Source organism: Ochotona princeps, chromosome 28 (genome assembly GCF_030435755.1).
Source record: "Ochotona princeps isolate mOchPri1 chromosome 28, mOchPri1.hap1, whole genome shotgun sequence".
In the NCBI taxonomy this organism is placed as follows: domain Eukaryota; kingdom Metazoa; phylum Chordata; class Mammalia; order Lagomorpha; family Ochotonidae; genus Ochotona; species Ochotona princeps.
Genome location: NC_080859.1, coordinates 5,528,134 through 5,600,222, shown reverse-complemented (window position 1 = coordinate 5,600,222; position 72,089 = coordinate 5,528,134). Strand labels below are relative to the sequence as shown.

At 43.1% G+C, this 72,089-nt stretch overlaps 1 protein-coding gene, 1 long non-coding RNA gene and 1 other non-coding gene across 3 annotated transcripts; all 3 read right to left on the bottom strand.

Annotated features, from left to right (window-relative positions):
• Positions 1-36,924: 36,924 nt before the first annotated feature.
• Positions 36,925-52,337, bottom strand: LOC131478205 (uncharacterized). Its single transcript, XR_009244357.1, has 4 exons — positions 52,281-52,337; positions 46,754-46,804; positions 38,969-39,153; positions 36,925-37,022 (listed from the first exon to the last, which is right to left on the bottom strand). It is a non-coding gene; the product is annotated as an uncharacterized LOC131478205 (long non-coding RNA).
• Positions 52,338-55,676: 3,339 nt separating this feature from the next.
• On the bottom strand, positions 55,677-57,504 carry LOC101535108 (cytochrome c oxidase subunit 7C, mitochondrial). Its single transcript, XM_004586217.3, has 3 exons — positions 57,313-57,504; positions 56,740-56,867; positions 55,677-55,771 (listed from the first exon to the last, which is right to left on the bottom strand). Exons 1-2 carry the CDS (start codon positions 57,385-57,387, stop codon positions 56,751-56,753), a joined length of 192 nt encoding a protein of 63 aa, XP_004586274.1. The 5' UTR covers positions 57,388-57,504; the 3' UTR covers positions 55,677-55,771; positions 56,740-56,750.
• Positions 55,866-55,928, bottom strand: LOC118760377 (small nucleolar RNA Z39). Its single transcript, XR_004996751.1, has one exon. It is a non-coding gene; the product is annotated as a small nucleolar RNA Z39 (small nucleolar RNA).
• Positions 57,505-72,089: the final 14,585 nt, after the last annotated feature.

The following is a 72,089-nucleotide window of genomic DNA, read 5'->3' as shown; positions in this document are numbered from 1 at the left end:
TCCCCCTTAGTTAAATATATGACTGTTATTAAAAACAGATTTTAATCCTCATACCTTTATTAGTTACATGTCCACATGAAACGATTGATAGGTCCATATACTTTGTTCATAAAATCCTTCCTGAGAACATTTTTATTGAACTCTCAAATGTTATAATACTAGAAAAGACCATTAAAAGCAAAAATTTATTAATACACAAAATTTTCTGTATTATAAAATGACTAAAAAGATTTTTATTTTGATCCAGTTTATTCCAAATTAATGTAAATGAGTGAATGTGTCAGGAGAAACATTTGAGAAGTACCCCAAACCAAATGAATCTTTAACAAGCTACATTTGGATAATATGCAAGGTATTAAAGGATTTGTTTAAGTTTTGTCCTAATATGTCCTTTTGAATTAACCTAACTTTCCCATGATATTCAAAATTTAATCAGAATTAATCATTGGCCAACAGTTTGCATTACAGAAGGCCAATGTTAAAATTAAACCACAAGCATTTCAGTGAGAACTTGCTATAAAAAATGTTTGCATTGAGCATGATCTTCAACAGAAAGTTAAACTGCAAATCTTGCCTCAAAGGGACACAGCTAAAACTCACTCATGAGCAGACTATGGAGAGGCCCGTTCCCTCTTGAAAGGAGCCCCTCAATAACAACTCTGTGGCCAGAGGCTTTTCTCCATCCCTCTGAGCGTCAGACCAAGAATGCTTGACTTCACACCGAACCCAGGGGACAGAGCAAATGCGATTTTCATTCCTGAGAGGAGATGAGAGGAAAATCCATCCAGTGTGGACAAACAGCGGAAAGTGCTATCTGCTTATGTGGGATGAGACAGTGTTAGCAGGAACTTCAATGAAGCCGGAGTAGCAAGCTCTCAGATGTCTAATGCTAGATTTTCATACACTTTTCAAGACCAGATTTTTGTATTTCTGTGTCAGCTCTCTGAGGAAATAAGTGCTTTTTTTTTTTCTCCTGGGGTCACTTTTTAGTAACCAAAAATGTCCTTCTTACTTTGCCATCCAAAGAGGTGGACTTCTTTATTGATATTAAGACATTTCATCCCAACTCTAGAGAAAAATGCTCCCCAATTCTGTCCTCTGGACTCATGTGTGTGTGTCCCAAGGACACTACAAGATGAAGAGCTATCGGTGATGTAATTTAAAGCACCTGGGACACTGTCCGGTAGCTGCTAGGTTCTGCCTGGTATTGAATATCCAGATGGACCTTTGGCAGATGCTGCAAGTCCTTAATGTCATCATTCAAGACAGGCTACATGAAGCAGACTCATCTGGGAAAGCAAGCACGGGGTTCTAACTTTACATTACAATGAAATCCAATGGCAGGACATCCCGTCCAGATGGCAGGGTTAGAAATGGGGGAGCATGAGGAAGTGAGCACTTCAAGTGAAGACCATGTTAGTAGGAGGAAAAAACAACATTTCAGTGATGTGAACAGTTTGGAGACAGCGTTTAAGACAACTGCACTCAGCGTCTTCCATATTGTCCCAGTTGGCGTGACTATGTTATATGCTACATATAAGGGATATTTTCAAATAACTGATACCATTTTTTAAATGAGGCACTGCTGAGGGTGTGGTAGCAGTCACAGTCTCCAATTATGAGCATTAGAAAGCTGAGAGAGGCCTGAACGATCAAAACAGTTTCCAAAGATGAAGAGCTATCGGTGATGTAATTTAAAGCACCTGGGACACTGTCCGGTAGCTGCTAGGTTCTGCCTGGTATTGAATATCCAGGTTGCCCTGCTCTGCTTGGAGAATGGCGGCGTTAGCTTTCTGCCTCCATTGCCATTCCTTTAACTGCCTCTGACTCCGCGATCAGGAATCAGCCCCAGTGGTCCATAAATGCTAACCACAGGAAAGATACCTGAGAGGAAATGCAAGTGAAGATATTCTTAAAACAAGCTTTCAAATGCCCAGTTTTCCAAATGAAACATTATGAAAGGAAGGCGAATACACTGAGAATTATTCATGAGCTGAAAATCTCATGACTGTGTGATCACTTTCATCACTTTTACCAGTATTGGTGACATTAAAAGCTTTACTGTTTCAAAAGACGGTCCTAGAAGCATCTGGCCCTTTGAGCAGTTCTAATATCATGACGTGCAAAAGCACATTCATTATGCTCATTGAAATTTTCGATGTTTTTATTAGAAAAGATGAAATACTAACAATAAAATGAAATCTGTTATAAAAACAAGTTTCTCCTATTTTTTTTTCAAAATATATCCCAGGATAATTTATTTTTCCTTTTTCTAAGATTAACAATACAACTATGTCATAAGTCAACTGGATCTTCATTAGTTATTAATGGCCCAAACTGGCCTGATCCAAGAGATTTTCAGTGGGAGTATCACCCTTTTCATGAACTTTCCTTTGGACATTGCTGTAGTATTTCAACGATAAGCGTAGTAATCATATCCCTGATCTACTCTGCACCTGTTGTAGTTGAGACAGGAACTTCATCTGGGTCTCCCATGCGGGTGGCAGGGGCTCAAGTCCTTGGGCAATCTCCCGCTCCTTTTTTCAGTCTACTAGAAAGGAGCTGCATCAGAAGTGCAGCATCCAAGCCTCAAACTAGTGTAAATATGGGATGCCAGCATCACAGTCAGAGACTTTACCGGAAATGCCTCAGTGCTGGCCCCTACATATTTTTAATCCAAAAGGAAAGGGAGACTAAGATGCTGAAACAGGCCCTCCAGAGATTTCAGGGTGAGAGACAGAGGCTCTTGATCAACACAGGACAAGGACTTACAGATTCTGTGGCTCCAGAGAGTCTGGAACTGTTTAGGTGAGACGTTTTCAATATTATATGTTATATGCAGCCGGCCTATGGGGTCCGACCGAGTATAATCTTCATTCCTTTTGTGAGTGGTCTGACATTCAGTTACAGGCAAAGTAGGTACATGCAATTCTAAAGTCCTTGTGATAGGTAACACCCAAAGCCTATTAGGCTCTTAAACCTCGAGTGTAGTATTTGTACCGAAACCAAAACTGTTTTATTATAATCAAGTTGCACACGCAAACTTTCCAAAGACAGCGGTCTGCCAGCTCTTCAGGGCTAGTCCAGAAACCAAAGAAAGTCTCCTGACAGAGTGACATTTACCTAAGGAGTTTTAAGCACCAAGAGGGGATTATCTTACAAGACTGTGTGATTTGGAAATGTTGGCTCTGGTCATGTTAGCCTCATCAATCCATTACAGAGTCATGGATACGACTGGAATAACCATTTTGCAAGTGTGTGAGAAGAATACCAAAAAAAGCAACACACCAAAAACCGTAGAAATCATGACTGAATTCTCAATGACCATTTCACTGGCAAGACACAAACACTACAATCCATTTGAGCTTAGCATTCCACTGAAATCAGAGACACTTGGTAAAGAAACATATACACACAAAAATTAAAAAGCACACTTCTAGAAGTTTGAACTGATTCTAATAATCCATGGACCTCTCTTTTGCTGAAGCAATGATCATGAAATTCTCACCCCTAGTGTTGGTTTACAAAAATGCCTACCAAGCTCATTTACTTGTTACAAAACGGAAATTAACTTAGTTCAAAGAACTCGAAACGCATGATCTCCTCGGCTGTCATTCCATCAACCTTGAAATCAGTCCTAAGTACTAACAGTGTTACCCAATAACAAGAAACAATGTCTTTCTGCATTAGCTGATAACTGCCACACAGCATGCATTTCACGGTTGTCTACCCCGCTTGTGCAAAGCCAGAAAACAGAAAAGAGCTAGAACAGAGTGAAGAAACTCATCAAGAGATAGGGAAATAAATTGGCTGGAGGCATGCAGTGTGACGCAAACAGTTTCATCACAACAGTGTGAGCAAACACAGTGTCTTCTCTTAAAGGGTAGGTGCCGGCAAAATCTGCTGCACAGGCACTAAGCAAGTGACTTATAAGAACTGGATAGGATGTTGGGCCTGGTGGCGTGGCCTAGCGGCTAAAGTCCTCGCCTTGAATGCGTCAGGATTCCAAATGGGTGCCAGTTCTAATCCCGGCAGCTCCACTTCCCATCCAGCTCTCTGCTTGTAGTGTGGGAAAGCAGCTGAGGACAGCCCAACACCTTAGGACCCTGCACCCATATGGGAGACCTGGAGGAAATTCCTGGCTCCTGGCTGCAGATCGGCACAGCACCAGCCATTGTGGTCTCTTGGGGAGTGATTCGTCAGATGGAAGATCTTCCTCTCTGTCTCTCCTCCTCTCTGTAATCTGCCTTTCCAATAAAAATAAATAAATCTTTAAAAAAAAAAGAAACAACTGGATAGGATGTCTTTATTTAAGGTAAATTAAAAGGGCTTAGGAGTGCATTAAGATCAGTTTCATTCTGATCATATTGATTCCCTCAACTAAGCTTGTAAAATTTGTACAGAACTAGTGAGAATGAAGGAACAGTTTATGCATATGTAAATAATATAGGGCATATGGGCCCAGCGTGGTAGCATAGCAGCTAAAGTCCTCACCTTGCATTCACGAGCATCCCATATGGGCACCGGTTCTAATCCAAGCAGTCCTGCTTCCCATCCAGCTCTCTGCTTGTGGTCTGGGAAAGCAGTCGAGGACAGCCCAACACCTTAGGACCTTGCACCTGTATAGGAGACCTGGAGGAAATTCCTGGCTCCTGGCTCCAGATCGGCACAGCACCAGCCATAGTGGTCACTTGGGGAGTGAATCATCGGACAGAAGATCTTCTTCTCTGCCTCTCCTCCTCTCTGTATATCCGACTTTCCAATAAAAATAAATATTTAAAAAATACAGAGAGACAGAATATATATATATGTATATGTTTATGTACTGCACACTCATTCTTTTGGCTTCTACTATTTTCTTCTGCAGATGCCACTCACCCATTCACTGTGGCTGCTTTTGTTTTTCACATAGACTCTTTGGTATAGTGTGCAATGCAGCACTGAGGGCCCCAGAAAGTGAAATGCTCTAATACATTGCCGAGGAGGTGCCAGCACTTAGCTGAAGTCCCTTTCAGGCCGCAGGGATCCTGCCATTTTTGCTGACATTCGGTGTGTAAACACTAACAGAGTGGCATCTATCCACACACGGCCACAGCCAGGTCAAGTTAATGGACCTGGCCTCATTTGCAAATCACTTCCAAGTATGTCCCCAATTCTCCATGAAAATGACCTTGTCCCCAACTCTTGACAGGACCCCAGGGTACAAAACTGTCTTCTTTTCACATAATCATGTGTGTGGAAACAATGGAGCCATATATCAGTATAGGAGGGTACTTGAAAATGTTTATGAAAAATTGAATTAAAAGATGTTTATTTTGTGCAAAACCTTTCAACATTCACACATTACAAGAACTCTTTAAAATATTCATGAAATGTGGATTATGAAAAACCATGAGTGCTTTTTAAAAAATCTATTAATTCTATTTTCCACAAGGTTTGAAATCTAGTATCTGAAGATGGAACACTAGTGTTTAGCACTGTTTTTAAGCAGGTACATGTTTATTTGAGACTCAGAGGCAGGGGTGGGGGGGTGCAATGAGGAACTTCCAAGTGCTGGTTTAATCCCCAAGTGGCCACAATGACCTGCACTGGGCCAGACCAAAATCAGGAGACTATCCCAGGTCTCTCACATGGGTGCAGTGACCCAAGCAGTTGGCCAACCTCCGCTGCTTTCCCGGGCACATTGTCAGGGAGCTGGCTCCAAAGTGGACCAACAGAAACTCAAACCGGTGCCCATATGGAAGCAGGTGAAGCAGGTGACAGCCTAACCACTAGGCCACAATGCCAGCCAGTCCTTGAACTCTTAATCTCACATGTTTACTTTATTTCATCTCCTACCACCAGGGTTTACTGGGGGAAAAACAGATTGGAACATATTCTTAAAGTCGAATCAAATACAGAAAACCAATTCGGATATCTTGAGGCTATGACAATGGGTACTTGCATATTGGTTATGGCATACGATAAATTCATACATAACAATTAGACCTGAAAAATGTCAGCTAGAGCTATTTAGTCTGCTTCTTCAAGACCATGCAAAGGTTTGAGAGGGAGTGGCCAGCCTGTCACAAGGCTGAAAGGTCTGACAAATGCCCAGTAGGTAAATAAGCTGCCAGATGTTCAAATATCTATTCAGAAGCATAATGATGAACATCATCCAATAATTATAACTTTAAAAGAAAAAAAAACCTCTAAGGGGCTAGTGTCACAGCATGCAGGCTAATCCTCTGCCTGTGATGCCCACATCCCATAAAGACTCCAGTTGAAGCCCTGGCTGCTCAACTCCTGATGCTGCTCCTTGCTAATGCACCCTGGAAAGCAGCTGAAAGTATTGAATATATCTTGACAATGGGATGTGGGACTCTGCCATTGTCCATGCCCGCAATGACAGGCTTATGACTTTTTATGAAGAACTATACTGTTGTAATAATACAGGGGAACTCAGTGGTGGGGAGGGGATTTGAGGAAGGGGTAAGGGAAATACCAGGACCTACGGAACTGTATCACAAAATGATAACAGTAATACTTTTTTAAAAATTAAAGGGGGAAAAAAGGACTTCATTTTGCAAACTGGGCAAAAAGTAAGATATTTACATCTCAGTGAGTCAAAACCACACTGGCTTTCTAGACTTTACGCATGTTGGCTGCTTGGGTATTTCTGAGGAATCGTGGGATGCGGTCACTTCTGAGGCTATTACACTATTGCTTTCTGTCCCAGCTTAGGTAGAGCTTACAGGAATCTTTCTATAGCTCCTGGGCCAGCTCTTCACACATCCTGACTTAAGGAAATTGAAGAAACTCTGGTGAGTATTTAAGCTTGGAGGATAAGCAAGTCTGAAATGAGCTGAAGCCGTAAAGCACAAACTTTTGCACAAAAGAAAGCAGTGATCAGCTTTCCGGCTGTTGACAGTAATCTTAATCATGGAAGACACTTGCAGAGGGTTGTGGAGATGAAAACAGTGTTTCTAAGCAATCAACAGAAACAAATTTCAATCACACTCTACCATTAAAAAAAATGCCATTTAAAAAGGTTATGTAGTCAGCAGGCATTTTGCAGAAGTGTGTTAGGTAGCTAATTAATAGAAGATATCACCTTTTTTTTTTGCCACTTGTCAGTTTTCATCAACTATACTCTCTATTCATTCCAAATAAACAGTTCTTTCATTTTACATTATTAATTTTTACAGACCTCTAAAATTGTATGAGGCATCTATTAGAAAGTTTATAAAACATGCATTCTAAAAGAAAACTTTGCATGAGTTTTGGGGCCAGTTCATTAGTACAGAAAGCTAATCCCATTTGGACACAAGCCCATGTTTCAGCTGTTTCACTTTCCGTCAAGTTCTCTGCTGACAGCTTAAGAAAGCAGCAGAGAATGGCTCAAGTGCTTGGGTCCCTGTACCCACGTGCGAAACTGAGAAGAAGTTCCCAGCTTCCAGCTTTGGATCAACTCAGCTCTGGCCACTGCAGCCATTTGGAGAGTGAATCAGTGGATGGAAACTCTGTCTCTCCTCTCTCTGTAAAATCTGCCTTTCCAATAAAAATAAACAAATATTTTAAAAGCAAAAGAAAACTTTGCATTAGTTTAAAAACTTTGTGTACCAGGGCCCGGCGGCATGGCCTAACGGCTAAAGTCCTCACCTTAAACGCACCGGGATCCCATATGGGCGCCGGTTCTAATCCCGGCAGCTCCACTTCCCACCCAGCTCCCTGCTTGTGGCCTGGGAAAGCAGTCGAGGACGGCCCAATGCATTGGGACACTGCACCCGCGTGGGAGACCTGGAAGAGGTTCCTGGTTCCCGGCATCGGATCGGCGCAGCACCGGCCATTGCGGCTCACTTGGGGAGTGAATCATCAGACAGAAGATCTTCCTCTCTGTCTCTCCTCCTCTCTGTATATCTGATTTTGTAATAAAATAATAAATCTTTACAAAAACTTTGTGTACCAAAATAAACATAACATTTTATTTTTCAGGTTAAGTTTTAATTCGTTTTTATGGGGAGAGATGCAGGAAGGGAGAGCGAGAGCATGCAAGCACTCCCTTCTGCTGACTGATTCTGCAAATATCTACAATGGCTGTAGTCAAAGCAAAAAGCTGGAAGCCCAATCCGTGCCTCCTTTGTGGGTGGCAGGAACCTGATTAGCTGAACACCACTGTTGCTTCTCAAGGCAGGGAATTACAGTCAACCCAGTGCCTGCAAAGTGGGATGTGTTTTCACCATCAAGCTAAATGCCTGGCCCCAAACTTAGCTTTTAATTCCACTGTTCCATGAACACTTTGAAGCGCCTGAACGTAGCCTGTGGACAGCACAAAACCAAGCAGCAGTGCCCACTTGGCTCTCCATGCTTAGCACAGAAATACTGCAAGGTGATTTCACCTCCTTTGATGCGATGCTCTTCTTTCACTTCTGTTAGCCGCTTTGGCAATTTTGTTACAATGCCTACCGAACTGTTGAACAGAATCTGGGAGTTGAACATTATCCTCGGAGGGCATCTAACTCCAACACTCATCCGATGCTCAAATCCCCTGCTCACGCCCCTGCCAGGCAGCTATCAACCCATAACCAAATCCATCCCGTGACAGGAAACTCAGGATGCCCTGAGGAACCTATTGCTGCTTTGAAAAACCCAAAGATTTAGGAAATTTAAACAGCGCCTGCCATAGTTCTCATTTTTACATGTTTCCTTTATTTAAAAGTTTCATTTTAAATTGGAACTAAAAATTTCATAAAATATACAATGTTTTGAAATATATAAGTGCTACAAAATGGCTAACTTGAGTTCATGAACAGGCATTGCCCTGTATATTATTTTGATGTGAGGAAGCTTAAATCCATGCATAACAATTTCAAGTATGCACTACAATCTTATTACTAAAATTACCAGATTATAATCGAAATCAAGAATTATTTTTAGGGCTTGGCACAATGGCTCAATTGATTAATCCTCCCCTTGCAAGCACCGGGATCCCATAGAGGAACTGGTTCATGTCCTGGATGCTCTACTTCCCATTGAGCTCCCTGCTTGTGGCCTGACAAAGCAGCGGAGGATAGTCCAAGAGCTTAGGACTCTGCACCAACCTGTGAGACCCAGAGGAGGTACCTGGCTTTAAATTGGCTCAGCTCCAGGTGCTGCATCCATTTGGGGAGTGAACCAGCAGGCGGAAGATCTTTCTGTCTCTCCTCTTTGTGGATCTGCTTTTCCAATAAAAATAATCTTTTAAAAAGATGAAATATTTTAAAAAGATCTTGAAAACTAACTTACTAAAAAAAGAATTACTTGTATTTATTTGAAAGTCAGATTAACAGAGACCAGTGAGCAGATCTTCCACCTACTGGTTCACTTTACAAATGTCTGCGGCAGCCAGGGTTGGATCAGGCATCTCCAGGAGATGGGAACTTAGTCCAGGTTTCTCACATGGACCCAAGTACTCGGGCCATTACCTGCCTCCTACATTGTGTTTAAGCAGAAAGCAAGAATCTGGAGAGGAGCCAGGATTAGAATGTAGGCATATTGGATAAGGAATTCAGACACTCCTTCTGCACCAAGCTCCAGTCCCCTCCTGGGATTGTCTGTCCTTTGTTTGACATCTCCTAGGCTCCCCATCATGTGCCCAGTGCCTGGCAACCTGCAGTCTCTGCTCTGCTTCTGTGAATTTAACTTCTTGAGATTCTACATACAAGAGATCTGTCATCCTGTGGACGTCTTATTTCAGTTTCCTCACATTCAACCATGTTGTCACAAAACTCATTTTTAGAAAGCTTTATTGAGATATATGTTACAAATCATACATCTTTCCTCCATCCAGAGCATATAATATGAGGTATTCTACTGTATTATTTTATTCATAACCCATCCTGTGGGGAAGAAGGTATGTACATGCACAATGGGATACAGTTCCACCACAAAGAAGCGTTAAATCCTCTGGTTGGAGACCATGTGGGTAGAACTGCAAGACGTTAGGAAAAGTGAGCTAAGACAAGCACAGAAAGGCAAACACTGCATAATCCCAGTCCCCACGTGGAGTCTGACAAAGACGACAGTGCACAAGTTGAGAGTGCAACAGTCCTTACTAGCCTTGGGGGAGTGGAGGGGAGGAAGCAAGGGAAAAAAACAAACATTGGTCAACAGCTATTAAGTTGCAGTTGGACAGCAGAAAGTAGTTCTTTGGTTCTATTACACAGCAGGGTGACTACAGATAACAATAATACACTTTCTATTTCAAAAAAGCTAGAAGGAAAGGTTTTGAGGGCTTTTGACACACGACAATGAAAAATGTGGATAGGTAGGTTTAGCCCACTGTAAGCATTATACAGTGCACACCTACATTAAAACATTCCACAATGGCCCATGAATGATGCATAAATGTAATAGAGTGATTAAGAATTTGAAATAAAAAAACAAGTGAACACTACAATAACCATCAGTAAAGTGGCAGTGACTATATGCCAGAGGTTTCTGCACGTACAGCATCCCATTTATATAATATCACAAAGAAGTAGAGTCATCTGCACTTCACAGATTTAAATACTGAGGATTATACCAGGTTATTGACTCAATTCACACGACAAGAAAGATGCAGAACCGACATGTACTTGACTGAGGCACAAACTTTAACTCAGGAGACTCTGCTGGTCATCTGAACAACATCTGGAGGTGTCACTATGTCCCAAACTCTTCACACAAATGATTTCATGTTAGAATAGCCCTCTGGAAAACCCAATAAAGTAACCTGAAAGTGAAAGATTAATTCATTCCGGCCTACTAGTTATGGGCTGGAAGAGTTACAGTGAGTACCTGTCTTGGTCCCTTTAGGCTGCTGTAACAAATAAGAAGAGTCTTCTGCAAAGTTCATAGAAATGCACAATATGAAAGTAATACAGATCTCAAAATGCTTTTGGCACTCAAAAAAAAAAACCTCATTTTTAATTTTTTCTATTAACTTTTGGAAGTCTTCTCATAACACAGACTAGGTGGTGTAGAAACAACAGACCCGCATTTCTAAAACCCTCTTATGGCTGAGGGGGCAAATTGCTCTCTGGGATCTGGTTTCTTAGAGCATCATCCCATTTATGAAGTCCCCACACTCGTGCTGACCTCCCTGGGTGCCTTCTAATATCATGCCTTTGGTGATGTGATGTCAATACATGAATTCTAAGGAGACATGGTCAGCCATCAGCATCCCACATGCCACATTCGGGGGCTGCAGCTGATTCCTGGAGGCTCCAGACAGAAAACAACCATCATGACTGACTTTTGAAAAACACATAGTCAGATGTATAGTTATGTGTGTGTGTGTGTGTACATGAGTGTGCAGACATTACGATCCCACTTTTCTGACCCAAAACAGAGTTGGATAAATAAAATCTCACTGTTCACAGATTTCTAGTCTGAAGCTGCCAGCTCTGCAAAGCTGTGCATCGCTGCCCAATCTGCTACCCCACCTTCCTCTGGAAAAACACTCCTGTTTTAGAAATAGAAACATTTATGCTGATATGTCTGAAGCCACATGACGGGGTGGGGGTCAGAATCATGGAGCATGTTGTCTCATATGATCAACACTGAAATTCTCTAATCTTATGCCTGTTTTAATAAAGTTCATTCCATGTGAACATAAAGGTTAGATCTGAAATGGAAAAAATCAAAAGTGATTTCAGTGAGGCACACAGTGCCAGCAATATGTGAGTACTGGGCGGGGGCTGGCTCATCAGCCCACTGATCCCACTGAGCCAAATATATCTGTGAGTTTATATATGTCATCCCAAAGAGCTAATAAAATGATTCACTTTTTCCAAATGATGGATACCACAAATTTTTATAATTGCATACAGAAATGTTTCTAATAAATTGTTAGTCACTATTAAAACCATTAAAATAAAATCATACACAAGTAACAATTTTAAAAGAAATGTTTAATTACTTTAGAATAATCAGTTATCTTCAGAGTGTGAGTCTTAGAGGAAACAAATCACTTCCAGCATCTTTCCATTGCTACACAACTTTATAAAAGGACTGTTTGGCAGCTTTGGTGTATTAATCACCAGCAACACTGGCTTTCTGAAATACAGTGGCTGATTGGCCCTGCGCAGTAGCCTAGTGGCTAAAGTCCCTGCCCTGCATGTGCCAGGGTCCCATATGGATGCCGGTTCATGTCCCAGCTGCTCCACTTACCATCCAGCTCCTTGCTTGTGGCCTGGGAAAGCATCTGAAGATGGTCCAAAATCTTGACACCCTGCACCCACATGGGAGACCCAGAGGAAGCTCCTGGCTCCTGGCTTCGGATCATCTCAGTTCTTGCCATTACAGCCACTTGGGGAGTGAACCAGTGGACAGAAGATCTTCCTCTCTGTATATCTATCTAACTCTCCAATAGATCTTAAAAAAAAAAAGGAAAAAGAAAAATAGTGGCTGCCACCAGTCTGCCAGCATATCTCCTGTCAGGCATTCTGGTTCCGATGGCCAAACAGGAGAGCCAGATTGGATCGCATGGACTCTGATTATGTCCGGGTGTTTTGTTAACTTGACTTTAGATGACTATGAATGACACATTTCATCTCATTGGTAATTTGGGTGATGAAGTTGATGGATCATTTATTCATTCCAAAGGGTGGGCTCCAATGCCCAAGATGCAGTCCAAAGCAACAGTCTTCTATATGAAGATCACAGAACTCACATACAGAACTCAGCTGCAACCTATAAAACCCTCAGTCTATACAGCCTGTTCTCAGCATCCAACGGCACCCTCTTGTTCTTACGCAAGCTCTCCTTTCCTTCTGGTGAGCCTCCACGTCCACCTAGCTCCTCCTCTCCATCTGACTCCTTGGTCCACCAATTTCAAAGTGCACTGCTAGCTTTTACAGAGATTCACATCAAGTGTTTTATCATTCTGGCAGCTTGGATTAAAAAAGAAAAGAGAACTGACAGCTAAGCAAACAGCCAGGGGCCCATGTTGTGGTATAGCAAGTTAAGCCTTTGCTGTGATACCAGCATCCCATGTGGGAACCGGTTCAAGTCCTGGCTGCTCCACTTCTTATCCAGCTCCCTACTCATGTGCCTGGAAAGGCAGCCAAAGATGGCCTTGAGTCCCTGTACCCATGAGGGAGACCAGAAAGCAGATCTGGGCTCCTGGCTTTGGTCTGGCTGAATCCTAGCCACCGGACCACTGGGAGTGAACCAGCAAATGAGGGATTCTATCTCTGTCTCTCCTCTTCTAACTCTGGCTTTCAAATAAGTAAAAAATATATACGCTTAAAAAGAGAGAGAAGATGACATCTTGGAGCATGGGGGCAGAGTCCTCTCTCTAGGTCAGTGTACCCATGTCACACCCTCTGGGTCACAGACTACTTACCTAGTCACCGAGTCCAGCTTCTCCTGCCACTGCCTATTTCCCAGGAAAAAACTTTGGTGACCAAGTAGGTGGAACATTCATACCAAACAGTTTCTCTGTACCTTTTACCACTTCTGTTCCCCACCCAGACTGATTCCACAGCAGCCTGGGGCGCTCCTGGCTTGCACTTGTCATCCTCTGCAGATGGCTCCCAACCCTGAAGGTTGTTAAAGCTATCTCCTCTCTTCTAGGAAACAGGGAAACTTCACTGGATGTCTGGATGTCTAATCTAGCCGTTAGGATGTCGCTTCCCCCATCAGGAGACCTGCTACCAGGAGGCAGTAGCGACCGCTCAAGTGCCTGCCATCTGCCTGAGAGACCCGGGCTGAGGGGCTGGCTCCCAGCTCCAGCCCCAGGAAGCAGTTGCTGCGGGTGTTTGGGGAGTGAACCAACCCTCTCAAACAAACACCTCCAACTCTGCAAGCACGTCATAGTTCACACAGCAGAAGCAGGAGTCTTCAAGCAGCTGAAGAGAAGCTCCTGAGTGCTCCTGCTCACACTCCCATCCCAGGAGCTTTCCCTTTGGCCTTGACTTTGCTTTCTGCTGGGGGATGATTAGTTCCCGGGTGCAGGGTGACTTTCTCCTTCACCAATATCCAACTTTTTGCAGTGATGCCTTCTCTGGTGCTTGTACCTAAATTGCTCACTCTAAGCCCACACTCTACTAACTCTCTTCCCCTCACTGCTTCTGTAGCACTTTGCCCTTTTAATTTACCCTGCAATGGACACGCCATCTAGTCCATTCAGCCCCCAAACAGAAGGTAAATGAGAACAGTTTGGTTTTTAAAATTTGATGACAACTCATTCACTACGATAAGACACAGTGGATGCCCAATAAATATTAGATAACAAAATCAATGAATAAATCATCGAGATTGTTTTCTATTTATGCTAATATCTACCTTTAGCTCAGGACATGAATCAGTGCTGTTTAAAATTTGATTTGGTACACAATTGTATTCATTCTGTTAATGTGGGGACACACAGGGAAATCGTTGCTTGACATGAAGAGGAATCAAGAAATGAACTTCAAATGCTTTGAAGAGAACACAGTTGGCACTGATGAGAAAACCAGAAGGATTTCAGTTCCACGGCTGGCCTCTCTTGGCAGGTACCAACAAAGTGTGCACAATGAGGGGTCTGTCCCATGAAGAGCAGGATGCAAAGACTCCAAGACCCAGGCTGCCACATGTGGCAATGTCGCAGAAGGCGTGTGAGGGAGGAAGGGAGCCCTGCAAGGGGAGGCCACCATTGGGCGAGGCAGCAGATCTCAAGGGGAAGGCACCGAGTCAGCAGAGCCAAGAGTGCAGAGGAACTCAGAAGGCTCAGCTTTCCTTCTGATTGGACAAGAAGTCACAGAATGAAAGCAACAACAAAATTGCTCTTTTTAAATGGTCACTTCCGTTTCTGAGTAGAGAACAGGTTTTGGGACATGAGTGTCTTAGGTATCAAGAAATGTAAAGCAGGGGCTGGTACCATGGCATAGTAGGCTAATCTTCCAGCATCTTTCCATGTAGGTACCCGTTCTATTCTCCACTTCCAATTCCACCCCTGCCAGTGTGCCTGGGAAAGGGTCAGAGACAGTTCAAGTGCTTGGGCCCCTGTCATACATGTGGGAAACTGGAAACAGACTTGTGGTTCCCACCTCCAGACCGACCCAGCTCTGGCCTTTGCAGCCATTTGGGGAGAGAATCAGCAGATGGAAGATCTATCTCTGTCTCTCCTCTCTCCATAACTCTCTTTTAAATATAAATACTTTTGGAAAATGAGATACAAAGTTTTCATAAAATGTAATCATGAAATTGACTGTTGCGGCCTGTATCAAGGATTTTGAGAGGCTGGTGTTGTGACACAGTGGATCAAGCCACTGCTTGAAATTACCAATTCAAGTCCTGGCTGCTCTTCTTCATTTTTCTGCCAATGAGCCTGGGAAAGTGGAAGGTGGTCCAAGTACCTGGACCTCTGTCATGCTGTGGGAGACATGGATGGAATTTCTGGCTTCTGGCTTCATTCTTACCCAACTCTGGCTCTTAAACTCCCTAAAGCAGAGTGAACCAGCAGATGGAAGATCCGTGTCTTTGTCTCCCTCCCTCTGTCACTTTTTCACATCATTAACTCTTTTTTTTTTTTTTTTAACAAAACAGTTTAGTAAGTAGTACTGCTCCAGCCATGCCTCGTGGGGAGGAACTTTAATGGCTATGTGACACGTGAAATCAAACACTTCACTTTCTTCCACCTGGCCCAGGAGAGCATTCTGACTCAATCCAGTGCAGTGCGGACTCTGCCCCAAGCCCAGTGGCCCATTCCAAAGCAAGCACTGCAGCCTAAACGCCAAAGACCAGAGGCTGAAACCTGAAATCTAGCTAAGCAGACACCTGTCATTCAAGATTTCATTGTGTTTTGTACACAGCATTCTCTGTATTAGTTTATTGAGGTTATGGCATAATTGGTCCCACATCACCAAATAAATAGTTAAAAGTAGAAGTGCATCAGAGAGAAAAATCTGAAATATAAACAGCAAATGGAAATCATAAAATTCTTCTTTTCCCTTACTGTGTACTTTTTTACATTTCCAAATATTTAGTCTTAGATTTTTAAGTCTAGTGGGAAAAACCACGAGGAAAAAGCTGAAATGTAATCCTGCTTTAGTGAATTTTTGAGGTCACTAATTTTATCTCTTTTTAAAAAGAAAGGTAAAATTGCAACTGACATTAAATTTATTCTGTAGGATGTCCAAAGAAAAGCTTTATATATAACAACTCTGGGACTTTGCTTCTGTAGTTTTTCCACCAACGACACTAAGCTGTATCTAACATAAATACTGCGGTTGGCATTACTCGGCTCAGGGAACTGAAAGTAAGCAAGTTACCAAAACTAAAAGGGGGCCTTCAAGGGCAAAGAAATCAACATAGTCCACTCACATCAATATCTATTCTGGAAAATGAAGGCCATGCCTGTTTACATTCTAGGGCACAGAGATCCTCTGACCACAACGCAGCATCAGTTCCTAAACATTCATGTTGGGATGACCAGCAGGGTGGCCCGTGGGATTAATAGTTACGAAATAAAGGGTAGACTGGTGACAAATTGCACATCTGAGTCTTTTGCCCTCAGAAAACCATTTTCAACGCCGGTAGAAGTCTGAGGAATTTTTTTGTGAATTCACTGAACAATTTTTTAGGACCTTTAATGAGTTTTCTAAAATGTCTACAATTATATTTTGTGGTTGGTAAACAAAAAATCATTTCATAATAGCTATTTTTTTAAAAAGTCATGTTATATCTTCTTTCTAAGCGTGACTGTTTTCTCCCAATGGTCTCACAAGTTCTCTTAAACTCTTCCACAAATAAGGAGGCTTTTCTGTACTCTCTCTGCTTGCTCAGTGAACAGAATGCTGGGAAATAACTGTAGTTGAGGCTATTAAGCCAGCAAGCAAGTTGAGCTGAGTCCAGGGCTCTCCATCCCCATTTCCTTCTCAACCCCTGAAGCAAAGGACTCTCACAGAATCTTTTATTCTTATTGGTGATCGTTAAAATGAACTCCTATGATAATTAAAGGAAGCTGAAGTTTCCAATCAGTCATGGCCACAAAAGGCAATCTGATTGCCCACGATTTCCTTTCTGTAGTTGTTGGTTTGGGTTCCTGACTCCCTCAGATACAACGTGTTCTCTCAAGTGGAAACAATGTCTGGGAAAGAATACAAATGCCCACATGTCCATGAGGTCACTCCTGCCCAGAGTGGGTTTGGCTGAATGTCCGAGGTGCCTGGTGCCATGCTAAACACTCATTGTGCAGGAAGAGTGTGCTGTGCTTACTACCCTGCACACCCTTGCAATGAACTGAAGGGGGCGCCATTTACCAACAAAATTCAGCAGGGCTCTACTTTTGGAAATGAACATGGCAATCTTCTATTGCAATTTAAGATAAAAATAATTTTTCTTTGTTAGCTGTCACTCTCATGACACACATGAACACAATGTACAATGAGGGACTGGAGGGCTCAAAGTGTTGATTAACATGTATTGTACTAAGAATTAGATACACAGAATATGAGAATAGACTAATTAGTTTTTTTCCAAAAAGCAATTTTTACCAAAAGTGGCTCAAGGATAGCTAATTGCGTTTGTGTTTTGCTCAAATGCAATCTCTGGGAAATGCCTCCCATGGCAGGCTTTGGTTGTTCTCAATCCGCATGATTTCTCCGTTCAGTTAGCTCATTGCAGCTAAGCAGAGCACACTGTGTATGCTCTCAGCTAACCCACAACCAATCTCAATCCAAAACCATCAAATGGAAAACTCCACATGCAAACAATGAAAAAGTTTCCAATAACCCTTATGATGATACACTGCTAGCATTCAGTACCACAAGATTCCTTCACACAGTTCATGACAAATGGCATTACAAGATCAGTTTATTTTGACATAAGGGAATTTGAAATTCATGCTTAGTTTTTCATACCCTGCACCACCTGTGAACATCCTACAGCGCCCTCACACTGTGGCTTCCAGCATCCGTGATGCACCCTGCAATCCGTCCCTCAAAGACAGGTAGACCTGGCCCGACATGCATCCTTTCCCAGCATATTTTTGAAATTTCAGATTGTCTCCAGGCCTTAGGTGGAAAGTTCGTGCAACGTCATCTTGAAATTTCTGCTGTACGAAGCAGTCACCACTTTATGTCTGAATCACAACAACTCTATCCAACATAGCTATCTGGGAATAGAGGTGTGTAAAGGAGTGTATCCGTGTTTGTATCTTTCTGTGTGCACCAACTTCTAGTCAAACAGAACAATAGTAACCATTGCACACTGGAGATGTTTGGTTACCCCGACAAATGCAAAACCAAGCAACACAGCAAGCCTGCGGTATGAGCACAGAACCACTCACTCTGTAACTACAGCCACACCATCCCTGTTCCCTGCTGCTCGGTGTTGACTCAGCCACATCTCCCTTTCCCCGGGGAACGGGCTCTGCAGTGAGAACCCCAGTTCTCCCACATCTACCACTGAGCTCCTCACTTTTCCCTCTCCAAAAAGAGTGCCTGAAGAACACATTTAGAAAGGTTAGTGTTTGGGAGCAGTGGATGGGAATAGCCAATGATGACTTTATTTGTACACACATAAAATTCTACATAAATGGCAGTTCTATATAAATGAAGGAATACAAACATAAACTAAGATGGCTACAAGGTAAACAAGATTTTTTTACAATGATAACTCTCTCTATAGCTCAATTCCCCTAATGACAAAAAGAGAAAATTGGACTAAATTAGTACAGGAAAGAACACCAGAAGCAAATCAATCTAATCATATCCAATACCTAGAGCTTAATCCAGGATCCAAGACTGGACCATCCAAGGTTGCATTTGCTATACCAAGTCAGACGCAGACAAGAACCCAACTTTATGGAAGGCTCATCTGTGCCAAAGCTGCCACAAACGCCATGAGTGGCTCCCGGAGTAAGCCCCGTCTAACAAATCCAGGGCCTCGCTCCCAGAAGGTGCACTGCCCATGATTGCACTGACCACCAATCAAGTGCAGCTGCTCAGGGGATGCAGGAACAAGCAACGCACTAAGGTGGATTTGGACTGAACCAGACGAAAGCTGCCAGAGTTCACCAGGGTGCGCGTGAGGTTAGGTCCAGCAGGCAGAGGGAAATGAAGAGAAGGCAGAGAGAAGCAAGAGACGCAGTGGTGTGGGAGAGGGCGGGAGGCAGGGATGGGGAGCCGGATCTGGGCACCGTCTCCTGGAACCCAAGGATCAAAGCAGGAAACACGCTTGGGGAATGCCAGAACCCACTCTCCTTTTGATTCTTGTTGGACCCTCCAATTTCTTCCTCTCTTCCTGCATCTGCTCTCCATTCCCTTTCAGCCAAACATCTGCTTATTTTCATTACTTGTTTAATTACAGGATGTTAAAAAAATATGTTCCTAGTAATGCCACTCTGTTTCTTAATTAAATAACAGTTTATGAATTGGCACAGTCCTGGATTGGGCCTGAATTGAAACTGTATTTGACTTTTGTCCATGGTTTAAGAATGTATCTTAAGACAAACAGCCTCTTCCAGGTACAGATCTAGAGAATTATACCATGCTCCTAGGATATTTTGGAGCATTTATTTATTAAATGGCATAGATATCAGGATTATATCATCTATTGCTTAATCATGGAATGGAGGTTTTAGATACAGCCTGTCCCCATCTCTATCTATTCTGCCCGTGGTAAATTAACACCCTAGTTAAGTCAGTTGATGCTCTTCTGTTACCCATACTAATACAGTGAAGTGGAACCCAGCTGGTTGGATGTCAGCAAAAGATAAAGGTTACAACCCCATGATTATTCCATGTATTCGGTCAACAACCAGCCTGTTTTCAAACATGGTGGTAAAGTACCAAGCCCAAATTCAACCACATGGATATTCATTGCTTTGTACTTCAGTCCATCTTTTCTATGATATGAAAAAGATTCTGCCTAGGAGAAGGTACACAGTTTCCAAGAACTGATGTCCCTTTTCAACACGATACAATGTAAAATATTAAAAGCATGTCTTTTAAAAAAACACATGTCTTTTAAACCCCAACACATGGGGACCAATGCCAGCGTGGGGTAGTAGGTCACACCCCTGTCTGGGATGCTAACATTCTCTTCTGGGTACTAATCATGTTCTGGCTACTCTGCTTCTGACACAGTCCCTGGTTTGTGGCCTTGGAAGCAGCAGAAGAAAGCTCAAGCCCTTTGGGCCCTGCACTCCCCAGGGAGACAAAATAAGCTCCTGCCTCCTGCCTTCGAATCAGCACAGCTCCAGGCCGTTGTGGCCACTTGAGGGAGTGAACCAGCATATGGAAGACCTCTCTGTAAGTCTGTCTTTCAAATAAAATAAATCTTAGAAACAAGACACAGAGAAGAAAAAGCACAAGCTTGAGCACTAATTCCTATGAATCACTCTAACAACACAGCCTGTGTTGGTCATCCGTGTTCACTGTACGGACAATGCACTCTGAGTCATGTCAGAATGGCTGGAGGAAGCTGACACCGTTATGCAGCCAACCTAGAAGTTCACAAGCACTTGAGGTTCTGGGAGAGGACAGACCCTTCCTCTCTTCAGCCCACGTGAAACCTTCCTCCCCTGCACAGGCCTCACCCATCCCCAAGGAACCTCTGGCTTTGTATCAAACACCATCTGATTCCTATTTTCCATCTAGCTCACATGTGAACAACAACAAAAAATGATAGTAAGTGGTACAGTATGGGACCACAATCAAGGGATTCATATAAAAACAAGCTTTGTGAGACCATGAGAGCTGGGGACTACACCAGCTAGTACTGTACCACAGTGGAGTAAACCACAATCTTCCACAATGGTATCCTATCTGGATGCCTCCTGGCTTAGGTCTGGCCTGACCCTGGACACTGTGGCCATTTGCAGAGTGGACCAGCAGAAGGAAGACTGATAAATCCTGTATCTCTATTTTTGTAACTCTGCCTTTCAAATAAAGAAATCTTTTTTGAAAAATAACAATGGGGACCAACACAGTAGCCTAGTGGCTAAAGTTCTCATCTTGCACACACTGGGATCCCATATGGGGACCGGTTCTAATCCCCTTAGCCCTGCTTCCCATCCAGCTCCCTGCTTGTGGCCTGGGAAAGCAGTTTAGGATGGCCCAAAGCTTTGGGACCCTGCACCCATGTGGGAGACCCCAGAAGAAGCTACTGGCTCCTGGCTTCGGATCAGCTCAGTTCTGGCCCTTGCAGCCACTTGGGGAGTAATCATTGAATAGAAGAAGTTCTCTGTATATCTGACTTTCCAATAAAAATAAATGAAATCTTACAAAAAAAAAAAAAAACTATGGCCACGAGGGGAGTGAACCAATGGACTGAACATCTTTGTCTCTCCTGCACTCTGTAAATCTGCCTTTCCAATAAAAATAAACCTTTTTAAAAAAAATTAGCAAGGACACAAAATAAAAAGGTATTCCTTGCTCAAGGATTCTAAGAATAAACGTCATTGAAATTTCTAGGATACCTAAAGAAATCTGCAGATTTAATGGAACCCCTATCAAAATATGAATGATATTCTTTACAAAATTGGAAAAAAAATCCTACAAAGTTACAGTAATTAAAATAGTGTGATACAGACATAAAAACTGACACATAGAATGAAGGATCAGAACAGAAAACCCAGAAATGAATCTGTGGTCATACAGACAAATGATTTTTGGCGAAAGTGCTCTGATCGAGCATTCGAGTAAAAATCTCTTCATTAGCTAGTGTTGGTAAAACCGGATGTATACGTGCAGATGAACAAAATCATCACCATGTCTCTCACCACATTAACAAAATCAGTGGGATCAAAGACCTAAGTATAAGAGCTGAAATTAAGAAGTTTCTGGAAGAAAACACAGGGGAAACACTTTGAGATATTGCTGTGTGGGCCAACTTCTTAATTGAGAACTCTAAAGAGTGGGCAACAAAGACCAAACAAATGGGATTACATCAAAGTCAGAAGTGACTGCATAGAAAATGAAATAACCAATAGAAAAAAGAGACATCAGAATGGGAAAAAAATGGGTGTAGGCCACTAATTGGATAAATAATGAATATCCAGAATACATCAACAGGTTAAAAATTCAACAACAACAAAACAACCAATACATTTATGAAATGGCTAAAAGACCTTGACAGTTTCCAAAAGAAGAAATACAACTAAACACCAGACACATGAAAAAATGCTCCACATTGTTAGCCATCAGGGAAATGCAAACCCAAACCCCAAGCTGTGATGACCTTACCCTTGTCAGAATGGTTAAAATCCAAAGTTGTATGGAGATTGCTTAAAAATAGAAATAGGTACCATGTGACCCAGCAATTTACTTTTGAGTATATTTCCAAAAGAGTAGAATATGTTGCATCAAGGACATATCTGTACCACAATGTTTAGAACAGCATTGCTCACAATAGACAGACACAGAAAGATTAACACAAATACCACATGTTCTTCATAATATATGAGCTAGATTTTTGTAGAAGCCAGAAAAACAAATAATTTTGTGTAGCAGTACTGCTGAAAATATAGGTTTGTCAAAATTTGTTGTATACCATTGCCAAATGGTAGCCAGGAATGTGAGACCACTAACACCATAATAATCTTGCTCACTTTGAAATTTACTGTATATGAGTGAAAACGTCATTTTCCCATGTGAGCTCTTACAGCCCTTGCCTATATTTCCACTACACCAGGGTCTTTTTGCTTTCTACTGGAATGTAACATAACTGAAGACATTTTATCTCAAAAGAAAAGAAGAAAGGGAGATAGAGGAAGGGCTGAAGAAAGAGAAGGAGGCGCAAACATTAACATCATGCTCTTAGAACGTATCTACGGATTACACTGAAGCTGCTAAAAACTAAAACTAAATTTTTAAAAAGAAGCCCTGTAGGCTATGAAGTCTCGCCACCAAAGAACTGATTCATACTTTTCATGTAACATAAAGATAAGCTTCATAAAAAGTATCACTAAGTTCCTAAATGTGTATCGTGAAGTATGTGAGGTGGGTTCACTTTATATGAAATTTTTGAAGTTCAAAGAAAAAAGAGAAACCATTTTTGTCTGACCTCTACTATATGATACTAAACTAACATGACACACAATGACTTCGTCGATCCACCAACCTGCTACATTACCATTTTTATGTGGGCATTTGTGTTCTCCATGATGCCATCTCCCACTCAGCAAAGACACACCATGCAACCACAATGACATCAGCTTGTCTCAGCCGACACGGCCGTGTTGTGGTAAGACAAAGTTGTCTGACGTGCTGCTGAGTGGAGCCTCCCCAGCAGAGAGAGAAAGTACTGATGGCTCGACACACTGAGCAAGAGGAGGATCGGTCTCACCTCACAGAACTCAGCAAGTTAGCCCATAAGAATTCAGCGTAGCCCAAGTTCTCACTTCGGCAACAGCCAGCATTTGTCCTTCATGTCTTACAGTTCTTAGGACAAATTTATCTTTGCTTTAAATTAGCCATTAGATAAACAGGAGACAATTTACATATATATGTATATATATATATATGTGTGTGTGTGTACACATATGTACATATATATATCCTAATAAATTATTTTCCAGTGGGTAGCTTCCTACCAGGTAATACATTATGCCGCAGGCTGGAAATACACAAAGTACCTTATTAAATCACTTCATAAATGACCCATGTAGAACAGTTTATTTTTCATTAGTAAGGTGAAGAGGCATGGGGCCAAATAAATCAAAACGAATAAGGCCATAATTGTTTCCCCCACGATACCACCTTAAATGTGGAAGCAAAGAAGGAAGCTTGCAATTTAAACGAAGCATTTCATGTTGGTGAACTCATTTTTATATTTGGGCAGAAAGCTTCGTGCCTCTGGAAAATAGTGAGTCTCTTACTTTATGTGAAAGCAAATTTCAAAAGAATATAAAGTTAGATTTATGAAGTTGGTCCAGAAAATACTAGTAATCTGCTCAAAATAATAGGAATGTGAGAAAAGTATAAACTTTTAAAAATAACTTCTGCTTTAATGCCAGTGTTTGCAGGAATTAAATTTCAGGGAGTAACATTGTCTCTAATACCTTTTACGTTTATAACAGTGTAGATTTCACAGGAATATAATGACAATTATTATAGTAAGTTCTTCTGGATATACATTACTGGAAATTGACAATAATTTCTTCCCAGGCAGTGAAGTCCCAGAGATCTCTCTTCCTCGGGTTTGCATAGGAATTATCTTCCTCTTGGAGGTTCTGGGCAATGCACTGATTTTTTTTTTTTTTATTATTTTTGTTTGTTTGTTTTGTTTTTTTGTTTTTTTTTTTTTTAATTTTATTTTAAATTCATTAATTACATTGTATTATGTGACACAGTTTCATAGGTACTGGGATTCTCCCCACCCCTCCCCAAACCCTCCCACCATGGTGGATTCCTCCACCTTGTTGCATAACCACAGTTCAAGTTCAGTTGAGATTCCCCCATTGCAAGCATATACCAAACATAGAGTCCAGCATCTTATTGTCCAGTCAAATTCAACGGCTTCTTAGGTATACACTCTCTGGTCTGAAGACAGAGCCAGCAGACTATCATCCCGATCAATTAAAAGCTCCAACATACCATCAGCAAAAATTTACATCACCATGGAATTAATTGACATAGTAATGAGTAACCAATATGTTAAAAGTAAATGCGAGTTCCCAGCCACCTTCTGTGACCACCTCATTGACATTTCAATTTTAGTTTATACACAACCTATAACATTCAAAACATAACATGTTATACATAACATCATATCATCTTAAATTAAGGCAAACATGTGGTATTTAACCTTTTGGGATTGGCTCATTTCCCTTAGCATTATGGTTTCCAGTTTGGCCCATTTGGCCACAAAGAACTGCATTTTGTTTTTTTTAACAGCTGAGTAGTATTCCATGGAGTAGATGAACCATAGCTTTCTTATCCAATCCTCTGTTGATGGGCATTTTGGCTGCTTCCATGTTTTTGCAATTACTGATTGAATGCACTGATTTTTATAGGGCTTGATTGGAACCACTCAGTCAGACCTCTAATAACTTGTTTCTGCTAAATTTCCTACCAAATGATGAGGGTTAGAAGCTTTTGTTTTCTTTATCATCAGAAACAATCAGCAAGTGTCAAAGCTGTGTGACAAACACCCTGAGAAGGGCCCCATGCTTGAGGTAAAGCAACCCAAATTCTTAAGGATTTTCAACCACTGTGCCCTGGACTTTCCTTAGGGACCTGTCCTGATCGTTCTGCAGCTGGCCTTAGAAAAGTGGATACTGAGAAAAATCTTTGTTGTAAGCAATTGGTTCTGGTAGCTGCAGCTCCACTGCGATGTGTATGTAAGGATGCATATGAGAGACTGTAGAGAAATGGTAGTCTCAATACGTTCCTTTCCACTTGGAAGAAGGGCTGTGGATGTGGAGACAGCAGAAAGCATAGCAGTGACCAGGTGATCTCAGATTCCACAAACCTCAAGATGTGGGAGCCAGAGGGAAGCCAAAAACTGAAGAGCATTTGGCATCTGGATTTTGAGACAAAGGTTGACTACATATTTGGTGAAAAGGCAGAAAGGACCTCACGTCAGGTGTGTGAATTCCCCGTATTAGGGCAGATGTTCGAATGGGTCGTCGCCACAACGGAGGGCAATGAATTCCCCATATTAAAAGCTTAATGCTGACTCCTGCCTGAGTTTATGCATAGGAAATTAAAGAGAAAATCTTCAAGCCTGAACAGGCAGCTGACTGAACTCAGTCAGTCAAAGCTGAGAAGATGCAAAGATAACCAACAGAGTCTCAACCGTATCTTATAAAGATGTGAACACTTGAAAGCACTCAGGACAAAACGACAAAGGCTTTTAAGCAGACAGAGAAGAATGGGAAAGAGATTGGGATCTTCTTCGACAAGAAATACATGAGGGTACCAAAAAAACATCAGGGGATTGAAGGATTCCTTGATCCAAACCAAGGCCATAGTCTTCCCAGAAAAGGCAGCACTAAATTCTAGCATAAATACCACCACCTTGCTGGCGTAAGACAGCAACAAGGGACTTGGATCCAGGGCGAACTTACTGTAGGTGTTAACCCAACTTGTAGCAGAATCTACCTGTTCATAAGCTAATGAGTTGCCTTAGGATCTCAGGTAAAAAGCTACTTTCAACTGGAGCGTTCCTAGCACCCAAGACATTGCAGGAGACCTGCCACAGCTTAACCTCATCACAGTAACTCATTGGAACACACCTATGATTTTTTTTTTAACTTCTCCCCTTCATTAGTTCTTATCCAGGAAATACGCAGCCTTTCTTGTGGGTTGCAGCCCAACTGCTTGTTCAAAACAATCCACACACTTTGGGAAAAGTCCACAATTTTAACAAAAGCCGTAAGGTTAAGTAACAAAGCAGGGAGTGCAGACTTCTTCATATTGTGTCTCGATTTGTTTTTCTTTACTCCGGAAAAGAAAATGAAGCTCAAGCTGGACTACTGAGACCTCGTTGAGGGAAACCACGGAGCAAGAGGCGCAGGGCTAATAAGGGAGAGCTTTACAGCTTTAAACCGAGGCCAACCCTCAGCCCAGACCAAGGACACCCCAGGATACTCACAGCGCTGACACACAGCATCAGGCACCTTCTGCTGCCAAACTCAAAGAAACCATGACCAAAAAAAGGAAGGGCCAGAGGAAGGGGATGAGCAAAAAGCTACTCCCGCCTGCTACGCGTGAGGTGGGTGAGGGCAGAGGACACAGACTCTCGGAGTTACGAACTTGGAGGGAGACACCCACCTCCCGACCACCCAGCACTGCTCAACACCGACTCCCTAACGGGGTCTTCGGCAGAAAACGTTGTGTCGTTGTGTCTGCGACTGGAGTCACGGAGCAGTCAACCTCTCAGGCTGGTTGGCCCCGAGTTTCCTCACGCATGGTGTGAAACAGACAACACAACACCACAGTAACTGAATGCCACTTACTGTCGCTGCCACTTGGCGTCCAGGAGGAAGGCTGGGTGCTCCGTGTCGTCCTCCTGCGCCCCAGAAGAGAACAGCCCTACGCGGGCCCAGAGGACAGCGGCCAGCCGCGCCGGCCTCCTCAGCCAAGGGGTTGCACCTGCGCATGCGCCCTGCGGCCTCCCAGGAGCGTGTGCACACCTGGCTGAGCAGAAGCCGGACACCAGGCCACGCCCCCCCATGGCGCCGGAGGAAGTCCCACCCTGGGCCTGAGGTGAGAGCTAGAAAACCTGGTTCAGAGGACTAACGACCACCACAATTCTCCCAGCTAGAAATTATGAGAGTTGTGGTAAACCTGAGTTCTCTTCTACCCTTTAAAACAGAAAGAAAAGTCCCCACAGCCCGTTTCTCTTCATCCGTTTCAATAGAACACTGCAAGCACTGTACCAGGGTGGTGGGCGTCTTATAGTGTCTTTTAGATTTGGTGGAGTTTGAAGGGGAGTAGCATTTACCGCCTGCCAGGCATCCTGGGGGCATTTCCAGGCTTCGCCTGGCCAGGGTTTGTTTGGAGGCCTGAGGGAAGCCTGGCGGGCGCCAAGAACCTGGCCCAGTTGCCCCACCTCGGCCATCACACCTTGCAGGTGTCCCTTGTGCAATCCTGCTCCCTCCCTTGCTTGCTGCCCAGGAACGTAGGCCTGCAGTCCCACAGGTGCAGCCCACAGTGCTGAGGGATCCAGCCATCAGGAGCACTGCCCCTCCGCCTGCTCACTGCACACCGCCCACCTCCTTTCAAAGACTGCTCTCTCCCTGTCCCTCTCAGAAACGCGCTGATTTCCAAAAGCCTACAGGTGGCAAGACGAGCTTTTCAGACTTTAACCCTTACAATACTAACAATCCTGAAACAGGACAACAGGCTAGAAAACTTCTTGCTAAGAGAAGAAATATGAGGAGAAATACAAATTATCTGTAATAATACTTTGAGGTTAAATTAATAGATTAAATGAAATAAAAGCAGAATCAGATACAGTGACTGGGAGAATAGGCTCTTAAATGCCTGTTTCTATTGTGAATGTCAAACCATGACTACTTAGCTGCATTTCATTTTTTCAGAACAGTTGCTGGGCCTGGAGAGATGGCTCAGTGGCTAAATCCTCACCTTGCATGCCCCAGGATCCCATATGGGCACAGTTCATGTCCCTGCTGCTCCACCTCCCATCCAGCTTCCTGTTTGTGGCCTGGGAAAGCAGTCGAGGATGGCCCAAAGCCTTGGGATCGTGCACCTGCGTGGGAGATCTGGAGGAGGTTCCTGGTTCCTGGATTCAGATCAGCTCAGCTCAGCTCCTACTATTGCAACATTTGGAGAGTGAACCAGTGGACAGAAGATCTTTCTGTCTGTATTTACTTCTCCCTGTAAGTCTGCCTTTCGTCATTAAGTAAAATAAAATAAATTTATTTTTATAAAAGAGAAGAATTCAAGTTACCAAATATTAGGTTTTCTTACAAAGTTATAATAGTTAAAATAGGGTGGTATTAGGTGCAAAATAGCCAGACAGGCAGATTATCATAGTAGGATTATTTTAGCAGTCTAGCAAGGTATTTAAAAGAATGCAGTTATGATACAAGTAGTATTTTATCTCATGAAAAACATTAGCTATTCAATTAGTGTTAAGAGAACTAGACACATCTCTCTAGAAAACTTTGATGCATCTCTCCCCACTGTCTTATACAAAAAATAAATTCCAGATAAAATGTAGGTAAGAACAGGAAACCATAAAATCAGTTAAAAATAATAACATAAAATAATTTTAAAAATAAGTTTAATAATGCTATCTAAACACAATGTAGTGAGGCAGGCATTTGACAGAGCTGCTAAGATGTTTGGGATGTCACTATCCAAACTGAGTGTGCCTGGGTTTGAATGCTGTCCTGCTTTCCATCCCAGCTCCCGGAAGGGGGCAGGTGACGGAACAAGGCATTGGATCCTGCCCCACGTAGGACACGCAGGCGGAGTTTGGATCCTTAACTTTAAATGCACAGAGTCTGGCTGTTGAGTCACGTGGACATGCATTCTTCTTCGGTTGCCTGACTTGTGTTTACGACTGGCTCAAGCACTGTTTTGGGGTTGGTTGAAGTTACCTCTTTCTCCTGTCTGGGTCTGAAAGAAAATTTCTGATGAAATGTTCCTGTTTGCCTGGTTACCCTGGGTAAGGGATGGTTTTTCGGAGAGTTAATTACTCTTCTAATTCAGTTTTCCATAAACTTTTAAAAGCACCATGTGTTTGGTGTGCATGTGTGTGTGTGTGTGTGTATAAATACATGGAGACTATTTCTGCAGTTGGCAGCAGCTGTCTGTGCAACAAAATGGGTGACTGGGGACCAGCATGAACAATAAATTTTTTTCTTCCTGTTTTTACTCGTTGTGAAAAGTTTGCATTTGTTGCCCTGGGGATGTTCCACTTTTCAGAAAATTCTGATTAATTAATTGTCTAAAAGAAAGAAAATCAACTCTAAGGAGAATTAGTGTTGTAGTGCAAAGTGCTAGCTGTGACTGCAGAGACGAGCACAGAGGCTCTATGCAAAGCTAATTCTATGTTTGGAACTCATTTCTCCTTTGAGAAGCAGTGATTGACTACAGATGCACACAGACACTTGTTTTGGAAAGATTTCTACAATTTCCTTGTCTTCCTCGCAGAGCTTTTGTGTTCTGGAGCCGCCAGCTCTAGGAGGCAAAATGCTCAGGGGAGGCTCTGAATGTGCCTTAGCTGATGCTGGCTTCCATGGGGCAAGGCAGCCTGTGTAGGAGGGGGACTGGAAAGCCTGTAGCAGTTTTCAAACCTGGAAAACCCAAAGGTGAAAGTGCATCCTTGTGACTGCAAAGCAAATCAGGGCTCCAAAGTGGACACACCGACTGCCTGTGAACAGCGGACTAAGTGCTTAGCAACTCTTCATCAAGGCACGTCCCTTCCCTGAGTGATAACCGGTGTGGCCCAGGAGCCTCCCCCCTGAATGGCACAAAGGGATAGGATGAAATGGGACTGTGCCAAGAAGCTGCGGGGTTAGGTTTCACTTAACACCTGCGCCCATTTTCTGCACATTTATTGTCCTTAGGCAATGTCCCAAGGCAATTTACCTTCTTAACTGAGAAGCTCTAACAATGGGAAGGTTTAAATTGGAAGCCAAACAATGGTAGTCTGAGGTGGTTCCCCCGGAGCACATACACAGCACCCACACAGCATCCAGCAGCACAGATACATGCACATTCGTCTGTGTAAGTAAAGCACTTGCGATATGTTGTTCAGCTATGTCCTCTACTCCTCAAGCGTTGGCCTCTGGGAAAAGACAAGAAAATATCTTCAGGGCCCAGCATGGTGGCCTAGCAGCTAAAGGTCTCGCCTTGCACACGCCAGAATCCCATATGGGCTCCGGTTCTAATCCTGGCAGCTCCACTTCCCATCCAGCTCCCTGCTTGTGGCCTGGGAAAGCAGTTGAGGACGGCCCAAAACCTTTGGGTCCCTGCACCCGCATGGGAGAACTGGAGGAGGCTCCTTCACTTGGGGAGTGAATCATCGGATGGAAGATCTTCCTCTCTGTATATCTGACTTAGCAACAACAACAACAAAAAAGAAAATATCTCCAGATATAAATTCTTCTCCCCATCCCCTCACGGAACCAGAACCAGGCCTAGGCAGTAGCTCGAAGTCAACCTGTGGGTTTTCTGGCTTTCTTATCTCTGTTGTACCTCAAACTGCACCACCCTTCTACACCAGTACTTCAGAGTCATCTATGGATTCTTCCCCCAACTCCATTCTCTTCCCTTTCATTTTTTTTTTAAGATTTATTTATTTGTATTGGAAAAGCAGATACACAGAGAGAAGAGACCAAGAGAAAGCTCTTCCATCTTTTGGTTCACTCTCCAAGTGGCTGCTGTGGCTGGAACTGAGCTGATCCGAAGCCAGGAACCAGGAGCTTCTTCTGGGTCTTCCACACAGGTGCAGGGTCCCAAGGCTTTGGGCTGTCCTCTGCTGCTTTCCCAGGCCACAAGCAGGGAGCTGGACAGGAAGCAGGGCAGCTGCCACACAAACTGGCACCCATATGGATCCTGGTGCATGTGAGGCAAGGATTTAGCTGTGCAGCCATTGGGCCAGACCCTTTCCCTTCCTTCCAATACCTCCCCCTTTTCTAGCTTTAGTACCCACTTGGGAAGTGTCCTTTTATTTTTTTCCTCAGGGAAAAAGCAAACTTTCATTCCAATGCATGGCTAAAATCCTAATATATGCGCAAATGTTATACCTTCTTATACAACAAATTTGCATTTAAATGGGGTTGTCAGGAGGTTTAATGATTTAACCCACAAGGATTGTGGAGCACTTGGTAGATTATGTCAAAGGCTGGCCACAAACAAGTTTGCTGAGGAACCTCAAAGTCACCCTGTCACTCAGAGAGCAGGCAGTTTGACTGACACACACCAGGAGGTTCTGAGGTGCAGCAGCCATGTAGCCTCACGGAGTAAACAGCAGCTTCTCTCCTGAGGCCGGCTGACACTTCAGGCAGCATTCTGTTACCACAGTGCACGTCCAGAAACAGCTTGCTCTGCATCACACCAGCAGTGTTGAGAGTCACCATCACCCCACATCTCTGTCAGCACTTGGCACTGTCAGTTGTCTGCTTTTCTCCCTCAATTTTATTTTTTTAAAGACTTATTTATTTTTATTGAAAAGTCAGATATACAGAGAGGAGGAGAGATAGACAGGAAGATCTTCCGTCCGATGATTCACTCCCCAAGTGATTGCAACAGCTGGTGCTGCGCCAATCCGAAGCCGGGAACCAGGAACTTCTTTCAGGTCTCCCATGTGGGTGCAGGGTCCCAAAGCTTTGGGCCATCCTCGACTGCTTTCCCAGGCCACAACAGGGAGCTGGATGGGAAGTGGAGCAACCAGGATAGAAACCAGCACCCATATGGGATCCCAGTGCATGCCAGACGAGGACTTTAGCCACGATGCCACGGCACCAGGCCTGAATTAGTACTCTTATATGGCATGCTGGTGTTACAAATGTGGCTTAACTTGCTGTATCATACACCAGCCCCTCTCAAATATTTTTATTATGTCAAAAAATATTAAGAAACAAATTGCCTCTGGTTGCTTGTGGCAATAATTCATCTCTATAAATTATTACGTCACATTAAAACTGGCTATGTGCCCCTATATGTAAAGTTATACAGCTTTAAAGTAGCTACTCATTTATTTATTTAAAGTATTACTATCTTTTTTTTTTTAAGATTTATTTTATTTTATTACAAAGTCAGATATACAGAGAGGAGGAAAGACAGACAGGAAGATCCGTCCGATGTTTCTCTCCAAGTGAGCGCAACCGCCAGTGCTGCACAGATCCGAAGCCAGGAACCAGGAACCTCTTCTGGGTCTCCCACGCGGGTGCAGTATCCCAAGGCATTGGGCTGTCCTCAACTGCTTTCCCAGGGCACAGCAGGGAGCTGGATGGGAAGTGGAGCTGCTGGAATTAGAACAGGCACCCATATGGGATCCCGGGGCTTTCAAGGCGAGGACTTTAGCTGCTAAGCCACACCGCTGGACCCTACACATGATCTCTTAATAGAGCATCATCATCTCTGGGGCAAGGAATCAGAAGTATAATTTTTATTTCTCCCATCAGTAGCTTTCACTCCCACTTCTCCAGGCAGGAACAATTTCATATGCTATATCCTCCATTCGTATAAATATTTGTTGAATACATAAATGCAAAATTCCTTAGTTCACTGAGTTTGCTGATAAAATATATACTCAAGTTTTCTCAGAGAAAATGAGTAAATAGGTCTGACATTTTAAGTTTTGCAACTGGTAGTGAGTATCTTGTCCTTATACAGGATCATACAAAATTGAGAGAAGAATAAATATATCCAAAAGTTCCATCTGAAATTAGAAAAAAAACCTAAAACAAAATTGTAAGAGAATCTTGAGAGTCTAGATTTCATTTTCAAAGCAAGAAAATGCTCTCACGAGAGACTGGCTGGAGAGGAGGTGGTTGGTTGATGCTCCTATACACTTTCACAATTCCTTCTTGCTTTCTTGCGAGTCTCATCTCCCATGAGAGCACCTCACAAAGTTTATGGAAGGTAGAAGTAGAAGGTAGGTTTGTTTTGTTACTAAAAGTTTTCAAGCCCATGGAATAGTGTTTTGTTGTTGTTGTTGCTTTTTACAAAAGTTTGTTTCCTTAAACATTTTGCATCCCCTTGTATACGTAAGGGGTAATGGTCACTATTTGTGCTTTAGAGGGACACACACACACACACACACACACACACACACACATACACACACACATACACACACTCTGACACTGCCAGTTAGGAGCATTTTCCAGGGCTCTGAACCTGCGTTTCCAGCTATGCAATGTCGCAGACATGTCTGAAGACTAAGTTCCAACTACAATTTTGAGATAGTTCCGCTAGATCCCACAGAACTCATTTCTGCCAATGGTATAATTTTCTAAGTCTCTCAAGCTTAAAACCTTGTTAGCGTCCTTATCTCCTGTATCTGTTCCACCATTCACCTGCAGTTAATCACCCAATCCCATTGGTCTGACTTCCCTAATCTCTGAATTGGTCTCTTCTGCCCCATTCCCAAGGTACCTTCTTTCATTATCTCTTAGTTGAACTATCATAATAGCCTCCTAATTGGCCTTTCAGTTTTTCTCTTCTCCAATCAATTCTGTCTATTACTGGCAGATTAATCTTCCCGCATGCACAGCTCTAAGCGTATAATCTTCCCGTTCACAACACTCAGTAGCTCCTTACTCCTTAGAGGATCAGGTCCATACTATATTTCCTGACATTTATGTCCTTCATCTAAATCCTCTCTAACATACACCTTAATTGCTAGTCAAAGAGTTATTTCTCACTTCCCAAATCAGCCCTGGCAGTTCTTGCCACCATTCCTTTGATGATGTTCCTCTGCATCAGGGAGGTCCCCGCTGCAGAGCTCTTTGCCCACCTGCGTCCATAAGAATACCCTCAGCTGTGAAGACATGGTGTACCTGTCATACCCTTCCAGGAGACATTGCTGTTCATCCTCTCCTTGTGTTGCAGCCTATTTGTTTTTCTGAAATTCTACAGCATTTTGTTGATATTTCTCATAGAGCACTCACCACATGAGAATGTACATTGTGATTATTTGTATACAAAACCCTTCTCCCCACCACCCCACCATCTCCATCCACGAGATATGTGTTCCAGGACCCTGGTGGATGCTGGAAACCATGTTATCCACACCTACATATACTATGTTTTTCCTGTGTTTGCCCTGGAACATTGCCACTTAGGAGCAGAATTCTCCTGTCCTTGCATATTTTCTGTCCTAAAGCTACTTTTGCATTTCTGCTTTTGTACTTAGGGCTCATGATTCAATAAAATAAGCATTACTTGAGCAAAAGCACCGTGTTAGCACAACAGCTGATCTAATTACTGGGAGACACACTGAGTGAATGCCGGGCAGGCAGCACACCAAGCGTGGGTGTGGACGGAGAGGATGAATTACTGATCACATGACATGCTCACACAGCTCAGGAGGGTGTGCAACCCATGACACTCCCTTTAATATTTTCAACTGAAGTTATCCAAAGTACAAATGAGTATAAACACTATAGATAAGAAAGACTAGTGTACTTATTTCATCTCTACTTTAGGAAAGAACCTGATTTTTTAAATTCTTTTATCCCTCCCTCAAACAGCATGACATAGTACTTTGCATGCTGTAGGGTCTCCTACATACATGACGAATCAAGTTTTTGTGGCAATTTTGAAAGCTCAGCAATACCACTTCTGTGTCAACTGCAAGAGCCATGTGATCATGGTTGCTGTGCTACAAGTAGCTGGATTGGATTGGATATTTGTCTCTGAGTAGGGCAGTTAAATAAGAACATAGGGTGATGGGGACCATGGAAACCAAGGGACAGGAACCACACTTTCTTCTTCCTTTTTGTGTATCACAAGGAAGCCGGAAACATGCTAATCATGTTTGCATTGCCACATTCTTGCTAAATGAAAAATTTCTATCAACTGTTATTTCTTTCCATAATTCCTCCAGTTATAAGTGATTCATTATTTTTAAATCAGATTGTGAAAATCAATTAGTCACAACAAAACACAACTTCAGAATTTGAATCTGTATCAATCACTGCCCAGGTGAGCCCACACAAGGCTTAGTGTTTGATATCTGCCTACCTTCTGCTTCCTCCTGGTCTCTTGGTACATGTAAGGACTCCTCCACACGGTTTTAGGGCATTGTCAGGACTTTCTTCAGCAAAGAAACAGCTGCATTCTGCCTATTCTGCTCCATCAAACAAATAAACACTTCATCTATTTTAGATTTTCAAAATGGCAAGTTCTCGCTAAAAGTTTTCCTGAATAATAAAGCCAAGATAACAGCGGAACACCATCATGCCTGAACTCCAGTTACAATGATTTACTACATACTTAAGTTTCTCCAGCCTTCACTCTGAGTCCCTGCCTCTCCCTCCGCCGTGGCAGTGATTTGAGATTGGAGCATGTTCTGAAAGTTAAAAATAAAACATAACATATCTGGGAAATGTTACCCGAGAAGCTCAGTGGGTTCTTTCCTCCACTTATTATAGAAATAAAACATTGGGAATCGGTTGCAGACAGAGAAGTTTTATTTGGTGACCAGGTGACGAAAGAAGAGGGAAGGGATGGCACCTCCCAGGAGAGAGCCGGGAGATGGGGTGCCTCTTCAAAGGAGAGAGGAAGGGACACCAAGGTTTCTGGAAGGGTCTTGGGATTTTAACCATTCCCTGATCCCTCCTTGTCTGGGCGGAAACCTACAGGTAAGATGTTCACACATCCCCTTGCCCCCCATTGGTGGTCTCTCAACCCGTTAGGAAATGGCTGGGCAATTCTTGTGCCATCCACTTGAAGGTGTGGCCAAGATTTTAGAGAGCTTGGACGTTCTCAGGCAAGGAGGGATCAATGGATTAGACAGTCATAAAGACGTGGGTGTGGGGAAATGGATCCTGGAGAATGCTGCTGTACTGTCTCAGGTTGGATGGGCCTGAATTTCTTCTCACTCAGAATGAAGTAGCTGAATGACATGAATATAAATATGAAAAGCCTGCTTGCTTTTGCTTAAGGAGAAACAGACTATGGACAGCTATGTCAGTAATAGAGTTTCTGATATATGTGCTCCACAGAAAATAAAGTAGTGCTACACTGGAAGTGAAGAGATGACATTTCAGCAGAAAATGAAATGAACATAGCCACAAGAAAATGTGAATGGAGGGGAATGGGAGAGCATGCCAACACAAAGAGAACAGGAAACGCAAAACCCTCCAGGAAGGAACAAGGTCACTGTGAGAGCTGAGCAGTGGCAGGAAATGGCACTGAAGAGATCTGTAAATCTTGGGCTAAGAGCCTGGGTTTGAGCTGATGAATAATGAGAAAGGGAATTCACTTAAGAAGTTGGTGCTGAGGAGCTACTTTCAACTACGCCTCAGGCTGTGTGTGCACTAGCTTGTAGTGAAGCAAGAATAGAAGCAGGAAAGACAGAAGGGTGGAGGACTTTGGTACAGACCAGGAGACCAGGGCTGTAACGTTGAGCTCACAGTGGGAAAAAAACAAAAAGTAAGTGTATGCTGTAACATGTAGAGTCTGTGATACCAGTATCCCATTATCCCATATGGGTATTGGTTCATGTCCCTCTCTTAACAGGAAAGCCCAGTGGGCTCTTTCCTCAGCTTGTTATAGAAATCAAAAGCTTATTTGTGAAGGGACCAGGTGAGCAGGGAAGGGAGAGGGAAGGGAAAGCACCTCCAGAGAGAAAGCCAGGAAGTGGGGTGCCTCTTAAAGGAGGGAGGGAGAGACACCAAAGGTTTGGGGAAGGGTCTTGCGATTTTAACCATTTCCTGACCCCTTCTTGTCTGGGGGGAAACCAGGTAAGATGTTTCCCACTGGTGGTCTCTTGATCAGTTAGGAAATGGGTGGGCAATGCCGATGCTGCCAACCTGAAGGTGTGGCCAAGACCTCAGCAGGCCTGGATGGTCTCACCTCCCTGATCCTCCACTTCCGATCCAGCTCCCTTGTCATGGCCTGGGAAAGCAGGAGAAACTGGTCCAAGTATTGGGAACCCTGCAGAAGGAAGTGAGAACACAAGGTTGTGCTTTATTCCCTCAGGGTAGTAGATAGACAGTCTCCCACCAGGGATTCTTACGTTGCACCTTAAAAGGCCAGACTAACCTGCTCCCAGCCAGCCTGCATTTCCTTGATCTCAGGCAGTAAGACCTACCAAGGTCAAAATGCCCTCAAAAAGCTGATGGTTGCACCACCATGGCCTAGCAGCTAAAGTCCTCACCTTGCATTCACAAGGATCCCATATGGGTGCCGGTTCTAGTTCCAGCAGCTTCACTTCCCATCCAGCTTCCTGCTTGTGGCCTGGGAAAGCAGTCAAGGATGGCCCAACACCTTAGGGTGCACCCGTATAGGAGAACTGGAGGAAGTTCCTGGCTCCTAGCTTTGGATCAGTGCAGCACCAGCCGCTGTGGTCATTTGGGGAGTGAAGCATCAGATGGAAGATCTTCGTTTCTGTCTCTCCTCTTCTCTGTATACCTGACTTTCCAATAAAAAAAAAAATAAATCTTAAAAAAAAAAAGCTGATGCTGGTTTTCACCCATTCCATTTTCTAGGAATCCCCCAAACCCATGGTTAAACCCCAAAGATCCAACTATAAAAGCCCAGCCTGGGGCCAGATGAGATGGTTCAATGGCTAAATGTTCACCTTTGCAAGTTCTGAGATCCCATATGGGCACCAGTTCTTGTTTTGACTACCCTACTTCTAATTCAGCTCCCTGTTTATGGCATGGGAAAGCAGCAGATAGGCCAAGTCCTTGGGAACCTGCACCCAAGTGGGAGACCCACAATAAAATCTTTCTCTATGTCTCTCCTTCTCTTTGTAGATCTGCCTTCCCAATAAAAATAAATAAATATTAAAAAATAAATAAATCCAGTTCAGCCTCCTGCAGGACTGGGCCTCTGCCATTTGGTCATTCCGTCCATGTCCCAGCAAATGGCCACCTGCCACCTGGACCATTTGGGAAATGAAAAAGTGAACAAAATATATCTTTCTGTCCCTCTCTGTAACTCTTACTTTCCAATACATTAGTCAATAAATCTTTATTAAAAACGGATATGTGTAGGAGAGATTAAATACAGTGGAGGTAAAGTCTGAGGAAAGAGGAGTAAGAATGCTTAGCTATTGATCTGAGGAATTACATCCTTTTCTATATTGAGATAATTTAAAACTCATATTAGTGTTGAAAGTTGACTATTCCAGAAACAAGTCAGTGACCAACTCTTAGCTCAGGAGTTGACCGTGGATTGTCCCATTCCACCATGTATAGAACAGGAGAGTAGACCTAATCAGCCATTTTCAGGGGTTCCAATCAACTAAGAGAGCATTGCACATGCTGTGAATCATTGAGTCAATCAGGCTTACATCAGTCAACTATAGAGGTGTGGAACACAGAAACCCAGTTTAAACATCATGCACTTTAAACTATCCAATCAGTAAGAGCTGCATCCCACCTGGTAGTGAACAACAGAACCAAGCAAACAGGTCCTTCCAATTCTATTTACAGAAAACAATTTGGATCAATCAGTTAATACTGCCTGAGCTGTAAAAGTAAAACAAAAGCTGGTCTTGCAATGAGATACCGTCTGGTGATAAGCACTCTCACTTTGCTTTCCAAGAACCCAAGGTTATGGCAAAGACAGGCTACAGAAATGTCCCAGACATGTTTCGGAAGACCTAGTCCTACTGTGGCCATTTGCTATTGTCTGGGTGATCACAATTAGGGCTTGATATCGATAACTTGGAAGTGTTCAGCTGTTTGTGTGGCTGGATCTCAGTGGAGATGTCAAGGTTGAAAACAGGGAATTGGAAGACCTCAGCTTTTAAATGGTACTTAAAACCAAGGGACTGGATAAAATCTTGAATGTTCTCATATTCACCTCTTTATTATCTAGCTGCAGAAAAAACTGGATCAGGTACATTGAGTAATTTTTATTAAATGACTTACCATGATACTTTGAAGTTCTTTGCAGTGATTTAATGAAGTGACACTGATGCGGAGAGAAGCTAGCAAGTGTGCTCCTGGAAATACACAGCTTTCGTTGTCGCCTGATTTAAGGCTTCACTGTTGATGCTTTATAACCACGCCGCAAGTTCCAGGCATCTCTTCCACTAATGTTGTTCTTCATCAGGCTGAAAGGAAAGACACAGGTTTTTTATCATCTAAATTTACTTTGATTGTATCTCCCTACCATTTAGTTTCTGAACTATCTAAAGCCAATTGATTTCCAATTAAGGGCACAGTTTTCTTTAATTTTAAATCCATTTAATTAATTGTTTTAATTCCAAACCTTACAAAGATTCAGGAGGAAGCTTCATTTAAACTTCATGTTAAACTGAAGAAAACAGAGGAGAGGAGGGGAGGCTTTGCTAACCTACTGTTAGCAAAGGCTTCCATTGCTAACAGTAAGTTCTTTTTCTCTATAATAGAATCTAGCATTCACCCTTATTCTTCTTTCATTGGATTCTAAGATAAACACAGAAGACTGCTTTATATACATGGTGTGAAAGGTAAAAGACTTACTTTCTCAATAGCCAAAAAAAAAACACCCCATTGTAACAATGATGTTTATTCCAGCCAAATAAAAGGTGTGCAGCCATGGTTACCGTGACGCAGTGCATGGCTAGACGGCAAGCTGCGGTCGATACACATTGAACTCTGATTCCCCCATCGTTACTACTGTGGAATAATCAATTATTACCTTGAGAACTGTGCTGCAGAACTGTGTTTGCCTATGATCCTTCTCCCGACTTGCTCCCTAAACTCCTCCTCTGAATCTGCTTTGTCCTCATCATTTATCCTTGATTGGAATCCTGATTAGCAGAATCACTTGAGATCTAAGTAGAAGGAAGCCGATCTCCCTTACTCCTTGACTTTCTGGATATATTCTCTTAACCCTATTTCTGATTATCCTTGTTTTGCCAACTTCTAAGTCATCTACTTTTTGGATCTTTTTTTTTCTATTTTTAAGGAAATTTTTGTCATTTTGGTTACATTTTAACTTTCTCCATTTTTCAAAATCTTTTATCTATTTATTTTATTGGGAAGTCAGATGTATAGAGAGAAGGAGCGACAGAGAGAAAGACCATCCGTCCAGTGGTTCACTCCCCAAGTGGCTGCAATCAGCTGAGCTGAGCTGATCCGAGCCAGGAGACAGGAGCCAGGAGCTTCTTCTGGGTCTCCCACGAGGGTGCAGGGTTCATCTTCTGCTTTGGGCCATCCTCTACTGCTTTCCCAGATCACAGGAGGTTGCTGGATGGAAAGTGGAGCAGCCAGGATAGGAACTGGTTCCTATATAGGATCCTGGGTGTGCAATGTGAGCACTTTGGCCTCTAGGCTACTGTGTTGAGCCTGGATTTTTTTTTTTTCTTTAGTTATTCTCACAGGCTCATTTTGCACCTTTCTACACCTGGAATATCTAAATTTTTCTGCAAATATCCTAATGGGAAGCCCCCTCAGGCTGCTACTGAAGCACTTACTCAGTAGACAAGAGAGATTTCTGCTGATTCATGACACTCAAAATGGCATCTAAGAAATGAAAACCAGGAACTGCCTCTTAAGTGGATTTTGCTTATAGCAGGTATAAAGAAACTTGCTCTTCATATAAAAATATCCCTTTGAAAAATTCCTTAAATTACCCTTAAATATCCAGAAGCTAAGCTTCAGAAGTTCCCATGCTAAGAACTAAATTGTATTATTTTCTCAAAAAGCAAAGCAAAGATGTATCAAAGTGGGCCTAGCAGTGAGATCAAAGTCTAGTTTGAAGAGGTAGTTGAGACAGTTTCCTGGTTGAGGGGAGGAAGTTAAAGCAATTCTGCTTCCCTCCTCTTTACAAAGGAACTTGGAATTTTGTTTGAGGTAAGTTCTTTGATTTAGCTCTATTCTATCACAGTATCAAACCCAGCTTTGGTTCTTTCCAAATTTGACGTACATGATGACTTAATTAGCTTGCCTACAGCATAAAAGCCTCTAGAGAAGCCAAGTGGCCAGTGCACAGAAGTACCTGCTAGCAAGAGCGGGTTTTTCTAATAGCTACTGCAAGGCTGAGGATGAGCCTGGGTAAACCACTTACTGATAAGTATGTCATACCCATATGGCTCTCCATGCAATAACTGAGTAACCAACATCGAGCACAGCTGACAAACTAGTGCTTGGTTCCTTGTTTGATGGCATGGTGCCTCTCTTATTGACTCTATAGTTCTGATTTAGCAGCCTCGTGTGTGCGGCAGAGGCAGCTGGGTGCTGGGTGGGTGCTCCATCCACATGGAACCCAAATTCCCTTCAGCCCTGCATTCACCCAACTGACAAACTCAGACCCTGCCGGCTGGCACACTCAGAGGTGATTGACAAGCAAATGAAACCCAGATGGTTGGCTGCCAAAGACCTGTCTCTCTCCTGTTGGAACCCACAGCCCAGATTCAGTGCTGAATTGGATTGTCTGCCTGGAGGCTGAAGTTTTCCATTAACTCTCAGTCTTCCCTTCTTTACTCCTTATGATTTTTCCCCTTTCAGAATGATAGAGAAATCATAACAGAACTAACTAGATAATGATCGTTATTTATTAAACCCCAAACAGATTCATATACTTTTTGTGAAATACCTGTGTCAGCCATATCTTGCTATAACAACCTTGGAAACAGCAAGAGGAATACTTTCTTTTAGTTTGAAAAGAAATTATGTTTGGAGTTAAGAAAATGTATCAAGTTGAGACTCAACCAACCCACTCACAGATAACCCATCAAAAACAGCTTTGGAAAAACACCAGCAGAGGATGTTGATGGAGTATGTGGGCTGAGAAACCTTGGACAGAACACAAATTGTATCCATTTGATGCAAAATTGAAATAACAATTAATATGATCCATTTTTTTAATTGGAAGCAATTTCTTCCAGCAAAGCATATCCCACAGCAAAGAAGCAAAAATGGACTTTTTTGGAAGTATCTGAGAAAGAAACAAGTTTGATTTCCAAGAAAGTTTTTGTTATAACTTATGTGGATATTTTAAAAAATGTTGTACTGATAAATTCATATTCTCGGTAAAATCTTTACTTAGCTTATAGTGTTGGGGTCTGTAAGTCTGAGTGAAGTGATGTCGGCTCTGGTCAGAGTACCCCAGGGGCTAACAACCTGAACCTCTGGAAGAGTAGAGAGTGGATGGGCCACAGGCAGGCTTTTCTAAAAAAACTGCCTTTCACAGCAACACCCTCACTGACAGAGGAACTCCCCTGGGTCCTCATCTCCTCAGGGTTCCAGCCCCACCTTCTGGTACTGCCCTGGGGGCCAAGACTTCAGTGCATGGGCCTGTGGGGGCACATTTAACATCCAGGCTATAGCAATCAGTCATAAGAATAGCCTAAGAGTGAAAAGTGACATAGTGACCATCACAGAGGGAAGACGGATTAGCTGACAGCTTTGCCTGTGTACTGCTTTCCATCTCAAGCACATATTTTTGTTTAGCAAATGCTTATTGAGTCTCTGACTGTGCAGAAAGTTTAAATGACAGTGCAGGTGAAATGGCACACACAAAGACCCAACCTTTGCCCCTACCGACTATGCTGTATGTGTAGACACTCAGAATTTTTTAATTGCTTGTAAGTAATCTTTAACATGAATAGCTCATTGGAATTTTATTTTTAAAGATTTATTTCTATTATTATTTTTTTAAATTGGAAAGTCAGATACACAGAAAGAAGGAGAGACAGAGAAAAAGATCTTCTTTCTGATGATTCACTCCACAAATAGCAGCAACAGCTAGAACTAAGCCAATCCGAAGCCAGGAGCCAGAAGCCTCTTCTGGGTCTCCCACAGTGAGAGAGTCCCAAGGCTTTGGGCTGTCCTCGACAGTCTTCCCAGGCCACAGGCAGAAACCTGGATGGGAAGCGGGGCCACCAGGATTAAAACCAGTGCCCATATGGGATGCTGGCATGTATGCAAGGCGAGGACTTTAGCCACTAGGCTACCGCGCCGAGTCCTGATTTGAATTTTTGTTTGGGCAACCATGACAGGTGAAGTGTTACATGACTCTGATAAAAAATTAAGTTGTATAGTACCTTTTTAACATAAAATAAAGCAGGGCATTTTGTGTGTGTGCGCGTGTCTGACTGAAACTGATTTTGAAATAATTCAAAAATATGAAATCTAAGAAAAAAATTTCAGTTCAGTTCTCCATGCGTAACCACTGGAAACTACATATTCATGGGATTATATGATTTGCACATAATCTAAGTACTTTGGCATTTATTTTGCAGCGTTTTGTGTGTGTGTGTGTGTGTGTGTGAGTATGTGGTAGACCTCCTTACTGTTCAGAACACTTTCTCTTTTTGAAAGTCAAAACAAAATCTAGGACATTGAAAAAATAAAAACAACTACATTAAAGGAAATCAATAATTACATAATAATCTCAGCTAATGATTAGCATTAATTTTCAAGCATCTGAGGTCAAAGACATCATATTGATTTAATATTTTCATATACAACAGCAATTAAGTCACCCGACTTCACTGTTGAAAGAAACTTTTTAAAAAAGATTTATTTTTTATCTTTATTGGAAAGGCAGATACACAGAGAGGAGGAGAGAGAGAGAGGAAGATCCTCTGTCCGATGATTCACTCCTCAAGTGACCGCAATGGCCGGTGCTATGCCGATCCAAAGCCAGGAGCCAGGAACCTCTTCCAGGTCTTTCATGTGGGTGCAGGGTCCCAAAGCTTTGGGCCGTCCTCAACTGCTTTCCCAGCCCACAAGCAGGGAGCTGGATGGGAAGTGGAATAGCTGGGATTAGAACCGGTGCCCATATGGGATCCTGATGCGTCAAAGGCGAGGACTTTAGCTGCTAGGCCACTGCACCGGGCCTCAAAGAGACTTTAAAAATCATCTCCTGGGCCTGGCATGGTAGCCTAATGGCTAAAGTCCTCACCTTGCACACCCCGGGATCCCATATGAGCGCCAGTTCTAGTTTCGACCTCTCCACTTCCCATCCAGCTCCCTGCTTGTTCTCCAAAGCTGTGTGTGGGGGCGGATCTGACTGTATCTAACCCAGGACTTTTGTGGTTGCAAGTGGGAGAGGCTCAAAGCAGTAGTAAGACATCTTTAATAAGCAAAGGCAACTTCCTTGTATAAATCCTGAACAAGTCATGGTATCAAGAAGGCATTCTGACTCCCTGCTGTCTGACCCAATCTTAGTAGTAAGGAAACTTAAATACATGCACCTGGCCTAAAACGTACCTTAGATGGACAACTCACACCCAGCTTGTTTCTGTTTTCGTGCACTGAGCAGTCTCTGGTGAGGAGCGAGCAGCTGTCAACTCAGACTGATTGTAAACTGGAGTTGGTATTTAAAAGAAATCTCTGATTTTCCTTGTAAAGGCTAAAGTAAAGCTCTCAAAGTTCTGTTATTACTGCATGAAGTGAAAATAAATGGAAAGTTAAATGCCCTTGGTAAAAGCCCTTGCAATGTAAATTCTAAGCCAGGGTCAGAGGAGACCTAAGAACATCCGGGAACTGAGGCTTCATGAGTATTATCTTCCCCGTATCTTAAGCCAGAGTCTTCCTTCCATAAACAATAGGCTTAGCACAGCACAGCCTAAAATACTGCTCTTTCCTTATCTTTGGCTCTGGTCATTCCTTCCTGAATTCAGTTCATTGTCACAACCACAGTGATCTGCCTTGAGAACCAAACATTCTGCCTTGAGGTTAGACTTGCTGATGCCAACAACAGTGACGGCTATTTGTCAAAGTGATTGTGCACATCACTGAGCCATTTCCCATGATGTTTGTTTTTTCCTCACCTGTAATTTACTTTGACATCTAGGAGTGAATGTCTGAATCATGACTACTTATAATTTTCCAGCTCTTAATAGTGGTGTAATTAAAGTATTTGTAGGCATTGTAAATTTAATTGACATGTAAATAATATGTGGTACATGATAAGCTCATTCTCATTTCCATATCAAAAACGGAAAGTAAATAAGCTTTTGGCTTCTTAAGACAGAACCTTTTTCAATGGCTTAATTTTTTGTTTTCTGATAATTATGTTATCAGCCTAGGTTTGGCTCCAAATAGAAGAATTTATCTTAGCTTAGATAAGGGTCATATGTAGAAAACTGGACAGAAGATTTTTAAATTAAAAGGCAAAATCACAGAGAAATAAAGGGAAGTTGGAATGTGTACAGGCAAGAACAAGATACAATGTTTACAAGATAAATGCTTGCTTTGGGAGGGAGGCTTGGTTTGATTGGCTTCCTACACCATGTGCTGTCTCGTGAGCAACGGCTTCTGGGGCATGAGCCAGGCTTGAATTCAAAGGCCTGGATGTGTCCAGAGGCACCCTTGCTTGGGTTACCAGAACAGCCTTTTAGAGAAATTCTTACTGTTATATCTTAACAACAAACTCATCAGGAAATATCTATTGCTCAGGACACCCAATTTGTTCCACCTTCACAATAGCTAGGGGTTAATTTTACGCATCACTGCTGCCCATGGTGATGTCAGCATTCCAAATGGGCACCAGTTCTGGCGGCTCCGCTTCTGATCGAGCTGTTTGCTAACATGCTTGGGAAAGCAGTGGAAGATGTCCCAAGCGCATGGGGTCCTGCACCCATATGGGAGATGAGGATGAAGCTCCAGGCTTTGAACAGGCACAACTATGGTTATTGTAGCCATCTGGGGAGTGAATCAACAGATGGAAGATCTCTGCCCCCCTCTTGCTCTCTGTAACTCCACCTTTCAAATAAATAAGTGAATTGTAAAAACAAAACTCGACTGAGTCCTTAGTGTCCAGGTATTTAATTCAGCATTATTTTATTAAAAATGCTTCATACACATTGCTTCCAAGTGCTTCTGCGAGCTTTGTTTCAGAACGAGTTTGGCTTCGAATCAGCAGACTGAGCAAAGCAGATTGTCTCCCAAGTGTGGGTGGTCCTACACACTCTGTTGAAGTCCTGGGTAGAGAAAAAGCTGAATCTGCACCAACTCCTTCTCTGGCTGAAGTACTTTGCTGGGACATCAGTTCTCACACTGAGACATGGATTAGAGCTTAGTCATCAACCTTCCTTATGCTCTGGTTTAGCTGCAACCACACTGCTGAGCTGCCAGCTTGTCAACCTCAGATCATAAGCCAGCACAATTGCAGGAGGAATTCTTCATCTTAGTCTCTCTGTGTGTAAGAGTGTGTGTCGGTCTGCCCCCTATTGAGGTCCATCACTCTGGAGAACCCAGGCTAACACAACACACAGGGTTCCTTATTTTTAGCTCCCGACCTTGCTGCCTACGGTCCTTCAGCTCAGTGCTGTAGCCACAGCCCTCCTTTCCCCTGGCTTTGCAGTGACTCTGCTCTTAGGCAGTGTGAGCCACTCTGGCTGGCCCAGCCTCCAGTGACCTCTCTTCTACCAGCTGTCTCATTACTGCACTGTTCCTTGAGCCTTATATGCTTTCCCTTGTCTTCTGAATACTCTGCTCCCAGGACATCCCAGGACTTGGCTGAGGTATTATCTTCTCAATGAGGCCTACTTTTGAACTTATGAATTACCCTTTGGTACCCCCAAACACTCAACTTCCAAGATGTTGCAATGGCAGGGCCTTGGGCCTCTTGTGTTCACTGATGTATATACATCAAGCTCCTGAATGTGTGGTAGGTGCTTAATAAATATTTGCTAAATAAATGATAAGCACCTATTTCACAACGTTGTCTTAAAAACTAAACACTTAACAGCGCTACTGTATTCTTAGTCAACATACCTCTAAACTTTCCCATTTGTAAAATGTCACCAATCGTCACCATCTTCTCAACTGTCAAAGAAATAAAACATGAAAATATCTATATAATAATTGTGTTTAAAGGATTATAATGGGGTACACTTTTAGTTTTCACTGATATGTTTGCTTGAGGATCTAGAGGGACAGACATATCCTAGCCTCATTGGATGCATTTTTTAAAAAATACTTATTAAATCATTTTTTATTGCAAAGTCAAATGTACAGAGAGAGACAGAAAGATCTTCCGTCCGATGGTTCATTCCCCAAGTGGCTGCAATGGATGGAGCTGAGCTGATCCATGCAAGTGTACGGTCCTAAGCTGTTGGGCCATCTTCTACCGCTTTCTCAGGCCACAGGCAGGGAGCTGGATGGGAAGTGGAGCAGCCAGGATACAAATGTGCGCCCATATGGGATCCTGGTGCATACAAGGCGAGGACTTTAGCCACTAGGCTACCGCGCCAGGCCCCACTGCATGCATTTTTAGTGATTCCTTTGCAGAACCCACTGCTAAGAGACTGAATCTCTTTCTTTCTTATTTTTCAGACCGAATCGCCTTAGACACACTGAGCATACACACAAATACAGTCAGGTCAACAGCCAGTTTTCTGATCAAGGAAATCAGCAAGAGCAAGAATATGACAAAATACCCTATGAACTAACAGTGTGGTTCTGTAACCAGCAAGTTACAAAACAAGGTGTCAATATCCTGCACTATGTAAATGATGCATTAGATAACGTGAAAATTCCAGAACACATCCCTCATTGTTTAATACATACTAGTTGATTTTGAATAATGAAAATCATTTTATACTTATTTTATACAAAAATCCTTTTATTTTTACTGTTTTATTTTTCTCACTATAACAAGCATGTTTTTTATATCAAATTGGTCCTCCATTAAGTTTTCTTGAGTAATATATGTTGTCATCCAAATTTATCAAATAGTCTGTGTGTTCAGTTACCCCACACAAAAAGGATCACAAAGTGGATGACATAAAGCTGAAGGCACTGTCCCCATGTCCCTGAGGTCATCAGACTGGCGCACATGCTCCTGAAGTGCCCTGAAATGGCTCACTCATCAGTCTCTACCACACTTGAAACGTAGTAATACCCTTTCACCGTGTCTCAGTCTGTATCCGTCCTCTTCCAGAAACTCATGCACTTATTATATTAACAATCCATTAATTTTCTTACTCATTTTCTTGAAATGATTGCTTTATATGTATTACATATGTATCAATGCATTCATATGCATATTCCATTTTTTTCTACCTATATGTATCTAAAGTGCATTCTCTAAGGAAAAAATCAGTAATTATGAAGTAAACTGAGCACATTCCATTATAAAAATTAAAGGAAAAAAAAAGGAGGGAGGGAAAATTGAGGGAGAGTTTAGCATGGCTATTTTCTACAAATTGTGTATATGAAATACATGAAGCCTTTCTCTTTACAGTAATTTTAGTAAATATACAAATAGTTCTATGAGCAAACTGTAAAAAAAAATGCAGCTGAAAACTGTTTCTAAATCCTCCACTCTTGCTTTAATTCCTTTTGAGTAATCATTTTTGTTTCTCATAGGTTCAATTTTAACATCGTAAGCTTAGGCTTTTAAATCTCCTAAGGTTCAGAGGTTCAGAGTTCTGTCTTCATGAAGATTCCTTCTTCCAGTGATATTTTGGAGTTTATTATCATTACTCAGAAATTGTACAAAGGAGGTTGTCATAACAACCAGAGCTTAGTGGTCCAGATTTCCAGATTTAATTTGTATACCTAAATAATGGCAGCTGTGTGTTGCTTTATCTGTAAAATAAAATGCTTATCTTTTAAAGATTTTTTTGTGCCTGGTGCGATAGTGTAGCAGTAAGGTCCTTGCCTTGAACACATCAGGATCCCATATGGGCACTGGTTCTAATCCCCGCAGCTCCACTTCCCATCCAGATCCCTGCTTGGAAAAGCAGTCGAGGCCAGTCCAACACCTTAGGACCCTGTACCTGCGTGGGAAAACTAGAAGGAAATTCCTGGATCCTGGCTTTGGATTGGCGCAGCACCAGCCTTTGTGGTCACTTGGAGTGTCAATCATTGGAGGAAGATTTTCCTCTCTGTCTCTCCTCCTCTCTGTACATCTCCCTTTCCAATAAAAATAAATGTTTAGAAAAAAAAAGATTTTTTTTTTTTTAATTTGAAAGGCAGAATCACAGAGAGAGATCTTGTGTCCACTGGTTCACTGGTGGCAACAGCCAGAGCCAGGCCGGTCTAAAGCTGTGGTCCAGTGGCTTCTTCCAGGTCTCTACATGGGTACAGGGTCCCAAGAATTTGGGCAAACTGTTGATTTTCCAGCACATTAGCAGGGAGCTGGATCAGAAGTGGAGGACTAGAGCTGGTGCCCATAGGGTATGCCAGGACCGCATGTGGTGGCTTGGCCTCCTACACCATTGTGCAGGCCCTAAAATGCTTATTTTGAGCATTCAAGAGCAGAGTCTAAGGACTCTCACCTAAATATACCTGTGCCATTTGTAGGTATGGCTGTCTGTACATAAATGTGCATGTGTGTATGGTTAATGTGTTATAAGAACAGGTTTTGCACTTGTAAAACCTGTCATTTTTCCCTACATATCTACCAAGTCAGCCTCTGCCTATCTCTTAATATTCACATTTTTTTTAAAGATTTATTTATTTTATTACGGTCAGATATACAGAGAGGAGAGACAGATAGGAAGATCTTCCGTCCGATGATTCACTCCCCAAGTGAGCCACAACGGCCGGTGCTGCGCCGATGCGAAGCCAGGAACCAGGAACCTCTTCCGGGTCTCCCACAAGGGTGCAGGGTCCCAGTGCTCTGGGCCGTCCTCGACTGCCTTCCCAGGCCACAAGCAGGGAGCTGGATGGGAAGTGGAGCTGCCAGGATTAGAACTGGCGCCCACATGGGATCCTGGGGCGTTCAAGGCGAGGACTTTAGCTGCTAGACCACGCCACCGGGCCCAATATTCACATTCTAAAAGTTGTGTCACATAAACTAAGTTTGCAGCTTCCTCGTGCACACATGAGGAGCTCCTTAGCTCTTTTTCCCCCCCAGAATCCTTGAATTGTATTAAATGGATGCAAGCAAGCACCTGTTTACACATTCCTGCACTTTTGCTTTTCATAGTGTTTCTCCCATAGACCTCCATAAAGGACCTCACACATCCTGAATTCAACAGACTGAGTGACATGAATGTTTATGTCAGGCAGTCCTTGGGCAGGCTTGTAGAGCTGTGGACTGAGTTACTGCTTTTATGGAGCACTGACATGCTAGGTGCATATGCAAATATGGGCTGTACATCTTTACAGTTCAATATTCATCTCATTAAATATTAAAATAAGCTCTCCGTAGAGCACTGTCACTTGATTAACTGTACTATAAAGTTATTTTATAATGCCAGAGAAAGTGTGAGGTATTCAAGACATCACAAGACTTTACCACAGGTCTTAGAATATACAGGAATTTAGATTTGAAGAGCAGAGTTAACTTTGGAGATGGAAAAGCCAATACATTTTCACACTGACTGATCTTCTGAGGAATTCTTTGCTCTTCTTTCTCTGAGTCACAATATAAAGACCTAGATTTTGTGTTTTCTACATGCATACAACATGAAAGAATCGTTGAAGAATCTAAGGATGTGCATAGATGCAACAAGTCCATTACCAAAACAGGACAGTTAGGGAGAACAGAAAGCAGTGCTTCCCTGAATTGAGTTCTAAGTATCTCCTATAGCAAACATTGTCCCTTTGCAAGTTGCACATTTTAATCACTGCTAAAACCTCCTGGCCTCTCTTACACTACTTCTTGGGGCCAGTCTTTCCCGCAGCAGTCACCAGGCAGGTGGCAGGCTCAGCACACTGCTCTTCTTCCTGCAGTTCAAGTACCTGCATCCCGTCACCAACCCCGATCCTTCCAGCATAGCCACAACCTCTCCCACTCTCCCTTCCGACACTTCAACACACACACCAGGTGAGACAACTTCAGAAACTTCATGACAAATTCAGAGTATCTTTTTAGTCTGCGTTCCATGGATTTTTTTTAAAGTCCCTACGTATCTATTTAGTTTTATCCTGTGGTATTCAGTTATGCTACTGGAAGAATGACCAATTCTCTTGTCTCCAATGCCTTTACTGTATTTGGAATAGCCTATGCACTTTTATGAACATTTATGGATTACTATTTCCCAAGAACCAGTAGGGCCTTAAGAGACACAAAATACGGTGGTTACTATAAGGACATGCTGTTATTTTCATCGATTATTTCTCTACTTGCTACCTAAGGTACTTTTGATGGAAAGGTATTTTCACCCCACCATATGATATTTCATTCTCTTAATCCCCTACTTTCTTACCCAACATTACACATTACTTCAACTACTACTACTATCTGTTGCTTCTTAGGTCAGCTTTTTCTGATCTACTCACATTTCCTCAAGTAACAATTTAATAAATCCCGTATTATGGATCTTTTTGCTCTTAAGATATTTCTATGTGAAAATGTTGTAAGTTCTAAAAGAGACTAAAGTAATCTAGAATGAATTAATTAGAATGGCCATATTTGTAGGGTATGGGAACAGATTCTGAACCAGGAATAGACATGAAGAATCTTTGTGGAGCTACCACATTGAAATGTGAAGTATTTTGTTAGGAATTTGCACTTTACAGGTATATTTGATTTGTCTACTCACTGGGCTTTTGGGTTCTTGCAAATTTTCCTTTTCATAGGTTTTTCATGCCTTTCAGTCTACTAAATTCTTAGTCTAGCTCGTAATTTCAAAGATTCTTCTTTTTCCTGTTTGGTTGATCCTTTTTGTCTTTTCCCCACCCCATTTCTTTTCTAAGTTTTAAATTTCTAATTCAAGATGTCCTTTATTTTTCAATTTTTGCAAATGTCTGCTGAAGGGTGTCTAATTAAGATGGGATTGGTCTCAGATGTCTCCTGTTTCTGGGTGGTATTTACTGAGAGCAAAGTTGTCATCCATTAAAATGTTAGGAATCTAAATTTGTATTTTCCTCTTATATCTTCCCTAAAGCATTCTTTCTCAGAGACATACTATAGCTCCTTCAGCCAATGTTGCACTTGCTTTTATGAGACTTGGAATATGTAACCCCCTTTTTGTATTTACAGCAGTCACCCCCCCACCCTTTTTCTTTACTCCTTTACCACTATGCCTTCAGGAGCACGTCTCTGCCCCTTGAATTTACTCAGAAATGGTATCATTTTGACTCTGCCTCGGTCTGATTCCTTGTAAGTCTTTTTACAGTTGACGTGATCTCAACCTGACTGTTGGTGTCTCCCTGTCCTGAGCGGTACTTGCTCTTTGACAGCAGCTGTGTCTGTATTTAATCATTCCTACTCTTCCTAGCTACACCCCTCATCCACGCCTGCTTACGTCATTGTCTGTGTGGGAAAGAGCCATGATTACACTGCTCTCGGTTCTTATTTTACAGTCACATTAAAGACAAAGGTTATGGATGAAATTTGCCTGACTTGCCCATCAGTATGATTTGGGGAGGACAAGAAGGGTTTCATTTAGGAAGGTCCCTTCTTTACATGATTAGTTTTATATACCAGAATGTCAAACACTGTAGTCTCAGAGAAAGCTCATCCTACTCTGCAATCAGAAAGTCTTTCTTGGTACTGGATTAGAGAGATGGAGAGCTCTGTTCCCCAAGAAGAAAACTGGTAGAAGGGCAATACTTAGGGTTGTCAAGCTATCTAGTTCTCTTACAGGTAGAAAAAGATACTCAGCTAAAGCGGAATGGTTTTATGACTGTGTGTGTGTAGAGCCCATTAATCAATTTCTGTTGCTGGCAAAATCCTGCTTCTTAAAACAAATGTCCACATGCATGGAGGCATGCAGCGGTTCCATGGCCCATGTGACAATGGAACTATTAACATTGCCGTCTTAGGTGAATCACTGGGAAATACTGGTAATATAGCCCAGCTTACAAATACCCTGTCTGGGGAAAGTGAGCTTGTTTGGCTTGTTAGCATAAAGGTTTCAGTGTGAACAGAGGTGGTTTCACAGGTGGGAAAGCACACTGAGCTGTCTCATCATGGAACCCATGAGGAATTTTATTGGTAATACTGAGCTGAGCAAATCAAGACTAGGATGTAAGGCTGACACATGGAGCAGTCCATTGCCATCCCACCAATCATCTGACAGCTCCCCTGGAGAGGCAGCAGTCAAGAGCACTTTCCAGACTGGCTCCTTCTGGAGTACATACATTTTTTTCAAAAATACATGGAAAAATAGAATTAAAGGACAAGTTTGTTTAGATACAATTGTAAACCTGTGATTTTCTTTTTTCATAATACAGGTCTATGAACTTCACAAAATGCTTAATCCTCGAGATGTTTTTAAACCCAATAGTATTCATTGTTTCCTCCTATCTAAACATATTTGCTGAAATTCTAGTATTTACCAGGCATAGTACTAAAATGTGCAAATTAGCAAAACAGTGTACTGTGAAACACAGAGCTTTATTAAGACACCGAATATTATTACTAGTGGTATCTGGGAAAACTGGGAGGTAAATTTTAGAGAATCTGTAAAAATCAAGTTCAGAATGACTGTGCAGGATGACATGAAGCTTGAATAGTTTCTATGTACAAAGGACACACCAGGCCAAGAGTATAGTAGCCATCAGGAAGAAAGCTGTCCAATGAGTAACTAAGAAATTATGATGGAACTCCCACTGTGTAGCTATTCAAAACTGCATTAAGGGACCAGCATGATGGTATAGTGGCTAAAGCCTCACCTTGCATGTGCCGGGGTCCCATATAAGCACTGGTCTGTGGCTCTGCTTTCCATCCAGCTCCCTGTGGCCTGGGAAAGCAGAAGATGGCCCAAAGCCTTGGGAACCTGCACCTGTATGGGAGAAAGCAGCAAAGGATGGCTCCAGTCATTGGACCCCTGGACCAACACGGAACCAGAGAAGTTCGTGGCTTCAGATCAGCTCAACTGTGGCTATTGTAGACATTTTGGAAGTTAACCAGTGGATGGGAAGATGTCTTCTCCCAGGAAATATCCCTTTCAAACAAGCTAAGTCTTATCAGAAGATGGTTCGAAGTCTTGGGACCCTGCAGCCTAGTGAGACTTGGAAGATCATGGCTTCAGTTTGATTTAGCTCTGGCCATTGTGGCCACTTCTCTACATCTCCTTCTGTTAAGCTGCCTTCCCAATAAAAACAAGTCAACCTTAACTACATCATTATTGTCCTCGACAACAAAGGGGCAATACTGAGACCTTTATTGCTGCAGACAAGCATCTGTGTGACATCTGTATTTATATCGGTGGACTGTGTCCATGCCCGAGTGCTTAGAAGGTCAAGTACAGCAGCAAATGGACACATCAATCCTGTTCCCTACACAGGGGACCCAAGTTTTGTAATGAGCACCCTATATGTAAGATGTTGGGCCAAGTTTTGCTGCAAGTAAGGCACTCCTAAATTCCCTGAAACTTTTAGCTTCTTCCTCAATCTACACCTTGGACAAGCCATACTTAGGGGTTTCTCAGGTACCCAGCCTGGTTGAGGTTCCAAGTCTGCAGCAGGAAGTAGAGTTGGTGAATGGTACGATTTCCAAAGGTCCATGCAGAAGTAATACACTTCATTTACCTTTTCATTAACCAGAACTAAAGAGAGAAGATGGGATTACAATGCATATAATGGTGATATGTATGAAAAGCCCTATTGACTACTAGAGGTTAGGGGAGGACCATATTGTTTGCATTACATTCAAATGACTTAAACTCTCAGAATCAATCATAAATTGATCATATACCCACTCAGAGTCTTCACTGTACTAATGTAGGTACCAAGTGGCTATCTTCCTTACCCTTACAAGTAACATGACAGCAACTTTTCTTGCTGAGTATTATCAAGTCTGTGTTATGCTTGGAATGTTAATAGCCATCTTATGACAATGAGAGAAATAACTAAGAAAAACAACCCAGGGAAGATATGAAGTTCTTAAATTTCTAAACTCTATTATTGTTACACATTAAAAAGCCAGCACTTTTCCAAATTTTGGTCTGAAGTAAGAGCTACTACTGGGATATAAAACTTTAGACAATAGTAGTCTTCCCTTTCATATAAGGGAAATCAAATGGTATAGTGTACAGATAGGCCCTAGCACATAAACAGAAAACCAAAAATCTGAAGTTGTACTAAATCAGTTTTACACTAGGGATAAGAGGAAGCCTTGTGCTATGGTGAGGACTGGCCTGGGCACCCACTTTGCCCCATGAAGTGATGCAGAACCACACAAAAAAACACAGCATCCTCTCAGTGAAGTGTGGAGGCCATACTACAGATCTGCAATCGACAGTGTTTGCTCACAATCCAGTAGAAATCAGCTATTAGAACATACAATTGCTAATTCTTTTTCAACTAAATCTAGGCCGCCAAGAACTAAGCCCTTAAATTTTTTTTTTTTTAAAACACAATTTCACTGTCATCTCTTGTCAGTTTCCAACTGGTAAATCTCCAAAATTCAGAATATTTCCTGCAGTGTATACTTCCAATTTAAAAATTCCTTTACTCAGTCCACACAAGACCAACACTGGTCAGCAGCACAATCATCAAGCGAAGAAGTTCAGCTTTAGATTAGAGGTCTGGGGGGAGAAATGAGGCTCTTTAATTCAAAACAAAAGTATAGGACAATAGTTAACTTTGCAGTTTTATATATCTTAACTTTCCAACAACGTCTTAACTCAGAAAAGCTAAAATTAAATAAATAATATCTCAATATTTAAAGTCACATAGCAGGGTAGTCATAGATGTCCTAATAAACTAATAGTGGAACAGTCTCCAAACCCTAAGGTAGGTAGGTGTGTGCTGCACTATCGCATTCCCCGTGTCAGAGAAGAGGCAGTCAGCATTCATGTCAGCAGTTTATTTACAAACATCTAGTACGCTCCAAGCTCAAGAGTTTGATCCATCTTTCACAGGCTGCACGTCTTGAAACGCCGTCATCTGCAAAAATAAATAAATAAAAACCCATCATTAAAATATCCTTTTTGTTTTACGAAAGCCATATACTTCAACCAATGCCTGTGAGTTTAACTGGTGCATCAGAAAGCGTTTACAGTATCATGATTTCATTCATACTGATTTGCTTCATCACATGCACCAAAACCTTTGTTAATGGACAAATGAATCCCCTCTTAAATATAAACAAACCTTTTCTATAGTATATGTTGGAGTTACTCTATCCCACTGAGATTCCCACAGTAAGCTAACTAAACCTCTCACTCCCAGCTGTCAATCTGCTCTTCCCACCTGCAGACTCCATCCGGATGCCTTCAGGCTTCCTGCACCCCAGCCTCACCGCCCTCAGCCTTCCAGCCGGGCCACACCTTCAGGAGAAAGGCCTCTCCAGGAACTGGCTTTTCCTAAAACGGCTTAGTCCATCAGGCAGGGCACTGAGAGTAACGAAAGGTACATCCAAGAAACTTTTTTAAAGCAATTTTTTCTTTTAAACCTCATGGGAGTTTCTACTTGATTATTTGAAGGGCAGAGTTAGAAAACAGAGCTATTTCATCTCCTGGTTCACTCTCCAGGTGACAGTAACAGCTGCGGGGGGGACAGCACAAAGCCAGGAGCCCTGTGGGAAACTTTCCATGGCTTTCCCAGGTGAATTAATAGGGAGCTGGATGGGAAGTAAAGGAGCCAGAGGTTTAATCTGCTATTCCTCAACATCAACCCATTAAACCAGGTCTGCAACTCAAGGTTTAAAAGGACCCTAAGGTTATCAACAGGAAGGACGCCTGACGGCCGATAATCACTACGGTTTCTATGTCCTAGGCTTCACAACACGTCTGACCAAACCGGCCATCTGTGTGCTGGCATGGGGTGGGCGTGGGGGTACAGTACACTGAAGCATTCTGGTGCTTTAGGGAGATTAGAAAAGCGTTGGAAGATTACAGTGAACCCCGGATTACCTCAAAGAGCCTCATTTCTTAAGCAGCTGGTGTCGGACGATGAAGAAGGGTGCGGCAAATCCAGACCCAAAAAACAAAGTCATCATGGCCAGCAGCCTCCACTTGTTTTCCACAGAAAAGGGCAGATTCTGTTGGGGGAGGGGAAAAAGGTGACGAACGGAGGAGTTAAAACCGTGCCGTCGAGGAGGAAGCGCCTCTTCGAAGGTTCCGTTCCAGAGCCTTCGGCCTTCGCGAGCAGGTACCCGGGCGCTGCTGTCCCGCGCCCTGCCCTTGGCGCCCAGGCCCCGCGCCACCCTCCAAGGCCGTCTCCCCGAGGTGACCGCGGCTGCCCCCGAGGAGCGGCCGCTGACTGACCGACACGCGCGGGGCCTCCCGGGTCCCCCACGGCCCTTGACCTTCCCTCGGGGCCCGATGACCTCCAGCTCCGCACAGCCCCCACTCGATCGCCCGCTGCCAGGGAGGCCAGCCCCCGGGGTAGGGCTGAGGAAAGCGGAGCTCTCGTCTGTGCCCAAGTAGCCATCTCCCATCCCCTCCGGAGCAGGTGGTCGCCACCAGCCCACCCTGGCCACGCACCTTCCCCGGGCCCTCTTCGTAGTGGCTCCTACGGACCACGGAGGTCGTGAACCTCCGCACGGCCTGTCCCAACATGGCGCAGTCGCACGCTCTGTGACACACAAGAGACCGAAGGCGAGAGAAATGGCGGGGCCGACCCAAGCCTCGCTCCCGTGCTCGACCTTCCCTCCGCGCGGGCGAAGGCCGAAAGGAACCCTGGCTAACGAATGTCGCAAGCACGCTCGGCAGCGCGACAGAGGGGCGGGCTCCGAGGATTGTGGGAGTTGTAGTTCCGCATTTAGAGGCTCATTCTCCTTCCCAAGGATTGTGGGAAACGAAGTCACCGGGAGGTACAGAACCCACGTAGTTTCCTGGTGGTGCTGCTTGCTTTGGATCCCAATTTATAGAGTCAGATTTAGAATTCTTGCAGCCCATTTCCTGAAACCACTGCCTTGAGCGAAGTGTGCTTCAGTTTATGGAACTGGAAAATAAATCACCAATTCCTTCTGGCCTGTGGCCACTTTTACTACAAAGAACCATCAAAGTTATTTAATTGTAGATATGTTCCATTATTTGACTCTAGGGGCCTGAGGGGAAACCAGAGATTGGAAGGCTAGGAGAATGGTGTCTGGTTGGTTTCTGGGGCGCTCCACTGACCTGCAGTGTGTTATCTGTGGGACTGTATAACATTGCCTCAGTATATGTTGGTTCAAGCATGCAGCAGGAGTGGACAAATGGGACTCCGAAAGGAGTTTGGTACCTTGTGTAGGATGCCACGGGGACTGCATCTCTCTGCCTGGTGGTTCTGGCTCTACTTCTGGTCCTAGCTCCCTGCTAACCTGCGCCCTTGGGAAGGTGGAAATGACGGTTCAAGTCCTGGAGTCCAGCCCTTGTACGAGAAATTCCAGTTGAGTTCCTGGCTCCTGGCTTCCTCCTGAAACCTCGCTGACTTTTGCAGAATGACGCAGCAGAAGTGAGCTCCCTGTTTCTGTCTGCTTCTCATCGTAAATACCCATTGTTTTGAAAGAACAAACAAAAACCTGTAGTTTTTAAAAATGAAACTTAAATGTTGCTTTCAGAACTGTTTATAAGGCTCTGCTTTTTAGCCTTTTTCCTAGTTTTTGGAAGAGAAAAAAAACACTCTCCCAGGAAATCTTTTAAAAATCAATTTTTCAGATTAGCTTCTGATGAGGCCTCCTTTTGTTAAAAAGAAAAAAAATGTTTTCTTTGTATTGGGAAGGCAGACTTACAGAGAGACAGAGAGAAAGATCTTCTGCCTGTTGGTTCACTCCTGGACTGGTCACAACAGCCAGAGCTGAGCAGGGAGCTGGGTGGGAAGTAGAGCACCCGGAACACAAACGGGGTGGGGGGGGGGTGCTCAGGTGGGATCCCAGTGGTTACAAGAGTCATTCAGTCATTGAGTCATTGTGTCTGGTAACCCCATCCCCTCTCCCTTGTTGGCCCTGGGGCTCCTGACAGCAGGAAAGAAATTTGTTTTTTCTCTGCTGCTGAGGCCTCCTGGGAAAGTCTCCCAGAAAGCCCTGAAGGAAGCAGGCTGGCTTGGTTCCAGGCCTGTGTAAGGCTCCCTTGGCCCGGCAGCCCAGAGCAGCCGCCCACTCATGTCAGTGACTGCTCCATTCAACACACAGCCAGGCACAGCTGCCCAGGTGAGCTCTGTCCCAAACGCTGTTTGACAGAGAGCTGGGGTGGAACAAAATGATTATTCTTGTAAGGCATTAAGGTTTGGGTAAATTGTTATGCAGCCACAGGTCCCAGAAGTGACACAGCTGCTTCATTTAGGGAAAGCTGCTGTGCAAGCTGCCATGCGGAAAACATAATTTCTCATTCCTGATCTGTAGGTAGCAGTTTGGCTGTGTCATGTCAGATATTCATCTTGACTTGATTTGCAGCTCACTCTTGAGGGATGCTTCTGCAAGGGTTCTTCAGCTGTCGCAAAGATGGCACCCAAGGGTTGGGAGTGAAGGGTTGGGTATGATGGTGTTGCAGAGTGGGGTGCTCCACACTCTGTGCCATTTTGCCACTTTGATATTCTTGTGAGTTTGGAGCAAGAATGGGGGGAAGTTGGAAATGACCGCTGGCCAGAATTCATGTCATTATTGGCTTTTGTGGTAAGGGCCAGTTATCACTCATGGAGCAGGTTTTAGATAAATACTTCAAAACTTTTTCTTTCTGTTTTTTTTTTAAGCAATAAACCATTCTGATCATAAGACAATTATGTTAGCTTCTATATTATTTAGATTAATAACTGACTAGAAACTAATAAGTTAACAATTAGCATTATAATAGATAATAACATAATATACATTATATGTATATATATATGAAATCTGCATCTATAGGTTTTGTGTTACTCTCAGTTTCCCTACATTCAATATGGAGCAAAGAAGAAGTTAAAGAAATGTAGCGAATTAATTTGAATTGCTATTGTGGTAAGTTAAAGATGGCCCTGCTTTCCCTGTGACTTTGGCACGACAGGTGCAGGCCACTGTGCCTACCTTCGGCTTTAAAGATCAACTTGACTGATAGAGTGCAGCAGTTGCTTTTTGAGACTTCACAGGGTAGCTTATTAAAATGCCTGCTGTTGCCATCGAGGCAGCTAGGGACTTGGACAGAGTCTGCTGTCGTACAGGGAATCGAGCCTTCTGGGGCCGGAGAAGAAGGCCCCGCTCATCAGAGGGAGAAGCTGCATGTTCAGTCACTTGGGGAGTGAATCATCAGACAGAGGATCTTCCTCTCTCTCTCTCCTCCTCTCTGTATATCTGACTTTCCAATAAAAATAAATAAAATTTTAAACAAATAAAATAATAAACTGTTGCCCTAAGCCAGTATGTTGGGGGTTGTTTCTTACACAGGAATAAAAACCCAGAACAGGCACCAAGCCTTAATTCTTATACAAGGAGCCTAATAATCTGTCTTCATCTGAAAGTAGCTGGAAAGGGCCTGGCATGATAGCCTAGTGATTAAAGTCCTTGCTTTGCACGCCTGGGATCCCATATGGGTGCCAGTTCTAATCCTGGCAGCTCCACTTCCCATCCAGCTCCCTGCTTGTGGCCTGGGAAAGCAGTTGAGGACGGCCCAAAGCTTTGGGACCCTGCACCTGCGTGGGAGACCCAGAGAAGCTCCTGTCTCCTGGCTTCGGATTGGCTCAGCTCCAGTCGTTGCGGCCACTTGGGGAGTGAATCATCAGACAGAAGATCTTCCTCTCTATTTCTCCTCTGTGTATATCTGACTTTCCAATAAAAATAAATAAATCATAAAAAAGTAGCTAGAAAGAAAAATATGTAGTATTGCAGAGAAACTTCTGATTTAGCATGATATACTTTGCATTTTAAGAGAAAAGAGATATTTTGTGAATTGATTGGTACAAATAGAAAGCATCTTTGGGGACATAAGATTACTGTGAAGTTATATTTCTAAAATAGAATCCAATTACTTTAAGAGGTAGGTAGGTGTATATCATAGGGTGAACAAGGCATTTTCTAGACCTAGATGAGTCTTTGGAGACTGAAATTTCATTACACAAAAACATACAACCAAAAATTAAAGTACGGTAGTTGTCATTTCTCTTAATACTGCCTATATTAGATTTTTAAGGATTAGATTCGAGTTTATTTAAAAATAAATTATTTGGCAAAGAAGTAATGTTTCCCTTCTCCATCACAAAGTTCAAGGTGGCAAGTTTCTTTTGGTCTTGAGCTTATACAGCTTCTTGCTGCTAGTAACAGTAAGAATCTGTGTTAAGATCAAGAAATTTTACAGGTCTAGAAGGAAAAATAAAACACTGATTTCGGAGAAAGGAGAAAATGTGATTTTACAGAGGCTGTTGGGATCCAAAATATTTTGCTGCTCTTCTGAATGATTCAGTGACCATTTCTTAGGAGAAAAGTTTCTGCAACAAATGCTTGCTTCATGCTCAAGCTGTGTATCTAGCTCTTCATCCTGTTCCTCTTTGTAAAACGCCCTCCTTCCTGCCTTCTTTTATGGTAGGCTTCAAAACTCTACACTCCTGTCGCTTCCTCCATGAAGCCTTCCTAAGAATCTCAAAAGGACTCCAATTTAATTCCTTTAAGATAACCAGGATTTAATTTATAATATACTTACGATAATATTATTATCTATTGTAATGGGTTACTAGGCTATGTGTTTCTTCCTTTCCAATCTTTTTTTTTAAGATTTATTTATTTTTATCAGAAAGTCAGATATACAGAGAGGAGGAAGATCTTTCAACCATTGATCCACTACCCAAGTGGCCTCAACGGCCAGAGCTGAGCCGATCTGAAGCCAGGAGCCAGGAGCTTTTTCCGGGTCTCCCATGTGGGTGCAGGGTCCTAAGGCTTTGGGCCATCCTTGATTGCTTTCTCAGGCCACAGTCAGGGAGCTGGATGAGAAGTGGGACGCTGAGATACGAACTGGCACCCATGTGGGATCCCAGCACGTGCAAGGTGAGAACTTTAGTCACTAGGTTACTGTGCCGGGCTCAAGTCTAGGGTTTATTGAGGAGTATTTATTAGCCAAGCTTGGTGATAATAGGGCCCAGCAGAAATAACAAATCAGAAATCCATGTGGCAGTTCCGTCAATTGCAACCCCAAGAGGAAAAAATGGTCATTATCCCAAAGTCCATCCAGCTTCAACAGCAATATAAGTTATCCTAAGAGACGTAACAGCGAACAGCCTGGGCACACTTACAAAGGCGCAGACATTCACCTTTCCCTGGCTTCTCTGCCCACATTCCATCACTGCTAGGCCAGGCCTCACCTCTCCTGGCACTCTTGGAATTATACACATTAGAAATATAAAGCCTCTTAGCAATAATGTTCTCACTGTCCCATGTAAGCAATGAATAGAGGGTGAGGAATACAGACAGACCTGGGCCATGCTCAGGGGCTGCTTGTCCTCAGGGTCTGATTGCAGGAAGCCAGAGAGCAAGCAGGTACTGGGGGCGCCAAGAGTCAGAGTGCCAGACCTTCATGGGGGCTTGCAAGGGGAGTGCTTACACAACAGTGCAATACCGCCTTCTCTCAGGTTCCAGGTGATGACAGGTGAGCATCACAGTTGGGCAGGAGGGAACATTTAAGTGGTGGTCGGGGGGAGTGGCTTCCAAGCTCATGACCTTGAACTAGCTGTGTACCCCACAACAGAAGAAATGAGGGAAAGATGGAAGGAAAGATAGAAGGAGAGAGGAATGTGAGAGTTTATATATGCATGCAATACCCCAAATATCTGCAATAGCTAGGACTGGCCCAGACTGACACCAACCACAGGACTCCATCCAGGTCTTCCATGTGGTTGGCAGGAAACCGTGTATTAGACCAACTTATGCTGCCTCCCAAACACTTTAGCAGGAACCTGGATTGCAAGCAGAGATGGCAGCTGATCCCAGGTACACTGAGTTGCGGGTATTCCAAGAGGCAGCTTAACCCACTGCACAGCAACACTTACTGTCCCAAGCTAGAATTTCCTTGTTTCACCTGAAATCACAGGGCAAGGCCAAACTGCTTTGGCAGTGTGCAGCCCACTGGCACAGTGCCCATTCCTTTACTGCTCTCCTTGGGCCATCCGCTACCTGAAGTGCTGGATAGTTAGCGCTTCTCTTGGGCCTACCCTTTGTTAGACACATTGATATTAAAGCTGCTGCCCGACATATTCCTACCTTACACGTGTGAGCCATCCAGGACCTGTTCATTTTGGAGGTAATGAACCTTGCCTCAATTAGATTTTCATAAATTGACGATTATTTGTCATTGAACGTTGACATAATGTCAAGAGTGAGACTCCTGATGCGGCCACCATTGCTCCTTGTTCCCTGGCCCTGCCCTGGGATCACTTTGTGCTCAGAAAGGCTTACCTTCCTCATGCCACGCTGGCTATGCTTGTGCTTGGCTGAGTGCTGAGACCACACTCCCCAAAGATAACTTCTTAAGCCAGTCGGTTCCCCCAGGCACTCTTACCCTGCCTGCCTAGTCACCACTCGTATATATGTTCTTCAGTTTGTGATGTTAGGGTTTTTCCTCCACCAGCCCTTTAGGAGCCTGCTCAGTATTTGGGAAGAAACTGCTTTCCCGAGTTACTAAGGAAGGTTTTGTTTTTTTAAGCTCTGTTCCTAGCTCTTTCCTAGTTTTCTCGCCATCCTTTCCTGGAAGAGAACAAAGAACGGAAACCTGAGCTGCGCAAGCATGTGCCCTGTATGCGAACAGCTCTTTCTAGATGAGGAAGCCGGGATGATGGTCATGTAACGTGGGGAAGGCAATCTGGATCATGTAGGAAAAGCTGCACGTGGTGGACTGCAAGGAAGCTTAGGCCATTGTTCCACAAGTCTGTATCAGGCATCGTTAGAGTCCACATTAAATACTGATTATTGTGGATCTGGTCATGTTTACCGAGGTGATTCTTGAATAAAACTTAATTTTATATTCCTATACCACAGGCATCAGCTTAAACCTCACTTCTGGAACTTGATATCCAGAGATAAAAGCTGCAAAATCCCTATTGTTCAAATGAGTGTGGGGCCTGGTACTTTCAAACTCATAGGCTGATTTTATTTTCCTCTTTTTCTTGGCCTGTGGCTACAAAAATCCCATCCTGAATAGTGGGATGGTGGGAAAGTAGAGACCAAAGGCAATTTCTGGTTAATAAGAAGCAGAGGCTGAATTAGAAAAGATTTTTCCTGGGACACAGGAGTTCACTAGCAGAAGTCAAAGAGAATTGGCTTGAATTATCGCCACCTCTGAGAGCAGTCCTGGATTTATACTGGGGAAGTAGGCTAACATGACCCCAGGGGAATTAAAAAATGTCCCAAACTTTTCCTGTAATTCTCTGGAAGAAATGAAAAAATTTGCTTTGGAAAATTAGAGATCGGGACGCTTATTAAGAAAAGAAATAAGAGTTTAACTTAAATGTACAGTCCAAGACCTTTGTAGAAAACAAACTTACCTAACTGCAAGCTTTGAGAGAGGGAGTGATTCCTGCCTGAGTAAGATGAAAAAAAGATCATTTCTGAAGACCTGTGCGATTTTGCTTTATCACTTTCATTTTGTTTTCTGTGTAACAATTTTATAGAAACTCTAAATATTTAAATTGAAAACCACTTAAAAACTTTAAAGAATGGTAATTTCTGTGTAAAAAACAATTCTAGAATCAGCGTTAAAGATGAACAACAAAAAACCTAAATATAGCAGTGTTTCCAAAAGTTCACAGAAGAAAGCAATTAAAAGATAATGCAAGGGACGGAAAGTCTTCCTCTCTGTCTTTCCTCCTCCCTGTATATCTGACTTTCCAATAAAAAAAAAAATCTTAAAAAAAAAAGATAATGCAATTTGGGGCCAGCATATTGACCTTCTGCCTATGATGCTGGCATCCCATAGGAGAGCCAGTTTGTGTCCTGGCCACTCTATTTCTGATCCAGCTCTCTGCTTATGACCTGGGAAATCAGGGGAGGGTGGCTCAAGTCCTTGGGTCTCTATACCCCTATGGGAGACCTGGAAAAAGCTCCCGGTTGCTAGCTTTCAATCAGTGCAGCTCCAGCTACTGAGGCCATTTGGGAAGTCAAGATCTCTCTCTCAGTCAGTTGTTTTTTTAAAAAGATTTATTTATTTTCATTGGAAATTCAGGTTTACAGAGAGAGAGAGACAGAGAAAGATCTTCCATCTGCTAGGTCACTACCCACGTGGCCAAAACGGCCGGAGCTGAGCTGATCTGAAGTCAGAAGCAAGGAATCTCCTCTGGGTCTCCCATACGGGTGCAGGGTCCCAGAGCTTTGGGTCATCCTCTATTGCATTCACAGGCCACAAGCATGGAACTGCAAGGGAAGTGGAGCAGCCAGAACATGAACCAGTGCTACTAGGCCCTAGGCCCTCTCTGTTATTCTTTCAAGTAAAATACATCTTTTTTAAAAATGCAAATTTTTGTAACCAATTAATCCCTCCTTGTATTAGGGGAACCTGATATGACAGATTCTAAGATCTGAAACCATGAAGATCAAAAAAGTCTGACCAGGTGATTTGCCATTTAAAGTAATTACAACAAGAAACATTCTGATTCCTTTCTCTTTCCATGTGTGCTGCTCTCAGGGATAGTGCCAGTCACCTCACCCTTCATCTGACCTCTCAATGCTGCCATCACTGAGGTTATTAAAAATAGATATATATTTATTTTATTGAAAAATCAGACTTACAGAAAGAAGGAGACAGAAAGATCTTCCTTCCGCTGATTCACTCCCCCAAGTTGCTGCAAAGGCCAGAGCTGAGCAGATCCGAACCCAGGAGCTTTTTCGTGATCTCCCATGTGGGTATGGAGTCCCAAGGCTTTGGGCCATCCTCGACTGCTTTCCCAGGCCACAAGCAGGGAGCTGGATGGGAAATGGTGCATCTGGGATATGAACCTTGGCCCATTGGGATCCCAGCACATGCAAGGAGTTTAGCCACTGGGCTACTGCACCAGGACCCACTGAGGGGTTTTAACAATCAGCTTTCTGATGCAGACCACAATTGCATCACAAAGTTGGCCTTTGTGCTCCCTTGGTGAAAACCCATCCCTGGCTAGAATTCTACCTTTCTGTGCAATATCCTTTGAGCTAGAGCCTAAACTTGTCTTTCTGCCTCGCTTGCTTTTGATAAGACTAAAAGCCATCCAAAGGATGTGACTGGTAACTTCCTTTCCTTCTTAGGCAAGTTAAAAGCTCAGAAGTGCAGGAAGGCAACTTTTGTTGCTAAAAGTATTCTGGGTGGAAGCAAACATTCTGTATATTTTTTTTTCAAAGAAAGATTTATTTGAATTAGAAAGGCAGATTTGCAGAGAGAAAGATTTTCCATCTGCTGGTTCACGCTGAGAATGCTCGCAACGGCTGGAGCTGAACTGATCTGAAGCCAAAGGTTTCGTTTGGTCTCTCACATGGGTGCAGGGCCCCAAGGCTTTGGATCGTCCTCCTCTACTTTTCCAGGCCACAAGCAGAGTGCTGGGTGGGAAGCGGAGCAACCGGGACACAAGTTGGTTCCCATATGGGATCCCAGCACCCATACGTGATCCCAGCTCTTGGAGACAGAGGATTAGTCGATTCAGCCATTACTCTAGGCTTCATTTTTTATAGTTCTAAAGAGACTCCCGCTTTCCTCATTCCAACGGGGACTACCTACTAGCTCATCTGACTCTTTCCACTCCTATCTTCTAGATTACTCCCCACCCCCCGATGTCCACAACTGTGGGGGCGGGCTGGGGCTAAAGTTAGAGTCAGGAACTCAACCCAGGTCTCTCACATGGATGGCAAAACCCCAATGACCTGGCCTATCGCTAGCATTTCCCGAAGTCTGTGATGGATGGGGTCTGGAGTCAGGAGCCAGGCACCTGCTTGTCCTAACTGGTAACTGCTAAGCCAGCGCGAAGCCCTGCGTGCAATGCTTCCGAAACACCAAGCGTTTAGCGACAGCTTCTCTGCACACAAACTTACCCCGGCCGTGGGGACGGTCTTCAGGGCAGACATCGTTGCTGAGTATTTCCGCTTTATCCAGCCTGAAAGATGAAAAAGCATTGCTCCTTTTTTGGCTCTAGGAAAGTCAAGGCCATTTCGCTTGATTTTCTAAGTGACAACTTCAAGGTAAGCTGGTTAAAAGACAACCTGCATCGAAGCAGCACCTACAGGACGCCACACTCCTGTTAACATCTTTTAGCTTTTGAACTCTAGTTCCTTCCCTCCATGACTCTTCTGCTCTCACGTCCTTCTGCAAGATCCCAAGAAACATTCTCGCTTTGAGGCCATGAGGGGAAGGGATGGGAGGGAAACTTGTGAGGTCTAAAATCGATGTTTTTTATATTTATACGCAGCTGACATGTATTAGTGTTAATGTTCTATAAGGCTTTCCAATTTAATGGTAATTAAGGCCTAAACAAAAGGCCTAAAGCTTGTACAGATAATCTCAGACACCACCAAGAGTACGAGCATTCTTGCATCTACGTTTGCTTAATCAGGAGAAACTTTTGTGAACAGACATTCAGGTGGATTCTGACCCGTGCAAATGGAAAATTTTGGAAAATGAACGTATTTCCTTAGCATGGGTGCACCATTGTATTTTAGTCCTATGCAGTTAATAGGTGTTAAGAAATAATGCCTCAAACCCAAGAATCAGCAAGTTACATGGGAGGTCTTTATTTGAGTGGGAAATTCAGCCGTGGGGAAGTGAGAGAAAGCCGGGCAGAGGAAGATGGCTGCGGGAAGGGCGAGAAGGCAGAGAATAGAGAGGAGAGAGGTTTCCTGCCACAGTACCAGGAGGGGGTTCTGAGGGGTCCGACTGAGAGCCCAGAGTGAGAGAGGAAGGCAAGCCGAGGCAGGCGGGGAACTGCTTTTATAGCAGAGGAGCAGGTGCTGGTGGGCGAGGGGCTCCGCGGGCTGGGAGGCCAGGGAGGCTGGGCCGCCAGGGATTGGTGCATGGGGCTGTCGGCGAACCAGACTGAAGACTAAAGAGCGTGAGACGGAAACGAAAATCAAAACCAAAACATATTAAGGGAGCTGAACCCTGAGGGGGAAAAGAAAAACTGTTTAAAGCAGTCGTGGGTCTAAAATGGTGGTGGGGTCACAGTAGGTTGTGCGTGTGTGTGTTTCTAGTTGTGTGCAACGAGTGTCTTCAATAATATTGCTGGAATAACCATTTCTGTCAGGTGGGACAGAGCAGAGGGGACTCCGTGCCGACCACCCTGCCTGCCCTAGTGGCTGTTTTTGCCAACAAGTACCCCCATTTTCCAACATACCTGATCGTGCCTCAGAGCCAGAAGGTCAAGCCTCGTCTTGCGGTGTATCCCGGGCTGCACCTGAGGCGGGCTCGGGGCATGCGCAGAAAAGGACCTTCCACTTTGGCGCGAAAGAGCCCGGGGCTGTGCAGCCGGCCGCCATGTTGCTCCTGCGGTCACGGCGTGTGGAGAAGGCGAGGGCGCCCTGGCACACAGTCCCCCCACTGCGAACACCCGCTGCCTGGAGGAAAAGCTTCTCAGGCGAGGCGGAGCGTCGCCGAACATTTTTCAGGTGGGCTAAAAAAGGTATGTTGAATTTGAAAATACAAGCGAGCCTGGTATACTTAAACTTTTAACGCATTTTTTATTGTTTCTGGAAACATTAAATCATTATATATTTCAAGCATATTATGGTATTAATAGGATTTTGAAGAGGAACTCGAGGTATTTATGCAATAGTCATGGTAAGCTGTTATCATATGTACAGTCCCTTGAAGCAAGTAATGCAGTAATCTTTAAAGAATAAAAAGTCACTAAAGTCACTTAGAATTTATGTCAAATCTTTTCCTGGTGAGATACACGGATCATTGAAACAAACATTCTGGCACAAGCTTCAGTGCCCCACTTCACTTCCCTTTGTGAATTTTAACAAAAATTAAACACTAAAAAAGTCAACACAGATTAAATCTGTTGTCGCTGAGGTAGCAAAGCATAACTAATTTTTATTTTTTTTTAAAGATTTATTTTTATTACAGCCAGATATACAGAGAGGAGGAGAGACAGAGAGGAAGATCTTCCGTCCGATGATTCACTCCCCAAGTGAGCCGCAATGGCCGATGCGCGCCGATCCGAAGCCGGGACCAGGAACCTCTTCCGGGTCTCCCACGCGGGTGCAGTGTCCCAAAGCATTGGGCTGTCCTCGACTGCTTTCCCAGGCCACAAGCAGGGAGCTGGATGGGAAGTGGAGCTGCCGGGATTAGAACCGGCGCCCATGTGGGATCCCGGGGCTTTCAAGGTGAGGACTTTATTTTTTTTTTCCAGTTTTTTTAAAATTTATTTATTATTTTTAATTCATTAATTACATTGTATTATGTGACACAGTTACATAGGTACTTGGGTTCTCCCCACCCCTCCCCAAACCCTCCCCCCATGGTGGATTCCTCCACCTTGTTGCATAACCACAGCTCAAGTTCAGTTGAGATTACCCCATTGCAAGCATATCAAGGTGAGGACTTTAGCCGCTAGGCCACGCCGCTGGGCCCAACTAATTTTTATTTAATAAAATATAGTTTAAAATATTTACTAGTAACTGATTTTATAACAGAAGACAGATTTTCAGCTTTCTCAGAAATTTCTTTGAAATACATAGATTTTCTTTGAATACCTCTTTGTTGGCTGAAAGGCAAAACGCTAGAGTTTCTAAGTTTACTGATTTTCTGTTGCAAAGAACCAAAATATGATGTAGCTTAAACTTGATTACTGCTACTTGGTAAGTTTTTTTTTTTTTTAAAGATTTATTTTACTTTATTGGAAAGTCAGATATACAGAGAGGAAGATCTTGCATCCACTGATTCACTTCCCAAGTGACTGCAATGGCTGGAGTCAAACCAGGAAGCCAGGAGCTGGGGACCTTTTTCAAGGTTTCCCATGTGGGTGCAGAGTCACAAGGATTTGGACCAAACTACTGCTTTCCCAGGCTGCATACAGAGAACCTTCGAAAGGGGAGTGGAGAACATGAACTGGTGCCCATATGGGATCCCAGTGTACGCAAGGCAGGAATTCAGCTGCTAGGCTACTGTGCCGGGCCCATGTTTTGCTGTTTTTTTTTTTTTTTGCACAATTTGTTTATTTCTTAATTCTGAAGTAACCGTTAAAAAGAATGGATTAAGTAATTAAAATATGAAGAAACTGAAAAAATATCCAAAAGTTAAATAAGAAATTTCAATCCTCTTTTGTTTCTAAATTCAGGCAGCACAGTGAGAAGCAAAAGGTAATTGGAGTGTTGTTTTTGGGTTTATTGTTTTGTGGCCAGAAGGTAAAAAGAGAATGCTTTGGAAGATGTCCAATATTTAATTACCTAGTTCTGATTTTTTTCTCTAATGAATGCTAATACTTTTAACCAATTGAATGCAAACGTTTTGTTTATATCGTTAGTACACAGAACGTATCAGGAATAATAAAGTGTAAGTGAATGGAGGAACAATGGTTAATATTTCCTTAGGATTCTGTTTCTAGTCTGCTATGCCAGTGAGTATTCTTGCCTGTGTGTGCATAGAGGGCACTGAAAAATCATAAAGAATGATGGATGTTTTTATTGGATTTTAATTACAAGTGTGTGCAACTTTGAACCATAAAACAGTTTAGTGAGATTAAACAGAAAATTGGCCATGGGAAGGGAACAGAATATTTGTGGCTGGAGCTTGTTCTACTTGCTAGAAATTCAGACTCCAGTTTTTCCTGCTGATCATTAATTGTTCTTTTCTAAAGAGAAAAAAGGTAGAAATGTAAAGATACTATAAGGGTCTCTGTTTCCAGAAGAAGACAAGATCCTGCCGTCAGGGACCAGAGCTATAGAGCTGTTAGGAACGTGAAGCCTTACGGTCAAGGTGAAGGACTATGATTTGATCTTGCTTTGACCCAAGAATGATTTAATCCTGTTTCTTGTATGTCATTTCTATTTAAAAAAAAAAAAAAAGATCCCTAAAATATTACCAGTTTATCTATGGTTCCTCTTCTTTAAAAACTGAAACATGAGGGCCCAGCGGCATGGCCTAGCGGCTAAAGTCCTCGCCTTGAAAGCCCCAGGATCCCATATGGGCACCGGTTCTAATCCCGGCGGCTCCACTTCCCATCCAGCTCCCTGCTTGTGGCCTGGGAAGGCGGTTGAGGACGGCTCAGGGCTTTGGGACCCTGCACCCGCGTGGGAGACCCGGAAGAGGATGGAGGATCTTCCTCTCTGTCTCTCATCCTCTCAGTATATCCGGCTTTCCAATAATAATACATCTTTAAAAAAAAAAAAAACTGAAACATGAGGCCATTATTCTATGCTGTGGAAGAAAAGGCTTCTTGCAGAAAGATCTGTATGAAAGCTTTTGCGTCAGTGGAATACATTACGACATGACAGCTAACATATAATGCCCACACGGTATTTCAAAGCTTTATACCATGTGCTAGCCTGAATTAATAGTGATGGAGACAGTGTAAAATGAACATAGGCCATTGGACTCCCAAATCCCTGTGAACTGGAAGGAGAATGCGAAATCCAGTAGTTTGCTACAAGCAGTGGATGTTTCTTATGGGAAAATGGTGATGGGTCAGAGGTCCAAACCAGAAGTAGGGAGGATCATCCATACATGCACCTTAGCCGAGAGGCTGGCAGGGGTGTCTGCGTTGAACTTCAGAACTGCTGTGGACCAGGGATTTCTTTCTTTCCCGATTGAATGCGAGTATCTTTGACAATACTGAGTGTTAGATATTTACTGAGAAGCTGACTTGACTAATTAATTGATTGTTCAATCAGCGGGTACTTATCCTGAGGAACTGTGCTCACCGATATCTGGATTAGGTTTAGGTAATTAGATTCTTAACCTCAGGCCTGAGTCTATTGTCACATGTGATGAGGGTTTTGGAGAATCTTGGGATAAACATGAATGCATTTTTTTTTTTCATGTAGAGAAAGCCACTAAATCTAGGCTGATTTATTAGAAGCTATGGATAACTGGAAAAATGTGACCCACAAATTTCTGTTTCCTGTGTAAAATGTTACCATCATTCTTTTTTTTTTTTTTTTTTGGCTCCTTTGAGAGTTCTTCAAGTCTGCCTACAAAATGAGAGTGCGTTAGAACTTAACATTGCACCTGACCTTTCCTTGGCCCAGTGGTCAGCTGCCGGCGATGGACTGTGATTGTAGACCATCTCCTGCAGTGTGCTGAGGTTGCCTGGGGCGCCCTGCGGCCACTTGGGGAGTGATTCAGTGGACGGAAGATCTTCCTGTCTCTATATCTGACTTTCCAATAAAAATAAATAAATCTTGATAAAAAAGAACATCAACTGATCACATGTA

Bases quoted from the DNA above. Each gene is read 5' to 3' on its own strand.
- LOC101535108 (XM_004586217.3), bottom strand. From the start codon at position 57,387: ATGTTGGGACAGGCCGTGCGGAGGTTCACGACCTCCGTGGTCCGTAGG. The intron at 56,868-57,312 runs GTGCGTGGCCAG...CTCCCCCAACAG, and splicing joins ACGAAGAGGGCCCGGGGAAG to AATCTGCCCTTTTCTGTGGA.